This window comes from Hemiscyllium ocellatum, chromosome 18, assembly GCF_020745735.1.
Source record: "Hemiscyllium ocellatum isolate sHemOce1 chromosome 18, sHemOce1.pat.X.cur, whole genome shotgun sequence".
NCBI lineage: Eukaryota > Metazoa > Chordata > Chondrichthyes > Orectolobiformes > Hemiscylliidae > Hemiscyllium > Hemiscyllium ocellatum.
In genome coordinates, this window is record NC_083418.1 from 49778384 (window position 1) to 49850472 (window position 72089).

The window sequence follows — 72089 nt, forward strand, 5'->3', positions numbered from 1 at the left end:
AATAGCAAGTAATGATCATGTCTTCAAATATGAAAATGTAGAATCAGTTTGTGTAAACATTTTAAGTGGCACAGAAAAGAACTGGGTAGTTTATGGGTCCCATTGGAGTAGATTTAATATAAAATAGAATAAGCATTCCAAACTAATGGAGCTTGTAAGAAAGGCACTGCAATACTTGCACATGCTTATAGTTATATTAATAATTGGACAAATCGAATTAATTGCATTGAAAATTAATTCATAATATATTCAAGAAAGTTCCTTAGAAAAAAATACTCTGAACCAACCAGAAAATAGACTAGTTCAGATATGTCATCTCTTACGTCTCATAGCTAAGAATCCTCAAGGCAAGAGTGAGCAATATATGGAATTTTGCTTTCAATTTGATGGCGAGAAACGTTAGTTTCAAACTAGTGTCTTAAGCATCCATAAAGATATCTACAATGGTAGAAAAGCAAAGTTTTTCCAGCATGCTCTATTTTTGTTTGTTGTTAATGTTCCGAGGACCTGGGTTTGAATCCCACTGTGGCAAATAGTGGAATTTACAAATATTTATCTGGAATTAAAGGTCTGACGATGACCATAAATCCATTGTTGATTGTTGGAAAAACCCATATGGTTCACCTTACATCTTCGAGGGGAATGATTCTGCCAATTTTATCTGGTCTGGCCTACATGTGACACCAGACCCACAGCACCGTGGTTGATTCTCTACTGCTTTCTGGGCAATTAAGGATGGGCAATAAATGCTGGCCTCATCAGTGACACTCTGATCCTGTGAATGGATAATAAGAAAACTTCCTTTCCTTTTTGTCATCTGCAAATTTAACTATCAGGCTTGCATTCCACTCATTTAAGAAGTTGACATACATTTTGAAAAAAAGTTGAAAAATGTGTTGCTGGAAAAGCGCAGCAGGTCAGGCAGCATCCAAGAAACGTCGATTCTCCTGCTCCTTGGATGCTGCCTGACCTGCTGCGCTTTTCCAGCAACACATTTTTCAACTCTGATCTCCAGCATATTCAGACCTCACTTTCTCTAGTTGAAAAAAAGTCCATCACAGACTCCCATAGGACTCGAGATTTCAATGAAGGTTCACTTGACTGATTCCAGAGTTGAAGGGATGAATTTATGAGAAAAAGGTGGGACAGATTGTGTTCATTTAGAAGATTAAAATACAAGGTTATTGAGACATAAAATCCCGACGGTCTAACAGAGTGAATGCTTTTGCCACCGAGGAGATAATTTAAACTTAAAAACTAGGAACGGAGTAAATTATTCACTTTTTTAAAAAAGCCTGATCCACCATTGAATAGAATCGTGGCTGATCCACTACCGGAATGTCATATTCCAACTTTCTCCCCATTTCCCCAGATGCCTTTCAAAAACTAGAGAACACAGATCAAAAATAAGGAGTCTCACAAACTGAGAGCAAGCTGTGTGTTTCTCATCGTGACTCTGTGGGACTCCCCTCCCCACATAGCAGTGGTGGCAAGATCATCGAATACTTTTAAAGGCAGAAGTAGCTGGATTCTTGACTGACTTGGAGATGTGCAAGAGAATTGAGGCCACAATTAAATCAGCTATGATCTTCCTGAACGGTGGAGGAGGCTCGAAGGGCAGCAGGCACCTGCTCTCGATTCGCCTGTTTGATCAGAAAAGGCATTACCTGCTGTACAATAACTGATAAACCCATAAACACTTCTTCAGAGCTGAAGAAAATAAACGGCAAAACACTTTATAAAGTTTATTGTTTTATCGATACACTGGAAATATGTTACGTAACATATTGCATATCATAAATATAATATTTAATATACAGATATTTCTAAAAATATGACAAGTGTAATGTGACAATGGCTCCTCCTCATGTCCTTCCGCATTCAGGCTGGATGCGCCCCCAGCTCCGCCCAATCCCCGCCGTAACTCGGTGAAAGTGAAACTCGGGCGGAACGGAAGCTGCTGGTTCATGCTGGGTTTACGAGAGAGATTCGGGCCCGGGTTAGCGAAGACAGAGAGACACCATGAGCCGGGTGAGGAGCTCGCTGCCGCCTCTGGTCCCGGTGTTCGTGCTGCTGCTGCTGACTCTGGTACCGCTCTCAGGTAAAGGTCGGGGATAGGAGGAGCGGCCGTTCGGCGGGCTGGGCGCTAAAGTTGCTGCAGATCTGTGGCCGCGTTAAAACGAAAACAACAATTTGCCTGTCCTTCACCCCAGATCCTCACCCCTGTTTCCGAGAACGTCAGAATGGGAGAGAAAGTAAAACTGGCGAACGGTACACGCTGGTCTGACTTATATTTCCATTTCCAAGTATTACTTTAGTTTCATCCCTCTGGGAAAGCTATCCATGTAGTCCCATCCTCCGTGTATTAATCACGCCCCCAGTTTCCCGATAGACATTTCTCTCTCCAGCAATTCCTTTTGAATACATTTTCAAACCAAGCGTCAGAAGATGACTAGTTTTGGGGTTTAATGTATGTGGGACTAATCAGGAGGCAAGGAAACACGTCTGCAAACTGAAGGTGACACTCCAGTGTAAAAACATTGCTGTTCCGCGGTACATTGTTCAGTACTACACAATAAAACTGGAGTAGTCATTAAAACAAAACTGGGGAGGTGTGGATGCCTTGTTATGGTATGATAGTATCTCTGATTCAGGAAATGCAGGTCCAGGTCCTACCTGTTCCAGAGATATGTAATAACATCTCAACAAGTTGATTTAGAAATATCTGAAATACCTCTAAAATATCTCATGGACAAGAAAATCTTTTGCAATAGGAAGGTGTGTTGTAGTAGTGGTCAAAGTGTGGTGCTGGAAAAGCACAGCAGGTCAGGTAGTATCCAAGGAGTAGGTTGATTCAGAAATGTAAAAGTGGAGTGCTTTTATCTCCCCTTCCAGTTCCATTTTGATTTAGCCCTCATAGCCCCTCCCTAACCTTTGATGCTCTGCATTGCCTGTACTGGGCTTTGCAGGTAACTTAATCAGTTGGAAAACATGGGTGATTTACTGGTGGTTAATAGATGAAAAAATACCACTGGCGATTTGTTGATTGAGAGGAAGACAAAAAAAAACAAGTTCATGTGCAAGAACACTTCTGAATATTAAAGGGAAAAAGTCTTTAAAAGACTGAAGTGGTTCACCTTTTATCACATTGACCTTAAAAGGTTCTGCATATAAATTGAACAATTGGAAACATCCCTTCCCTGGCCTCTCCTGCCCAACAACCCCCCCCCCCCCCCCAATAAGCACAACAATCCCAATAAGCAAATTCATTTAAAACACCGTTTAAAAAAAACTGGAATTGGTGCTTACAGGGTGAAGTTAGAAGGGCATAAGGAGAGAGAGAGAGAGTTTTTTAATGACTTGTTTCCATACAGCTCACTGTTGAACTACGAGCTAGTTCTGGATTGAACTGCTCAGCTAGAGAGCTGACCATTCCCCTTTCATTATACAGGGAGAAAGTGAGGACTGCAGATGCTGGAGATCAGAGCTGAAAATGTGTTGCTGGAAAAGCACAGCAGGTCAGGCAGCATCCAAGGAGCAGGAGAGTTGACGTTTCGGGCATGAGCCTGAAGAAGGGCTCATGCCCGAAACGTCAACTCTCCTGCTCCTTGGATGCTGCCCGACCTGCTGTGCTTTTCCAGCAACACATTTTCAGCCCTTTCATTATACAGGTCACTTTGAAAACATGACCACGTTGGCCCGAAGTCCCATCTGTTTGCACATCAACAAAATGGCCTCTCAATATCCTTTAATCTCTGTACTAAACCCTCTAATCGGAACCGAGAGAGTTTTATGACCCTCTGAAAAAAAATCAAAGACACAGAGTCCTTGAGAAAAAGAACAGCTTTTAGCAAAAAAGGACCAACTTTGTGACACCTCCCCCCCTTTTTAAAAAAAATCAAAAGATGGCTTCATTTTTAAACAAATTGGTTAGTAGTTTAAACAGATTTATACACTATACTAACTATACCAATGCAAACCTGCACAGCCACATGCGAATTCAGGCTGCGGCACACCTGCCATCAAATGCCCCCGTATCTCATTCAGGTCTCGGTAACACATCAGTAATCACGTTTTCTCGACCTGCCACATGCACAATTGTCAAATTGAATGGCTGCAACAACAAGCTTCATCTAAACAGACTGGCATTTTTGTCCTTAAATTTTTCTACAAATATCATTGGTTTATGATCAGTGTATACAATTGTCTCAGATGCATTGCTGGTAATATAAACACTGAAATGTTGCCAACACCAAGCTTAAAGTCTCTTTTTCTACTGTTGAATATTTCTGTTGATGAACATTTAACTTCCTGGAAAAATATCTGATGGGTCTTTTTTATCCTAGCATCATCCTCCTGCAGGAGCACTGCCACATCACTGGCATCGATATCCACCTTGAAAGGCTTCATGTAGTCTGGTGTGCCTAATACTGGGGCAGTGGTTTTGACAGTCCGCTGTCCACTGAAACTTCTTGCCTTTTTTTAAACAATTCAATGATTGGAGCAGCCAGACTGCTAAAGTTTGGCACAAACTTTTGGTAAAATCCACTTAATCCCAGAAATCGTAGTATTTTTTTTCGTCGACCGTGTGGGCAATTCCCCAATTACTTTCGTCTTCGCATCCCATGGGGCCATTCGTCCATGTCCAATAACATGGCCCAGGAACGTGACTTGAGCTTTAGCAAATTCACTTCTAGCCAGGTTTATCAGTAAGCCTGCCTTCCAAAGTCGACCGAACAACTCCGATAAATGCTGTAAATGGTCCTTCCAAGAAGGACTAAATATCACCAGATTATCAATATACACCACACAGTTGGGTAATCTGGCAATGACCATATTAGTCAGTCTCTGAAATATGGCTGGAGCGTTTTTCATACCAAATGGCACGACTTTGAACTGGTATAGTCCATTTGCCAAAATTGCCCTTCGCTGTCTCTGACAGAGGTACTTGCTAGCAGCCGCTGAGCAAGTCCAACTTAGAAATGTCAGTTGCTTGTTCCACGTTTTCAACATCATCCTCCAACCGTGGGATTAGATATGCATCAGTCTTTGTAACGGCATTGACTTTATGATAGTCCACACATAACTGTTGGGTACTATCTGGCTTTGGCACCATGACTACAGGTGAGTTCCAGTCACTAACTCACTTTGATTGTGCCATCTTGGAGCATGCACTCTTTCTCCTTCTGAACCTGTACCAATGTTAGAGGGTTATCGCCTATAAGGATGTTGCTTAATCGGAACAGCATTTTCTATCTCTACATCATGCACAATTAGGTTATACTTCCCAGTTTATTTCCATGTGATAATAACTCTTTCAGATCATTTTGATTTTCTTGTGGAAGATAACTCAATAATTTATCCCTATTTTTGACAGCTTCCTCATTGTCCAATTTGATTTGAGGAATGTCCAATTCAGAATCCTCTGAACTTGGTTCTGTTCAGTTATCATTAAAATCTTCTCCTCTTGCTTTCCTTCCCCATCTATCTTTTGAACATATTCACATGACACACTGAGATTTCTTCTTCTCTGGAGTCCTTATGAAGTAGTTCACCTCACTCAGTTTCCTCTCAATTTGATAAGGTCAACTAAACCTTGCTTTTAAAGGCTCGCCTGTTACTGGAAGTAACACCAATACCTTAGCCCAATTGCAAAACTGCAAAATTGTGATTTCTTACCCGCTTCCTGTTTCATTGTATGCTGTGATACTTTTAAATGCTGTCTAGCCAACTTTCTAGCTCTATTTAATAATTCTCTAAAATTTGATACATAGTGCAAAAGGGTGATCTCTGAATTCTGACTTATTAGTTTCTCCTTAATCAATTTTAATGGTTCTCTTACTTCATGCCCAAAAATGAATTCAAATGGACTGAATTTAGTCAATTAATTTGGTGTATCTCAAAATCGCAAAAAGTACAAATGGAACTCACTTATCTCAGTCATCTGGACAATCCTGACCATAAGCTTCTCAACATAGTCTTTAGTGTTTGATGCCATCTCTCTAGGTCTTACTGAGATTGTGAATGGTACACAGTAGATTTGAATTGCTTTATCCCCAAGTTATCCATAACCTTCTTGCATAGTTTGGATGTGAAGTTTAATCCTTGATCTGAGTGGACCTCTACTGGTAATCCATACCTAGTAAAAAAATTAAGTAATTCTTCGACAGCCCTTTTTCCTGTGATATTGCATAATGGGATTGCCTCTGGAAATCTAGTCGGCATTATTATTAAACAGAAAGTGAGAATAAGTATTTATTGAGGTAGGGTTCCTATGCAATCAATCAAGACTCTTGTGAAAGGTTCCTCAAATGCTGGAATAGGTATTAAAGGTGCAGGTTTTATTACAGCCTGTGGTTTTCCGAATAGCTGACATGTATGACATGTCTGGCAAAATTCAACTACATCCTTGCCTTAAGTTCTTTGTCCTGAGATTCTTACAGATTTGATGCAACTGCAACACACCAACTTCTGTGAACAAGCAACCAAATTTATTAAGCATAGTACCCCCTTTGATCCCCCTCGCAGATGTGCGAGGTTGAGTCAAAAGTGATGGCCTGAACAAAGAAAACACATTCCCTTTATACAGGTCAGTTAACCATGCCTACAGATGCTCTGGCCACTCCCCCACAGTTATGTGCCACTCAAGACAACCCAGTTACTCACAGTCACATGTTACCCCAGGTACAATGGCAGGGTGAGAGCATCTTTCAAGATAATGTAAATGCTAATGCCCTAATCATGGGGAATCGTTATGCGGATGATTTCTTGACTCAGTGATTCCTCAAGCCATTGTGGGTGTGACATACTTCTGGCCAAAAAGCATTTCTAGATGGAAGAGACTGAATTATGGTTTAACTTGACAATAGCAAGGGGGAGTAACAGCATATAACTGTCTACATAATGTGTAAATTACAATGGATGGCCATCGGTATTCTTTCATGATTGTTGTCCCCACCCAAAGTCAGTGCAGGTAAACCCTTTAATTTTACATTAGTGTCCAGAGAGATATTCCCATTTAAACTTTTAACATTACATTCCTCCCTTTTATCATTCTATGATAGCCACCCAGATGACACTACCGGCTTTCATAAGAATCTTACTGCCAGTACTAAAGCAAGTTATTGATACACAACATGCAATGATTAGAACAACAAAAATTACTAGTCTATACAGTAAAATAAAGTTTGAAGAATCTGCCCACGTGGAAACAAAATTCCCCATGAAAGGTCTTAAACCCACAGTCCTTAGTGACCACTCCATCCCCTCCATGTCGAGTGGAAGTGAGCCAGTTCTCCAAATTCTCCTTCAATAAAGTCTAACCTGAAAACAAAATTCAGTCTGTCCTTGCACACCACTTCACGGAGAAATCTGAATTCTTGGATAAGGGCAGTCAGATACTTAACAAAACTGAGAAGACTTCCATCCTTGTGAAGATGCTTCAGATAGAGGATACCAGCACATCTGAGTGTACAGTGCTGCAGCAGCAGCCTGCTAGGTAATTGCAGCATTCTTGGCTGCTTCTACTTCCGTGCAGCTGTGAAATGTAACAAAGCCAACTGGCTGTTGTGATGTTAGCTTGATCAGTGAACCTTCATATCCCTTAAATGATTGAAAGTGAAGGTAGAGCTCGTGTGGTTTAATATCCATAGGACGACCACTGACAAAAAGCATACAGACCTCCTCTTCACTGTTGTTAGCTTCACTGTTCGTATTTGTGACTAGGGAGCTGATTGAATCCATTGGATCAGGTTGTGGAGGGGTGAGTGGTGGTCCGAAGGTGTGCTTTACCCGTGAATGGAGAAACTCCAAAGACCATGTCAACTGCTGAAAATATCTTAGCATTTCCTCCTTGCCAAAGTGGTTATCAGTATGAAGACAGACATACATTTAACTACACTAAATTATGTCTGCCTATTCCAATATTTTCAGTCCCCTTGAAGTCTGTTACTCTGTTCACTATACAATTCATAAACTTCTAAATTGTACTGTCTCAACAGTTCAGTCAATTATAAACAATAATCAATGGCCTTAAAATCAAACCCAAGGGGACCCAATTCAGGTTATTAAAAAATTATTTTTCTTTAACAAATTAATATTTGGCTAGTGTGAAAGCTGTCAAGAAAAGTGTTTCCTGTGTTCTAGCCATTTAAGAGGCTGTTTCAGTTCAGATTTAAATCTCCCATTATCATGGGAAACAAATGCAGAACGTACTAAAATATTTTCTCCAAATGAGACTTCCCAAATAAAACAGTCGGAATTACAGTGGCAACTTCAGTAGAGATCAACATTCTTTGAATTTGCAATATGAAGGGGGCCAATGAAGTCTTAATGATAATTAACAGAACTAAAACAGCTCTACCTCAAGTTCTGATATTCTCTAAAATCTTAAAACATCAAAGTCAAAATGCACTGTTCTTTTTGTGAACACTCTGCATTAAAAACACAGCAATATTGATGTTTTAGATTAGATTGAGGGGTCAACTGAGTGGTAGGTTAGAGAGAGAGAGATCAAGATGAAACTCATCCGTCTCACGCAACCAACACTCAGGCGATCGCTTATTCAGTCCACCTGGAAACTCTGTTGGAATTCCATCGCTGCCACCAATTGTTAGGTGTTTTTATTCTTGAGATTCTTAAACACTTGATGCAATTGTAACACACCAACTCTGTGAACAAGCAACCAAATTTATGAAGTACAGTACAGTACAAGCAGGCGTGCAAGGTTGAGTCAAAGTGAGGCACTGAACAGTGCAGAAACAGGTCCTTGGCCCAACTAGTCCACACTAACCCTCTAAAGGGTAGCCCACACAGACCCATTTCCCTCTGACTAATACACCTAACCTTATGGGCAATTTAGCACAGTCAATTCACCTGACCTGCACATTTTTGGACTGTGGGAGGAAACCAGAGCACCCAGAGGAAACCCACGCAGTCACCCAAGGCTGGAATTGAACTGGGCACCCTGGTGCTGTGAGGCAGTAGTGCTAATCATCTGGCTAAAGCATGACCACTGACCCAACTTCCTTTTTTACAGGCATTGTAGAATTTCAAACAAATCAGGGCTGAAGGCACTCAATCAATTTGTTTTAAGGTTACCAGTTTATAATTTTAAAAAGGGCATAATGTTGTACAGTTTCATTGTAAAAACAAAGTCTGCCCCATTACATAGCCCACAATACACATCGAATCAAGATCTTAATTCAAACAAGGCAAAGCAATTACTTAAAAGGATATTCTGAACCAGTGTTTTAACAAACCAAATAATTTAAATATCAAACACTCTCAACGTGGCATAATTTACATTGAAACTTTCTTTTCTGACACAAGTATTCGAACACCCTTATTTCAGCATTTCTCATTTTTTTTTGTATCCTCTCCAGGAAATTACTCTTATGATAAGAGAAAGCCCTTGCAGCGGACCACTCGTCGCTGCAGTCCAAACCATTCCCTTCCCCCAGAACACAGACTCACCGAGTTGAGTCTACAGCGCAAAAACCCGGACAAAGCTTCCCTGACAGTCAATGCACTTTACTTCGGGACGCAAGTGGACCAACTCCACTTTCTCTCCCTTTTCCCGGTGACTCCATGTTGTCTAAGAGTACTTCAAAGGGGAGGTGTGGGGGACAAAGGCAACAATTTTAAGAAGTACCAAATTCTAATTTTTTTACTTCGGAACCTCAAAGCTCGCCACTAGAGGACTTTAAACTCATTTTAACTCTGGTACTCTAACCCAGATTTTAATCGTGGGACTCTAACCCTGGTTTAACTGTGGGGGCTCTAACTCCAATTCACCCCAATACTCTACGCAGATTTAACCCCAATTCACCCCTTTTTAAAACCCAGCATTGCGTAAAGCAACTTGGCGTGCAAGTTAGCTCCAAGATTCCTTCACCACAGAGTCCTAGGGGACGAGGGGTCAACTGAGTTGTGGGTTTAGAGAGAGAGAGAGAGATCAAGATGAAGCTTACCTTGTGGGCTCATCCGTCTCACGTAATCAACACTCAGACAATCGCTTATTCAGTCCACCTGGAAGCTGTGTTGGAATTCCATTGCTGCCACCAATTGTTAGGTGTTTTTACTCTTGAGATTCTTAAACACTTGATGCAATTGTAACACTCCAACTCTGTGAACAAGCAACCAAATTTATGAAGTACAGTACAAGCTAGGCGTGCAAAGTTGAGTCAAAGTGAGGCACTGAATAGAGAAGACACATCCCCTTTATATAGGTCAGTTAGCCATGCCTACAGATGCTCTAGCCACTCCTCCATAGTCACATGCCACTGAAGCCAACCCCCAGTCACTCACAGTCATATGTTACCCCAGGTACAATGGCAGGGTGAGATCATCCTCAGGGGTTATGCAAATGCTAATGCCCTAATCCTGGGGAATCGTTATGCAAATGATTTCTTGACTTCGTGATTTCTCAAGACAATGCAGATGTGACATACCTCCAGCCAAAAAGCATTTCTAGATGGAAGAGACTGAATTATGGTTTAACTTGACAATAGCAGGGGACTAATAACAAATGACTGTCTAAGTGAAGTATGAAGTACAATGGATGGTCATCTGCCTTCTTTCATGATGTCTCCACCCAAAGACAGTGCAGTTTAACCCTTTCATATTACATTAACATCCATAGAGATATTCCTATTTGATTTATTAACATTACACTTGTATAGTCCAGGCCAGTAAAAAATGTCTTTGTATTTTAGCTTGTGTTTTCTTCATTCCCTTAAATTACCTCAAAGTGGTAGCTCATGCATCACTCGCAGCACCTCCTTTCTATATCCCACTGGCAAAACAATTTGATGAATCTCTGCCCATTTCTCATCTGCTTGAATGTGTGATGGTCTCCATTTCCTCATTAAGACAACATTTATTAAGTAATAACACACAGGGATACAGTCACTCTTCTCCTCTGTATATGCCTTCTGATATAACTGTTTTAAATTCTCATCTTTCTGCTGTAACTCAACCAGCTTAGCAGAGCTAAAGATATTTGCATGTTTACCTCTTTGCTCCTGCTCTATCCCATTTATCTGATCAAAAAAGGTCTCTGATAAAGCTGTCAACTTCCATATCTGTGCCTTTTGATCTTTCCTGCTTCAGCTTGTACCTGTGTGATCTTGTGATCACACCATCTGGGAAAATTCCTGGATGAACACCCTTCATTTCTACATTTGCCTGTGTTTTCACTGGCTTTTCTGCTAGCGTAGGCAGCACGCTACCAGTGAATCAGCTATATCATTTGCAAAGACAAATTGTATTCCTGGAGCTGAGAGTTTGTCCAGTATTCCTACCACAAATTTTCCACTCTTCTCTGGACTCTCTAGCCTCACTTTACAGAATTGAGCACTTTTTGTCTCACCATGAATTCCTGTTACCAATACCTTTTCTGGCACTAGTCCCTCAAATGCATATCTCCTCATCCTTCAGCATCACAGACTGAGAGGATCCTATGTCCCTTAATATTGTAATCTCTTTACCTGCTACTTCTGGCCTATGTGAATAAACTTTACCTTTGCATGTATATTTTTTAGGCAGATCTGGCACTTACCTCCTTAATCAACCCCTGATCATCCTGTACATTCTGAGGCAGTTGTCTAATTTCTTTGTGCTTTTTGTTACTAGTCCAACAAAACTCCCAGACTTGTATGGTTTTCCTACATCTGGTTTTCTCCTAGCCCACAACACTGATTTTGTGTGGCCCACTTTATTGCAATGAAAACACCAGAGCTTTTTAAACTTCTTTGTCTCCTTCAAGGGTTTCTTTTATACCCTGTGGTAAGTTATCCTTTTGATCTTCACTGAGATCCACCTTTCCCTTTCCAATTGAGGATGACTCTTTGCCCCAATTTCTATCCCTCATGGACTGAAATTGATTTTGGAAACCAAACCGTGTTTTATGGACCAGCTCATAATCATCAGCCACATCAGCTGCTAACTTGCTGTTTTAACTCTCTGCTCTTACATATGAGTTCACACTAGTTCAGGCAGTGAAGTTTTCAGTTCCTCCAAAATGATTAACTCACTAAGGGCATGATGGGTTTGCTCAATTTTTAAAGTCTTATTCATCTATTGAAATTACTCTGTTTGATCCTTTCAAACTCAATATAGGTTGACCAGTGTCCCTCTTTAGATCCCTGAAACATTATCTATAGGCTTCCTCGATAAGGTTACCATCAGTCTTTATCTCCAACCTTTTAAGCTGACTTTCCTTTTTAAGTGTCAGTTTCTGAAGTTCAAACCGTCTCTCTTTTTCTCTCTGTTCTGCTGCTTTCTCTTTTTTTCCCCTCTCTTCTGTTTTTATTTGTAACTCAAACTTTTTCATTTCTTCTGCCCTTTCCTTTTCCTGCCTCTAACTCAAACTGCTTCATTTGCAATTGAATTCTTGCCATCTGTATCAATTCTGATGGTTTCTCTGGCAAGTTGGATGCTAAGCTACTGATGTAATTATCTCTCCTTTCTTCACAGAAGTAGGCAGGTCCAATCCCAGCTGATCTGCTAATTCCTGCAGCTTGGTCTTATTCTCCTTTTGCAAAACTTCCAAAGTCACCACATGCACTTCCAGAAAACTTTTGATGACTGAAAGAGCCATTACTATCCCATACTTTGTCTACCAAAACAAACCAATAGCCAAAATAAAGACACTAACACCTACCACTCACAAAGAGCCCCCAGTCTCTTATGGACTAGGCCAGACCACTCAAAATCTTCTTAAGCAGGCAGCCCAGACCATAACATTGCAATTTGTTTCAGTAAGTGTACAGTGAAAATTACCCAGAGTAAGTTAGCTAGGTTGACTACCAGGTTTTAAAACAGACAAAAATATATTCACAAAATTACACAATGAACAGAATAAAGAACCCCTGCAGAACTCGGTGTATCCATGCTAGACTTAATTATGTTGTTCCGAATATACACAACAGTCCCAGTTGTCTTCCCGTTGGCCCCATCCCGCAGTCAAAGTAAACGCTCAGCGACGCAGTATAGTTTTACCTCCTTCATCTTTATTCCGGGCCCTGGAGGGAGAGAGAATGATTGCCCATTTGCACAGAGACATGAGTTCATGGTCTTCTCTGGAACAGCAGTTTCTCAAGGAACTATATAGTCATTTTACAGGGAAGGGCATCCAGATAAGGCAACGTATTAATTGGGTGACCGTTACAATCAACATGTACGAATAGCAGAAACCAAGCCCTTTACTATTATACAATGAATGTTCTTAACCTTGTTAACTGGATTCATATAATGAATACTTTTCACCTTGTTAACTGACCTTACAAACTGAATGCTTCCAATATTTTTAAATAGCTGTACATAATGAATACTTTTCCACCTTGTTCACCCATTATCCTTGCCTCAAGCACCCCAATGTTAACTGTAACTTCTTATCTGATTTGAGTCATGCTCAGCTGAAACTCTTTTTCACAAAACTCAGAAGTTGACTCTTTCTCTGCCTGCTTATACCCTATAAATATTCTTATTCCCTCATTTTATCATTTTGTGATAATCACCGAGATGCCATTACCAGCTTTCATAGGACTCTGACAGTCAGTGTTTAAGCAAGTTATTGACACACAGCACACAGTGATTATAACAGCAAAAATTACTAGTCCATTACAGTAATTAGAATTTGAAGAATCCTCCCATGTGGAAAAAAAATCACTAGTAAAGTTCTTAAATCCACAGTCCTGAGTGACCACTCCATCCCCCCCAAGTCGAGTGAAAACAAACCAGTTCTCCAAAACCTCCTTTAGTAAAGTCCAAACTGAAAACAAAATTCAGTCTATCTTAGCATCACTCCTTGGAGAAATCAGATTTCTTGGATAAGGGCAGTTAAATGCTTAACAAAACTGATAAGACTTCCTTCCTTGCAGTGAGGCTTCAGATGAAGGATACCATCTGAGCATACAGTGCTGCAGCTGCAGCAGCAGGCTAGGTGAATGGAGCATTCTTTGCTGTGTCTGCTCCCGTGCTGCTGTTAAATGTAACAAAACCAACTGGCTGTTGTGATGTTAGCTTGATCAGTGAACCTACATATCCGTTAAGTGCTTGAACGACAATGTAAATCTCACGTGGTTTAATGTCGATAGGAAGACCACTGACAAGAAGCATACAGACCTCCTCTTCACTGTTGTTAACCTCTTCACTTTTCACCCTCGTGACTAGGGAGCTGATTGAATCTGTTGGATCAGGCTGTGGCGGGGCGGGCGGTGGTCTGAAGGTGTGCTTTACCTGTGAATGGAGAAACTCTTAGTTATTCGCTGCAAGTATCTTTGCATTTCCTCTCTCATTCCCTCCTTGCTAAAGTGGTTCTCAGTATGAACAGTCACACACATATACTAAATTGTGTCAGCCTATTCCAATATTCTTTGAATTCTTGAAGTCTGTTACTCTTCACTATTTATGACAAGTTTTGTACAATCCATAAACTTCTAAATTGTTCATGCCTAAACAACTCAGTCAATTATAACCAACAATCAATGGTCCTAAAATCAAACCCTCAGGTACCTCATTCAGGTTATTCAAAAATTATTCAATCCTTTAACAAATTAATACTTTTCCTGACAGCTTTCACATTAGCCAAGTATTTCAAAAATCTGGAACAGCAAGATAACAACAAGATGTTTCCAGTGCTTTAGCAATTGAAGAGGCAGTTTAAGTTTAGATGTAAATCTCAAATATTCGTGGGAAACAAATGCTGAATATTTTAAAATATGTTCTCCAAATGAAACTTTCCAAATAAAAGAGCCGGAATCACAGTGCCAATTTTAGTAGAAATCAACATTCTTTGAATTTGCATTATGAAGGGGTTCAATGAAGTCTTAACAATAATTAGCAGAACTGAAACAGCTCAGCCTCAAGTTCTGATATTCTCTAAAATCTTAGTAAAACATCAAACTCAAAGTGCACTCTTCTTTTAGTGAACACTCTGCATTAAAAACACAGCAACGAAGATATTTTAATACAATACTCTCATCTGGCTAAAGCATGACCATTGACCCAACTGTTTCTTTTTAAACGGGCATTATAGAATTTCAAACTAATCAGGGGCTCAAGGGACTCAATCAATTTGTTTTAAGGTTACAAGTTTGATAATTTTAAAAAGGGCATAATGTTATACAATTTCAATGTAAAAACAAAGTCTGTCCCATTACACAGCCTGCAAAACACATTGAGTTGAGATCCTGATTCAAACAAGGCAAAACATTACTTAAAAGGATTTTCTAAAACAGGATTTTAACAAACCAAAATTTTTAAACATCAAACACTATCAGCATGGCACAAGCTACATTGAAACTTTCCTTTTTCAACCCAAGTATTAGAACAATCTTTAATTTTAGCGTTTCTTGTTTTTGTTTTTGCATCTTCTCACTGAAATTACTCTTGTAAAAAGAGAAAACCCTGACAGCGGACCATATGGCACCGTGGTCCAAGCCACTCTCTTCCCCCAGAACAAAGACGCACAGAGCCTCAAATATCATCGCTAGGGGCCTTTAACCCCTTTCTCACTTTACTCCTCATGGGGGCTTGAACCCCAATTAAACACAGACAGCTCGAATCCCAAACACAGAGAGCTCGAAACTTAAATACCAAAAGCTTGAACCTCAGCACAGTGCGGACGACTTGAACCTCAAATCAACCCACCCAGTGGACTTGAACCCCAGTCCATGCAGAGGACACGAACCTCAATCGAACCCACCCCATGGGGCTCGAACCCCAGTAACACGCAGAGGACTCAAATCTCCATCAAACCCACCCCAGGGAACTCTAACCCCAGTACCGCGCAGTAGACTCGAGCCTCAATCAAACCCACTCCAGGTGACTCTAGCACCAGTACTGCGCAGAAGACTCAGACTTCAAACAAACTCACCTGTGGGGATTGGAACCCTAGTACCGTGCAGAGGACTCTAACCTCAAATATACACCCCCACACCCCCTCCCCCCTTCTGAGAGGTTCAAACCTCAATTATATCCCATTTCCCCCCCCCAATGCAGTGCAGAGGACTTGAATCTCTGTCTGCCACTGCGCTTGGGAAACTGTATCTTTCAACTGAACTAATCACCATGTGTGGAATCCATAGAAAAGAGAGTGATTGAGTGAGGATACAGTCTCCAGCACACAGGAATATCAAGACTGACCAAGGTTTGTAATCTTACCTTGTGGGCCCATTGTCTTGAGACATCGATGTTCCGGGTGGCCGCTGACACCATCTGACCTTAACTATCCATTTGGATCCTGCCGACTATGCCAATATAGCCATCCTGTTTCACCCCCTCAGTCAAAGCAAAATGCTTAACGACACAGTATTGTTTTATCTCCTTCACTTTTATCCTTGGCCCTGGAGGGAGAGAGAGAAAACAATCCCCCATGTGCACAGAGACATGAGGTCAAGCTCTTCTCTGGAACAGCAGTTTCTCAATGAATTATACAGTCATTTTACAGGGAGGAGCATCCAGTTAAGGCAACATAATATTAATTGGGTGACCATTACAATCAATGAGTATCAATAGCAGAGAACAACAATAGGACAGTACTTTTTGCATTGTCACAGGGAATTAGCAGAGTTGGAATTGACCTTTATTGTCATTGTTGATGGTGTATTACAAGTTGGGTGAAGAGAGAATCAGGGTCGATGGTTGTGCTTTTCCAGCACACACTGTCCGGCAGCATTTAGGAGCAGGAGAATCGATGTTTCGAGCTTAAGCCCTTCATCAAGAAGGGCTCCCGGTGAAGGGCTTATGTTCGAAATGTTGACTCTCGTGCTCTGTGGATGCTGCCTGACGTGTGGTGCTGGAAAAGCACCACCATCTTTGGCTCTGATCTCCAGCATCTGCAGTCCTCACTTTCTCCTCCCTGAAAAGAAAGTCATGCTTGACTGTTGGGACTATGTTATCAATTAAACACAATTCATTCACTAGGTGCTTATTTGAATAACACACTTATTACTACAGGTCATACTGCTATAACGTGCATTTCGTTAACATGAATTTGCTATAACACGATTGATGGATTGGGGCACTGTTTCTAAAGTGCAAAGTTTGAAGTGTGTATTGATTCTAAAGCAGTTCCAGCTCTATTAGTATAAATGGTGCTGCTATTACCCAATTTCTTAAAACACAGGATTGCACAAGGACAGAACTACTGCATGATAGCAGAACTGACTGTACCAGAGAGATCTCAATCATTGTCGTTCACGACCATTACCCAGTAGAGTTTGCAGCCGGCCAAGCTGAACATCTTCACCATTCCTCCTGATATAGGATACCATTTTGCACAATGTTAAATTTCACAGTGTTGTTAAACAAAGGGATTTCTTCAGGCTGTTTATACACAAGTCTTTGTGCCAAATGTGTGCCTTATTTGGAATTATGCTTACATGTGATCAACCCTGAAAATGCATGTCGTATTTGGACTTACCCATGCATGTGAGCAATCCCAAATGTTTTGTCCAAATGTATGTTTTGTCTGGTAGAGACAGCAGTTCCTGATTTCCTGCACTTAAAACTCTCAGTAGACCTGATCAGAATTATGCCAAGTGATTCACATAACACCTGAGTCATTCACATTTTTAGGTCTCTTGTCAGTTCCTGTCTGTTCCTGTTATCTTCAGCCTTATCCAACATTATGAAGTACATGAAAAGTTGGAAGACTGTTTTGCCGATCATTGGCCAATAAGGATGGTTTGTTTGTCCTTTACCTTGTTAAAATATTTCTGCAGAGTTGTGTTGTCCTTTGGGTTGGATGAGTGTCTTTGTATTTGTAGAAAGGGGACTTAGTTCTAATTCTGATTAAAAGCCTAATTGTAAGCAAGCTTTGCCACTTGTTTTTAGAAATTAGCTTTGTTTTATAATAAATGTACTATTTTTAAGCTTATTAAGGAAACTTGGTGGAAGTCTGAATAGCAGTACTAAAAGGGAAACAATTGACCAGTTTGGTGATTTGAATCAAAACATTTATGATGACAGTGAGACTCATGGAGTAGTCTGGTTGATTACTAGCACATTCCTTACAACACTGTGATTTCCACTTCAAGGTTTGCAGTTATATAATGACTATTTGAACGGTGAAGTACCATAACACAGAAATTATGGGGAAATAAATCTAAGCAAGGACTCACTTGTTTTTTATAAATTTTTTATTGAAAACCTTTTTAAATCTTTTACATGACATTTATGTACAAAAAAAATCAAAACAGAAAAAAAGGCAGTATAACAAAGCCATAACACAGTACTATTGTTAATGAATGACCAACTATTCTACCAAAAGCCTACTTAACTTAAATGAAACTACCAACATATTAAATAAATACTAACTTAAGCTAAATTCAAGTAATGTAAATTAAATAATATCTCACTATATTCGATCTCACTTATCACACTGAGACTCCCATCCCTGGGAGCACCATCTATAGTACCTGTATTCTTTTTCCCCAGTTCCCTCCTCCCGGGCCCCATGGGCACCTGTACCGATTCCCACGGCCCTAATTAAATTGCTGATACGTCAGCATCAATATAATTTTAAAAGGGTTGCCATGTCTTATAAGTCTGTTCCGTTTAGTGGTGCACCATGCTTGTGAGATAGTCTTCAGGGAGATGCTCCATCACCAGCCTCTGCCACCCCGTAAGACTTGGTGGTTTATCCGATGTCCAATTCAGTAGAATGTTTTTCCTCGCACAATGGGTAAGCATATGACACAATCTCTTCCCGTGATCCCCCAGAGAGGGCACATTTGGCAACCTCAAAGGAAGAATTACCGGATCCACATTAATTTTAATCCCCAGGGTGTCCTTTAGCTCCTTTACTATAGCACTCCAGTATCTCTGGATCTTGCAACATGACCAATAGCAGTGTGTGAGAGTGCTTATACTAATTTTACATTTGGGGCACCCTTGTGATACTCCTCTCTTGAACTTAGTTAATCTGTCTGGCACCATATGAGCCTTGTGTAAGATCTCCAATTGCATGGCCTGCGCTCTGTTACATACTGAGATTTTCCTTACATTCCCCCAGATGTCTTCCCATACCTCCAATGAAATATCCTCTCATAACTCTCGATTCCACGTCTTACAAAGTCTTTCCATGTTCCCCAGGGCATGGCCTTTCTATAAATGATATAAACCAGTGAGTGAAAGAGCACCCGTAAACTGAAATACTCTTTTCTCTAAGTCTGATTTGTAATACTAGACCAGGAGCATGGTCTTCCTCTGTACGTAGTCCCTTATCTAGAAATATCAGAAAAGGTCCCTATTAGTCAATCCATATTTCTGACTTAACTGACTAAGTGACATCAGGACCTCCCCCTCGAATAAATCTCCCAGACAGAAGATTCCCTTATTCTCCCATGCCTTAAAGCTGGAGTCCATTGCCCCAGGTTTAAATTCTTGGGCTCCTGCCAACTGGGAAAATGGCAAAGTCTTACAGCAATTGCCCTCTTCTTGCCTCATTATCCTCTAGGCTCTCACTGTCTTCAAAATAATTGGACTTGTACACTGCTGGGTCATGGATTTCATCTTGTCCATAAATAATAAATTAATTAAAGGACATCTTGACTGCGAGGCTTCAATACCAAGGACTCATTTTTAGTAGAGAATAAAGGAGGAAACAAATCTGCTGAGAATATACTAGTGTTACTTAACATCACCTTCTCTTCCCCATCCCACAGTTGGGACTTTTCATTCATTAATGGTGAGAGACATTTAAAACACAAACCAATGAAAGTTTTGAAGTTGAGATCTTGTCGGACTAAGCATACAGGTTAAATTAGATTACTTACAGAGTGGAAACAGGCCCTTCAGCCCAACAAGTCCACATCGACCCGCCAAAGCGCAGCCCACCCATACCCCTACATTTACCCCTTACCTAACACTATGGGCAATTTAGTTTGGCCAATTCACCTGACCCACACATCTTTGGAATGTGGGAGGAAACCGGAGCACCCGGAGGAAACCCACGCAGACACGGGGAGAACGTGCAAACTCCACACATTCAGTCGCCTGAGTCGGGAATTGAACCCGGGTCTCAGGCGCTGTGAGGCAGCAGTGCTAACCACTGTGCCACCGTGCCGCCCAGAACACCATTAAAAATCACAGAACACCAAGTTATAGTCTAACAGGTTTATTTGGAAGCATTAGCTTTCGGAGCACTGCTCCTTCATCAGATCATTGACAACCACTTGATGGAGGAGCAGTGATCCGAAAGCTAGTGCTGTTGGACTATAACCTGGTGTTCTGTGATTTTTAACTTTGAGCACCCCAGGCCAACACCAGATCCTCCAAATCAGGTTAGATTAAATAAAGGGTAAGCTAGCTAGGTGTGAGTTGGGCCATGGGCAGCAAAATTTGGAATATATTCCAGTTTAAGCAGGGTGCAAGGTGGGAGACTAATGAGGAGAACATTGGAATAGTTAAATAAGCGAATGAGGGAGAAAAGAATAAGGGATTCTACTTGTGGTGTTTGCTGAAACATAGGAGGAGTTTACTGTCAAGCTGTTTAACCTAAATGGTTATTTTTATGCTGTTTGTTCTTTGTAAATCAAATGCATTTTAGAAAGTTTTGTTTGATGGACACTTACAAAATAGTCTTATGTTCTTTTTAATTCTCAGAAAGCAAGTTGACGTTAAAAGACAGTCCAAGTTTCGTTGAAGTAATGTATAATGAAAATTGTCTTCTGAATTGTGAAATTGCTGAATTCACTGGGTCCGAACTGACTCCACAGAACTTGGGCATTTTATGGTCTTTCACTAGTGACACCAAAAAATCGAATGCATTTGTCTACAATTCTGGCATAATAACTGAGAAATGGAAAGAAGCTGAGCTACTGACCAGCTCCATTATACGTGGAAACATGTCCCTGTTGCTCAAAGATGTTGTTAATAAACATGCTGGACAGTACCAATGTGAAGTTTATATTCCACCAAATGATAAAGCCACTAAGACAGTAACACTTGAGGTTTTAGGTAAGAAGATTTATTTGTTGTAAGTCATTCTACATTCCAGTACAATACAGGTATTGTCTGCTTTTAAAATATTTGCTTTACACCACTTCACTTTTACGAAAGACCTACACTAGTACCTGTTTTTTGCGAATCCAAAGAGGATTTTCACTTTTACAAAAAAAGGCAAAATTTTTCCCATAGAAATCATGCATCTTTTTGCCATTTTTGGCTTATGAAAGCTTTCCTGGGAATGCTCTATTTTCTGACAGCGGGGGATGCCTGAACAATGCTATGAGTTTAATATACTTAAACAGTATATAGTCAAAATTTGCTTCTGCACTGTCAATTGTCAATCATGTTTTGCAAGTTTGTTTGCATGATGCACTGTAAATTGGCATTTACCAAATGAAACAAAAGTTGCTGATTCAATACAGTACTTGAGTTTTGGGGAAATAAAGTATTTCAGTGAAGATAACTATACAATCTGTGATTAAGAATATAGCATTAAAATTAAAGTTTGAATAGCATTTTAGCAGCTTCATCCTGGCAGAGGTGAAGGGGACTTAGAGAAATTTTTCTTCACTTTCACTTGCATGCCAGGATTATCTGTTCCTTCTGACACACCACAGCTAGTAGAATGGTTAGAATTAATAACAAGTTTTCTTCATTTTTCAACAAGTCATGCAGTACCTAAGTCCCATTGCATGTCTTTGAAATAGCCCATTGACTTGGGTTGGTTTATTGTCTCATCTGAATGATGACCTTGAACACTACCACGTGCAACGTTTTGTAATGTTGACCCTTATCACATCACACTTTGCCTTCACATTTCTAGGGGAGAAAAAAGGTCTGTTAGGTCTTTCCTAGTGGTTATAACTTCTCAGTTGCAGTATTATCCTTGTGAACATATCTGTTTCTATAATGTGGAAACCAGACATGGATACATTTCCTGAAATTAGATCATGTCAGATTAATATGCAAATTAAATACTTTTACAGTTCAAAATTTCTCGAAATGCATCTCAGTGCTTGAGATTTGGTCTTGTTGTCTTGATTACTTTCTTTCTCCACTATCCCACTTTGACTTTATCTCTCCAATATCAGGGCTCTATGTTCTTATTAAAATGCAATCTCGTGCTTATCTGAATTCATTTCCTATGTGTTAATTTGGATGTAAGTTTACTAACATCATATTTTTTAGACATGTTCTTCATTTTCTGTTGTTTACACTGTCTTTTTTTTAATTTCAAAATTATATTCTGGAACCAGAACTACAAATTGCTAATTTAAATCATAAACAACAATGATCCCAGCACCAATCTTTGAGGAATGCCACTTCCCACCATTTGTCTGTCCTAACCCCTATATTTATGTGTTCTATTCTATTATCTACTCAGTCACCTATGCAACTTTCTTTCTAAAATGAGAATCATATTAATTGTCCTCCAGTTCTCTGGGAGAAAGTGAGGACTGCAGATGCTGGAGTAGAGTCGAGTGCGGTGCTGGAAAAGCACAGCAGGTCAAGCAACATCTGAGGAACAGGAGAATCCATGTTTTGGGCATAAGCCCTTCCTGATGAAGTGCACAAGCCTGAAACATCAATTCTCCTGCTCCTTGGCTGCTGCCTGACCTCCTGTGCTTTTCCTGCACCATATTCTCGACTCCAATTTTCTGGCACTGTTCTCTTTACTGATGATTGTTAATTGAGATATATTTATTTAATAATGGCTCTGCTATTTATTTACCTTGCATAGATCTGATCAATGCATTATTTTTGAAGTACACATATGCAGTTATTGTTGAGACTAACATACCTGCTTATTTTGGTAGCCCGGCCTACAGTAATTGTGACTTCAGAAAAAATTGTGGAAGTTGGAACAGGTGGAGAGATGGCCTTGGGTTGTCAGTTAAGTGGGTATTATCCTTGCGAAAGCAATACGGAATGGTTGCAGACAACCCCAGCAGAAGGAAAGCCAAACGTGTTGACTGATATTTGCACTGCCCCGCCAGTCAAAAACCCTGATGGAACATGCAACATAACCACTGAGGTTAGATTACAGCCTGGAGTAGGAGACATTGGCAGCACTTTCACATGCCGTGTCTCTCACAAGTCTTTTACAAAACCACACCAGGTGGAAGCTTTGGTGACTTTGAAAGGTGAGTTGCAATAATTTTAGCTTTTCTTTATTAAATACAAAGTCTATAGCATCTTGGCTAAGTTCATATTGAAAAGCATTTTAATATTAACCAAAGAACTGCAGTTATAATTTCTTGGGGACACAATCAAAGATGACGCTTTAGGAATGGATTTGTTTGATACAGGCAGGCTAGTGAAATTTTAACTTCCCCGTGTTCTTAAAATTTATTTTTACAAAGCATTTCAACTTGATATAATACTCGATTAACTTCTATATAAATGTGACAGAATTAGATTACATGTGTATTGCGAGCAATATCTCTGAATTTGCTGTGGTTTTTCGTATGTCAATGTCTTTCAAATGATAATTTTTAAATACAGGTATTCCCTGACTTAGAATGCTCATATTTAGAAGTGCCATCTGACACATGATTATAATTTTAAAGACCTGACACATGAACACTTCCTATAACAAACAGCTGATTTCAGTTGCTGTGCATTGTGTTCTGACTTGCATGCAGTTCGGCTTGCAGGAATGCAACTGGAGACTGTCTTTGTTACTTGTGTTCCATCTAATGAGTTAGACACCTATTCTATACTAAATACCTACATCTGCCCTACATGTGACTCGACAACTTTTCAGGATTCTTGGGACAAGTTTAATTGTCTTTTGTTTAATGGATTTTAATTTTCTATTTATTGCATTAACAAACATTTTTCGTGGAAAATTAGCCTATGACCATTGTTCCCATGCATTGTAATAAATTTTAATGAAGGTGTGTGGTGGGTAAGTTACTTGATAAGATTTTTTCTGGATAAGATCAAGATGCATTTGAAAAGACAGGGTTTGATTAGGAGTAGTGAGCATGGCTTTGTGTGTGGGAGATTGTGCCTGACAAATTTGTTAGAGTTATTTGACAAAGTGACCAAGAAGGTTGACGAGGGCAGGGCAGTGGATGTAGTATGTATGGATTTTAGTCAGGCCTTTGATAAGGTTCCACATGGAAGGTTAGATCGCAGTGGAATTCAGGGTGAGCTGGCAAATTGGATACAAAATTGGTTTGATGGTAGGAAGCAGAGGGTAATGGTGAAAGGATACTTGTCGGAATGAAGGCCTGTGGTTAGTGTAGTTTCTCAGGGGTCGGCACTGGGCCAATTGCTGTTTGTTATCTATATCAATGATTTGGATGAGAATATAGAAGGCAAGATTAGTAAGTTTGCTGATGACACTAAAATAGGCAGTATCATGGACAGCAAGGAATGTTCTCAGAAATTGCAGCAGTACCTTGATCAGCTAGGGAAGCGGGCCGAGAAATGGCAAACTGAGTTTAACATAGATAAGTGTGAGGTCTTGCATTTGGAAAGTCAATGGTAGGGCCTTAAGGAACATAGTGGAACAGAAAGATCTTGGAGTTCAGGTTCACAGTTCTCTGAAATTGGAGTCACAGTTAGACAAGACAGTGAAGACGGCTTTTGGCACACTGGCCTTCCTCAGTCAGGGTACTGAGCATAGAAGTTAGGAAGTTATGTTGCAGTTATACAGAACCTTGGTGAGGCCGCACTTGGAATATTGTGTTCTGTTTTTGTCACTTTGTTATAGGAAGGATGTTATTAAACTGGAAAGAGCGCAGAAGAAGTTTACAAGGATGATGTCTGGATTCAATGGTCTGAGTTAGAGGGAGAGGTTGGACAAGCTAGGACTTTTTTTCTTTAGAGCATAAGAGACTGAGGGGGCATCTTGTAGAGGTATATAAGATCATGAGAGGCATGGATAAGATGAATGCACTCTGCTTTTTTCCCAAGTTTGGGGAATCGAGGACAAGAGGGCACCAGTTTAAGGTTAGAGGGGAAAGAATTAAAGGGAAACTGAGGAGCAACTTTTTTTTACAAAAGGTAGTATGCGTATGAAATGAGCTGCAGTGGAAGTGGCTCAGTAGACCATTAACGACATTTAAAAAGCATTTGGACAAATACATGGATATGAAAGGACTAGAAGGATATGGTCCAAGTGCAGGGAAATGGGGTTAGCATGGATGGACATTTTGGTTGGCATGGACCAATTTAGGCCAAATGGCCTGTGTAGGCCTATGACTCCACGTTTAAAATTTAAAATGAAATTGGGTGTACATTGAATGAAGCCATATGGCCCAACAATACGATTAGCATTTATGATTAGATTAGATTCCCTACAGTATGGAAATAGGTCCTTCAGCCCAACAAGTCCACACCAACCCTCCGAGGTATAATGCACCCAGACCAATTCCCTACCCTATGTTTAGCCCTGACTTAGCAATTTAGCATGGCCAGTTCACCTGACCTGCACATCTTTGGATTGAGGAAACCGGAGCAGCCGGAGGAAACCCATGCAACACTGGGAGAATGTGCAAACTCCACACAGGCAGTCAACTGGGGTGGGAATTGAAGCTGGGTCCCTGGTGCTAACCACTGAGCCACCGTGCCACCCCATTTATAACCACACTAGTTTTCTCCCATGTCATCAGCCTTATCTCAGCCTCAAAAGTATATACTTTCTTAGCATTTTCTCCTGTGTACTTATCTGGTTACCTTTTTAAAATCACCGAAGTTATCTGTCTCACTTACTGTGGTAGTGAATTCTTCATTGTATCCATTTTCTTTACTGAAGAAATTTTCTTTATTTTCTCATTGGATTTATTAGTCACTTCCTTGTACCTGTGGTCCTTGGTCTTAATTCCTCCTGTAAGTGAAAACATTGTTCCATTTCTACCTTGTCCAAACCACATATAATTGTAAAGACCTCTTTAAGGACAATTGTAAGCATCCGGTTGTTTTGAAAATGGAGGCTTCAACCAGTTCAATTTTTTTCAATCGATGTGATCTCAGTTCTGATACCATGCTTGTGAACATATTTTCCACTTTCTATGTTTTTTTTATAATAGGCTACCAGAACTATTCACTCTACCTGCAGCCTGTCCAGGTTTCTGTACACATTTAACAAATGTACCAAGTCTAAAATCAATCCCATGATTTTACCTGACACATTTAATGCTTTGTTCCCTTGGTGCTGTCATTGATGTGTTCACCTGTTTTCCTGAATTCCTTCATACCTTTACTCTCTTTGAAAAATAAGCTGGAGGTGACACTTCTGTATATTTTTCTATTGACTTCATTATATTTCTTGATGTCACTTAACTATTTGCCCTGCAGGTTTTCTGATATGATGTTCTGTTTCATTCTTTTGTTTTTAGTGTCAACTAAACTTGCTCTTTTTCTTAAGTATTTGTAAATTTTGATATGAAGTTTCTTATTCCTCAGCCTGAAGTCTCAGTTTTTTTTTAAATTGCCCATCCCTGGTTGCCCTTAAAATGGTGATGAGCTGCCTTCTGGAACCCCTGCGGTCCATTTGTTGTACATGGACCTACAAAGCCTTTAGGAAGGGCGAACCAAGGTTTTGATCCAGTGACATTAAATAAATGCAAGTTATGAATAACATTGATCCCCACATTGACTCTTGTGCAAATGCACTTCCATTACAAATATCGTATTTTCCAAGTAATACAACTGGATCAAAAACAATGACGTATACAAGTGTAAAAACTAGTACCTATTATTTGTCTTATTAATTGGTTTGCCCAGGACTGTGCTAAGTATTTCTCTATTATACTTTACTCTATTATGCAGTATTACACAAGTGGGACTATTAAAACAGTTGAGTGTAAGAAATATGTAACTTTTCTTTTGCAGAAGCTGAAATTCATTTGTCCCAAGCTTCAATAGTCGGAAGCATCATTGGGAGCATCATTACTTCTATTTTTGTACTCGGACTAGGAACTTATTTCTATATGCGGTTCTATTATAAAGGTAAAGCCACATTCTGAGTTCTGTTTGCTACTTCAGACACTTTAGGAGATAAACCTGGAGTAAATTACAGGCTGTTTATGGGTTGGGAGGAAACCTATTGAAAGTGCTTTTGCAGTAAAGCCCTAGATTTAGCCAATGATTCTCAAACTTACTATAGTTTCTTTTTTTTTTTGTTTTCTGCTTAAGCATTGTTGTTAAATAGCAATGATTACTCTGCCAGCAAAGAGTGCTTAATCAAAATGCATGCTAAAAACGAAATGCTCTGTAAATCGAATAGTTTCAGAAGTGCTCTGCTCGGTATATTTGTTTTACTTTTATTAACCCCTCACACAACTACTTCTTTGCTGCTGTAGAGTACTTCTGCTACTCTACCCTAACCTTTGTACTGTTTTACTATATTTTGATCTTTGATCTTGTATGGTGTTGCTGATAACAATTGCCCAGTGCATTCTGGCGTTAACAGTCAATGGATTCTTGAACATTTAAAAGGGAAAGAAACCTCAAAAGTACCAATCATTCTGCTTTTTAAAAGAGAAAGTGAGGATCTTGCTTTCAGCTCTTTAATAATTAATTCTAAAATGTAGCTGTTTTTCTGCTATTGTGAATGGTCTCGATATGTTCCAGAGTGTGGTCCACATTTGCTCTATTACCAGAAATAGTAAGCACAATTTCAAATTGATTTGCTGATTCTTTGACATGGTGAAACCATTCTGCATGCTTGGAGTGCAGACATATAATTATTTTTGGCATGTCTCACTTTCTTATTTTTAAAAACAAATAACTGTGTTTTATTTTACAGTTTCTATTCTGTGCCATTATTTAATTTCCTTCTCTAGTTCTCCTTCCTGTTGCTCTTTTATCCTCCTCATCTGTAAATCATTAAATATTATTTTGAACTGCACCACTGTTGCCCTTGACTCTGTTGAAATCATGCATTTTCAGAAAACATTTAATTGCTTTTTCTTAAAATTCTATTTTGAACTTTGCCTATTTATTTTTATGGCCACCTGTTTACTGTATCGCCACCTTTCTGCAAACTCTTAAGTCACCATAGAAGATGTTTTGCATGAACTTGGTGCTCTTCATAAAAATGCTATTGCTCACTCACCAAAAAACACTTCACCCTCCAATAGCCAGTTAATTCAAATATTGATTAGATTAGATTCCCTACAGTGTGGAAACAGGCCCTTCGGCCCAACAACTCTACACCAACCCTCCGAGGAGTAACCCACCCAGACCCATTTCCCTCTGACTAATGCATCTAATACTATGGCCAATTTAACATGGCCAATTCACCTGAACTGCACATCTGTGGACTGTTGGAGGACTGGAGCAAACCTATGCAGACACGGGGAGAATGTGCAAACTCCACACAGTCATCCGAGGCTGGAATCGACCCTGGTGCTGTGAGACAGCAGTGCTAACCACTGAGCCACCGTGCTGCCCATACCACATTATGTGAATCTAAGTATGCAAGCAATTCATCCTTGTGTTAGTGTACAGCACAGTTTACTTAATGTTTACTAATTACAAAAGTCCCCATTCTGACTGAGTATTTCCATAAGAGATCTACTGGTATTGTAATTTTAAAGATTTTTTGGCAAACCTTGCTGAACCTTAACCATAAGAATTAAAACAAATAACAATCAATTGAGGCAAGTTGGTAAGAATTTTCAGGAAGTGCAAAAGATCACCTGGAAAAATGCAACTTTTTTTTATTCCTAGTTGCACCAAACGTGTCAGAAATTCAAAAACCTGTGCAAATTATACATCAAGAACCTGCAGAACTTATTTGCCAAGTGTCTGGATTTCAACCTCGTGTTATTACAATTGCCTGGTATTTGAAGAGGTTGAATGATGCTGAAATGAAGTTGATTGATGAATGGCAAGACAGCAACATATTCAGCTTTGCTTTAAACAAAGACAAGAAAATGGAAAAGGTTGACAAAAGGAATGAAACTGGTGACGATGTTTGGAAAGTCAGAGCAGGCAGTATCCAGAAAAATGATGATGGAACTTTCAGCATTTCCAGCATTCTGGAGATTCATCCTGACATACTTATGGACAATGAAGCAGAAATCACATGTAAAGTGATGCATCCATCCAACAGGGAAGCTATCTATAAAAAGATCAAACTACATGTTGATGGAAGTAAGTTTATTTTTAAAATGAATTGATCAAAAGACACAATTCTGTGAGGTAGAATTTGTGGACCCTAATGTTCAAATTGATCATAATTCCAATGTCCAATGACATCCTGGTAAATGATTCAATTGAATGTTGTTCTGTGTCTCTTTGTCCTGTTACTTCCTCCATCCTGTCGTATTATAATATTGTATTCCTATCGCTAGCATGTAACTTTCATCCCTTTGTCTGAAAGAGATCCTGGACTTTTGGAAAATGGGGCTGGAATTTAAATCTCTCTACATTTTTCCCAAAACAGCTGTTTGCATTTGAAAGAAAAGAGATGAAATAGTCGTACAAATTCAGATAAATACTTACAATCTAATGGCCAAAACAGATCTATGATGACCTAGATTGGGACCTGAACACTAAAGTAGGTAGTGAGATAGTTGATGCATTGATTTTAATTTTCAAAAACTCATTGGATTCAATGAAGATTCCTTCACATTGATTGTTTTCAATGTAACTCCTCGAGATTGGCAGTTGAATATTGAAGGCACATGATGTTTGGGAAGAACAGGAAGCTAGGAAAGGAGCGGCTCTGTTACAAATGATGCTAGCACAATAGAAATAGGTGACCTAAATTCAGAAAACCAGGATATAGAAGCAGTCTGGGTAGAGATGAGGAATGATAAAGGTACAAAGTCACTTGTGGGTATCGTGTCCACGTGCACTCACAGTACGACAGGATTTCAAGGAAGAACTAATGGCATGTTGTCAAAACAGTACAGTAATTATCCTAGGGGATTTTTACCTACCTGGGAAAATCAAATAAGAAAATATAGTCTAAAGGAGGAATTCATTTAATGTTTTGGAGACAATTTCCTCGATCAGTACGTTATGACATCATTAAGACTGCAGGCTATGCTAGACCTGGTTTTGACCAATGGGTTAGGATATTGATCTCATAGTGAAAGTGCCACTGGATAGCAGTGGCCAGAACATGATTGAGTTTAGTGTTCAGTTTAAGGGAGAGTTTAAACAAGGACAATTATGAGGCTATGAAAGCAAAAGGGAACTCATAATTTACATTAAGAGTGATAGGTCATCGAGGTGCAATGGTAAACATTAAGGGGGATAGTCCAGGTTTAGAATAGCCAGCTGTCTGACTGATGCCATAACATACTGATTGAACAATATGTACTTTTCAACAAATAAGGAAAATTCCTTGGGATAAATCTTCCATCCATGGTTACCAAAAAAAGTCAATGCCTTGGGAAAGCAGCTAACATAATCAAAGACCTCTTCCACCCTCTTCCATCAGGCAGAGGATACAAAAGTTTGAAAACATGTATCAACAGATTCAAGAATAGCGTCTTCCCTTTGTTATCAGACTTGTGAACGGACTTCCTCATATATTAGAGTTGATCTTTCTCTGGACCTTCTCTGTGGCTATTACATTCATCAGAACAGAATGCAGAATATAGTGTATTATCCTGCTGTTTGTATGTAGCACAGAATTTGTCTAGATAAATACGAAACAGTGTGACATTAATAAATCAAATCAAACTCAAAGCAAAGGCCTATAATTTTGCAAAGATAGCTAGCAGTTTGGAAAGATTATTCAAAACAATAAATTACTAAGTGTTTAATACGTAGGGAAGAATTAGCATGAGAGAAAGCTAGCCAATATTACGAACACGATTTTGTTTTTATATATTTAAAAAAGAGAGTTAACAAAGTAAGTGTTAGTCTTATAGCAAATGCATCTGGGGAATTAGGAACGGAGGATAAAGAGATGGTAGGCAATTGAACCAGATATTTTGATCACTGTTCATCACAGATTCTGGAAATAGCTGTAAATAAGGAATTGAAAAGGAGAGAGGAACTCCAGAAAATTGCAGTTACCAGAAGATAGTACTGAGTAAGCTTTTGGAACTGCAAGTTGACAAGTCCCCAACTTCTGATTTGATTTAAAAGGGTTTAAAAGGGAAGTAGTTCGGGTTGCATAGTGGCTCGGCGGTTAGTTCTGCTGGCTCACAGTGGCAGGGACCTTGTTTTGATTCTTGCCTTGGGTGACTGTCTGTGTGGAGTTTGCACATTCTCTCTGTGTCTGCGTGGGTTTCCTCCAGGTGCCCTGGTTTCCTCCTACAGTCCAAAGATATGCAGGTTATGCTGAATTGGCCATGCTAAATTGTCATGTAGCATCCAGGGCTGTATAGGCGAGGTGGATTAGCCACAGGAATTGCAGGAATAGAGTATGGAGTGGATCAGAGTGGGATGCTGTTCGGAGGGTTGGTGTGGACTCGATAGTGGGCTGCATCTACACTGTTGGGATTTTGAGATGGTTGATGCATTGGTTTTAATTTTGAAAATATATTGGATTCAGGGAAGATTTCTTGAGATTAGAAAACCACCAATGTAACTCCTTTATTCAAAAAAGGAGGGAGGGCGGCAGCAAGTATGACACTACAGCTCAGTTAGTTTAATATCTGTCATAAGGAAGATGTTACAAAGTTACTTGGATAAGTTCAAGATAATCATGCAGAGTCAACATGATTTTGTCAAAGGGAAATAATGTTTAACTAATTAATTGAGTTTTTTTTGAGGAAGTATCTTGCGCTTCAGAGAAAAGGGAACCAGTTGATATATTGTATTGAGATTTACAAAAGGCATTTGGTAAGGTAAAAAAAATCAAAGGCTATTGTGGAAAATAAGAGGTCATGATGTAGAGGGGTAACATTAACTTGGATAGAAGATTACATGGCTTTCAGGAAGCTGAGAGTAGGAATGAATAGGTCTTTTTTAGGCCAGCAGGATGTCACAAGTAAAAAATGAGGTCTGCAGATGCTGGAGATCACAGCTGCAAATGTGTTGCTGGTCAAAGCACAGCATACCAGGCAGCATCTCAGGAATAGAGAATTCGACGTTTCGAGCATGAGCCCTTTCTTATTCCTGATGAAGGGCTCATGCTCGAAACGTCAAATTCTCTGTTCCTGAGATGCTGCCTGGCCTGCTGTGCTTTGACCAGCAACACATTTGCAGGATGTCACAAGTAGTATACAACGAGCTAGGTGCTGGAGTTTTAACTCTTTACAATTTATGTAAATGGTTTTGATGAAGAGATTGAAGGTATAATGACTAAAATTGATGGTGACACCAGGATATGTAGGAAAGTGAGCTCTGAAGAGGATCTAAGCCTATAAAGAGATAGAAGTAGGTTGTATGATTGGGTAAAGATCAGGCAAGTGGAGTAAAATGTGGGAAAGTGTGATATTGTCCATTTTGGCATATTTAATTGGTAAAAGGTTGCAGAGCTCTGAGGTGCATGAATCACAAATATTAGTATATAGGCACAGCAAATAATCAGCAAAGCTAATAGAATGTAAAGTTTTTTTGTGAGGGGATTAAATGTAAGAGTTTGAAGTCTTACTTCAGTTATGCAGGTCCTGTTCTCTGGAGTAATGTATGCAGTACTGGTCACTGTGCTTATGAAAAGATATTGATAGTTGAAGCAGTACATAGAAGGATTACTAGATGATTACCTGGAGTAAGCAGATTGCCTTATGGGAATGGCTATTCGCTAGGATATTGAAAAATCAGAAATGACTTAATTGAAACATATGAGATTCTGAGGGAACCTGACCAGATGGATGTCAGAAAGGTGTTTCCTCTTATGGGAGAATCTTGAACAAAGGGTCAGAGTTTAAAATTAAGGGGTTGCACACTTAAAACAGAGATGAGGAAACTTTTTTTTTCCCTTCTGAGGGTTGAGATTCTTTGGAATTACCTTCCTCAAAAGGCAGTGGTTATGAAATCTTCAAATATTTTTAATATAGAGATAACTATATACTTGATTACATTGGGGATGAAAAATGATCAGGGATACGTTTTAAATCGGGTCAGCCATAATCTTACTGAATGGCTGAGCAAACTCAAAGGCCTGACTTGCCCACTTTTGTTCCTTTTTTGTGAGAGGTTGGGTCAATTCAAAATTGAGTTTGATTTTTTTTATATGGCTGGGCAAGGGTATTGAAAGAAACACTTGCATTTTTACAAAGCAACTTCTATAATCTAAGTTAAAAGCCTAATGGCCTACTACCACCTGATGAAGGAGCGATGCTCCAAAAGCTAGTGTGCTTCCAATTAAACCTGTTGGACTATAACCTGGTGTTGTGTGATTTTTAACTTTGTACACCCCAGTCTAACACCGGCATCTCCAAATCATGAGCTCTATAATCTAAGGAACATAAGGCACTTTATAACTGATAAAGTACTTTTGAAGTATAATAGGTCTTGTAGGAAATAGATCACATTAAGATTCAAAATAAGCCATAATTTAATTGGATAACAGAGTAAGCTTATGGGGCTGAATTGCTTCCTGCTGTTCCTATGTTCCTAACTGTGCCCTGGGTGACATTATCTTTCCGTTATATTTTACATTTCTGGAATTTGGAATGAAATTTTTGGCATGACTGCAAATTAGTACAACTGAAGACAAACAAGAACTCCAGCAGGGTTAGAATGGAGAGCAGACTACTTGAATAATTGGAGAGCTTTGGAAAGGTTTAAGATAAACAGACACAACAGTGTTTTGATTGCATTGTTTGGTGAAAGATTTATGGTTTTTTTACAAATAAAGAAGGAATTTTGTTTAACTTAAGTTCTCTATGATTGAAACTGATGTGTTCTTTTCCCTCTTCAGTTCCTCCTAAGTTGGCTCACATAATTAAGCCGCCTATTGTACAGCATGACAGTTCTGTGACGCTGACCTGTCCAATAAATTTTTTCAAGCCACATCCTCTAAAGATCACATGGTATAAAGAAATGCGTGGAGAGAAAATCCCTTTGCTGCTTTTAAACGATGCAAATGAAGAAAATATGTATCCAAATAAATATTCCCATTATATGACTGGATTTAATTATTCTGACCACACTTGCAGTGTCTACAGCATGCTGCTTTTTAATGCAACAATCCAAGAAGAAGACAAAAGTCAGTACTTCTGTAAAGTTGAACACATTGGCTTGAGCAGTCCAGCAGAGGAACAGGTTCACCTGGACATAACAGGTAACACAAAAGCACAATTTTCTTTTCTTTCATTTGTCTCACTTAAGATGGGACATCTTCTGTCCTCTTTCTCTCGGGGTCGTGAATATAGAGTTTTCTTCCACGGTGGAGGCAGGGTCCTTGAATGTTTTTAATGGCACAGTTAGACAGACAGATTTTTGACTAACGATGGAGTAAAATGGATGTGGGGAGATGGGGAAAAGTAGACTTGTGGCCACAACAGATTTAGCTGTGATCTTAAGAAGTGGCTGAGCAGTCTCGTGAAGCTGACTACTCTACTGCTCCTAATTCATGTTTGTATGTATCACATTGATGTGAAGAATATCACAGAAGCTAATATATGTACAGCTGGTATTGTGCCACTGCCTGCATGTATTCAACCGAATAGCCAGAGTTTTCTTGCTTCACCCTCTCTTAACTACAGTGGACAGCACTCTACCAAATCTGCTCTGAATGTGGACAATGAGAGACAAACTGAGTGGCAATTGGAATCAGTTCCTGACCACCAAACACATTCCATTAACTTTTTGATTCAAGTTCTGTAGTCATAGGCATCTTCTTTCTTCACACACAAAAAGGGAGATCAAATTGAGGTATTCAAGATGATGAAAGGTACAGATAAAATAGATGTGGATCAGATGCTTTTTCCTCTTGTGGGCATTCTCGGATGAGAGGGCATAGTTGTAGGATAAGGGGTAGCAAATTTAAACAGATTTGAGGAGAAACTACTTCTCCCAAAGGGTTGTGAATCTGTAGAATTTGCTACCCCAAAGTGTGGCGGGTGCTGGTGCAGTGAGTAAATTTAAGGAGGAGTTAGACAGATTTTTAATTGATCATGGGTTTAAGGGTTATAGAGAGACAGCAGGAAAATAGAGATGACGAGCATATCAGCAATGATGGAATAGCAGAGTAGACTCAATGGGCCAAATGGCCTAATTCTGCTCCTGTATCTTATGAACTTACGAACACACACAAAAGCCATTGAATTACTGGAAAACTAGTCATGCATTATAAGCTACCTTTGTTAGTAGAGAGCAGTTATAGTAAGAAAATGAAGGATTGTTGTATAAAGAAAGCTCATTGTCTCAGAGATGGCATCCTCACCCAGGTATCCTGTGTGTAATTGATTCTGTATCTTAGAATGTTAGTGAGACACAGATTCAATGGAGAAAGTGATGTTATGGAAGCACCTGGCCCATTTGGCTTGACAGTCCATAACTAAAACAATACAGTCTCTTCTCTTTTAACAGCTGCTACTGGGCCTCTTGTTTATTTCTGCGGTGTTTTCTACATTTGATTCCACCATGATTCTTTTTCATTTTGTATTTGTTTTGTTTTACCTACATCACATAAAATGTATGTTTGAAGCGTTATTGCACTGATACTTGTGAGAGCTTGCAGTCATCAATCTCTTGTTGTATTTCCTAAATTACAAGAATTAGTTGAAAACAGTGTTGGGACTTCTTTTTCTTCCTTTCCTATTCTGATCTGTAATCTATTGTAACATCAACACCACCCCCTACTGCTGGACTCAAGATTGTGAATTGCCTAAAGATACTTTTATGGCATGATCAATAATCGCCCTTGAAACCTTTTTCTACGTATGCCAATATGTACACATATTTGTCATTTCCTCTTCCAATATCTTGGCTCACTTGGTAGCTGAGGTGTTTGATTCATGCCACATTCCAGACTGACCTTTCTATTCAGTAAGGAATGAGTATGACACTGCTGGAGAATCGTCTTTGGCTGGGATGTTAAACTGAGGTTCCGTATCAGGTTTTATATGGATGTTAAAGATCCTGTTATTCATTAAAGTAGAACAGTGAGATCACTGAAAATGAGAGTTCTTCATAACAGGGAAAATATATGTGAATGTATAAATGAGTTAATGTTCTAATATTTTATTTTCCAGCTTTCCCGTCTCTTGATGCCATCTTAAGTGACCCTTTGAACCCTGTAATTGGAAAAATGTTGACTCTAACCTGCAAAGTGCATTCCTTTTATCCTGAAAGCATTACTGTCCATTGGTTGAAAAATGATGAGGTAGTGGAATCACAAACACCTGAAACTGTTCAAAATTCCGAGAATGGATTGCACGAAGTTACCAGTTCATTAATAATTATTCCAACCTTATCAGACGTACAGTGTAAATATAAATGCCAGGTTGATCACAAGAGCCTTATGTATCCAAGATTTGTAGAATATATTCCTGAACATTTAGGTATGTTTATTCTTATTTAAAAGCCTTTCTGCAATATTTGTTTTATTTACAAGTCAACTACATCGGTTTCACTGAAATTAATCTTGTTTCCTGGCCAAGATGCTTCAATTTAGCAGTCAGTTATTTTTAGTTTGCAAAATAATGTTATTGGAATTTAAATGCATTTCAGTGATATAGAATGGGTAACAATATAAATATTTTTGTAACATCATTTCACAGTTAAAACTGTTATTAAGAGAGGATTTCAGCTAACACACAAGTTACACTGATGGCTACATTATTCACCTTAGCCTAAAATCAGATAATTGTCATCAAAATGAAATAACATTTTGGTGTATTTAGTTAGTGGTGTATTTTTGTGATATTACGTCCTCTATATCACTCCTTAATAAATTTTAAGCATTGAAGAGCTGCATGTAAAATAATGCAGTAAAAAGGAGGGCTGACAGGACTAAATTGGGTGTAAGAAAGATTAGTTACATTGCCAAATTAACAGTAGATCTGGCATCACAGAAATGGTAGGGAGAAGTGCACTGCCTAATTTCTCAACAGTATCAATGATGTTGTAGAACCATGTACAGCAGAATGAAAGCAGTGATTCAGGAAGGCAGCTCACCACTACCTTCTTGAGTAATTGAGAGAGGGGCAAGAAGTGCCGGCCTGGACAGTGATGCCCAAGTACATTTTTTTTTCCCAAAGTAATGTTCAAGAAACAATGCTTGATCAGGCACAAAATTCTTGACTTTTTAAAACTTTATGCTATTCTAGTATGGACAAGCATTTTTTTTGCTCAATGATGACTGTTCTGAATGTATTAGTAGTAAAATCATTATATTGTATCTAACCATTGTTTGAAATTAAGTAAAACTCAACTACAGCGTTTTGGAATAGCAACCAAGTGTAATGTTGGGTGTTGGTATAATCCAGTTCCAGGTGAGGTGCCAGTATTCTGGTGATTTATTCTTGGGATAATTCAGTTTATACTCTCTTAGAACATTGTTTCTTTATAAGCTGAGCCGTTCTGGTGCTAAAATGTGACTTTTATTTGGGAAGGAAGTATTTTTGTGGGGTTTTATCACAACAAACTAGCGAAGAGAATTGAGTTAACATAAAATATGAAGTTTTTTTTGCATGTACATGTAATAATTAGTATTAGTAGCCTGCATATTTGTTGTTTTCCAAATACAGCAATTGACTAAGTTTAAAATAGCTTATTACATAATTTTTGGTATGGATGTCTGAAATGAAAGCCAGTAAAATGTATTTCTTAATGTTTCTCTTGATTTCAGTATCACATCCTCAAGTATCTGAAATTACAAGCAATTCTGCCAACCCTGAAGTAGGGAAAGAGTTGATTTTAACCTGTAATATAAGTGACTATTATCCAGAGGATATTCAAGTTGAATGGTTCAGAAATGAAGTGACAATTAACAATAACGTCAAATATGAGAAAATTGCAGAGCAAAATTCCTGTAAAGATGGTCTGCACAGCAAAGTCACCACAGTAACTTTGACTCCAAGTACAGATGATCATCAAGTTGAATATAGGATCGAAGTTTGCCATTCAAAATCTTCAACCAAACCTATTAAGAAATGTTTCCAGCTATTTCTTAAAGGTGAGTTAAAAGTATTCTATTTGATTAAATGAAATAAGACCATAAGAAGAAGTAAGCCATTCAGCCCATTGTATCTGCTGTATCATTGAATCAGATTGATTGGATAATTCACAACTCCACTTTCCTGTGTTTCCCCCATAACCCTTAATTCCTTGCTGATTAAAAATCTGTCTAACTCTATCTTGAATATACTTAATGATCAAGCCTCAATAGCCCTTTCTGGTAAAGAATTTCACCAATTCACTACCCTCAGACGAAATTCCTCCTCATCTCTGTTTAAATTGCAATCTCTTGTTTGGAGATAATGCCCTTTGGTGCTGGACTCTCCCACAAGGTGAAATAGCCTTTCAGCAGCTGCCCTATCAAGTCCCGTGCAAGTCTTCAATGTTTCAATAACTTCTCTTATTATCCTATATTTTAACAATTGCAGATACAACTTATTCCATCTCTTCTCAATATAGACCCTCCATACCTGATATCAGCATAGTGAACCTTCTTTGGATTGCTTCTGATGCAAGAACATCTTTCTATAGATAAGGGGCACAAAACTGTTCACAGTATTCCAGCAGTGGTCAGACTTATACTGCGTAGTTTTAGCAAAATCTTCATATTTCGTATTCCATTCCCTTTGAAATAAAGGCAAATATTCAATTTGCCTTCTGTATTGCCCCCAAACTTGGATGGTAAAGTTTTGTGATTCATGGACGAGCACTCGCTATACCCTCTGTTATGTAATGTTCTGCAGTCTTTCTCCATTGAAATAATATTCAACACCTCTATTCCTCCCTCCTGCATTCCTAACCTCTTATTTCCCTATATTATATTCTAGCCAACAGGTTAGTATCCACTTGTTTAAGTGTCTATATCCCTCTGCAGAGTCTTTTCCTCACCATTTGCCTTCCCACCTGTTTTTGTGTGATCCGTCAGCTTGGCTTTGGTACAAACATTTTCCTCATCCACGTCATTAATATACATTCATATACACTTTAAACAATTGTGGTCCCTGTTAGAGGTTGCCATTCTGAAAATGTCTTCTCATCCAACTCTGTTTTCTGTTAGTTAGCCAATCCTTTATCCATGCTAACATGCTATTTCTAGAACCTTATTCAGTAGGTGTGGTACATTATTAAACACCTTCTGAAAGTAAAAATATATTACACTAATTACTTCCCTTTTTTCTCTCCTGCTTGTTACTCATCCAATAATTCTATGTCAGATATGATTTTCCCCTTTAGGAAACATGTGGACTCTGCTTGATCATATTATATGTTTTAAATATCACATCCTTTATAATAAAGTCTTACATATTCCCAGTAACAGATGTCAACAGATGTTTCCTTCCCATTATAAACAAAGCTGTTTTCTAATCCATTGGAACTTGCTTATGAAAAGGTTAATTGAATTGTATTTGATATGCAAAAACATTTTAATTGTGCCATTATGCATTTATTTCCCTTTCTTTGTTCTGAATAAAAATAACTGAATCTGTCACAAATAATTGTTTTTTTGATAAATGATATTGTGAAATGGATGGTATGATGGCTCAGTGGTTAGCACTGCTGCCTCACAGGATCATGGACCCGGGTTCGATTCCAACCAACGGCAACTGTCTGTGTGGAGTTTGCATATTCTCCCCATGTCTGTGTGGGTTTCTTCAGGATGCTCCAGTTTCCTCCCACAGTTCAAAGATCTGTAAGTTTAATGGATTGGCTATGCTAAATTGCCCATTGTGTCCAAGGATGTGCAGCTAAGTGGATTAGCCAGGAGAATGCAAGGTTACAGGGATAGAATAGGAGAGTGGGTCTGAGTGGACTGCTGTTCAGAGAGTCAGTATGGACTTAATGGACCGAATGACTTGCTTCCACACTAGTGATTTTGTGATTCTAAGTATATTAATCGTACAACAGATAATCAATGTCAGTACTTTTTACTGCTTCACTTTCGGTGTATATGTGCCAAGTCACTGCCTTAGGCTTCAGATCAGCCTCCTTGAGGATGAACCCACAGAAAGTAACTGACTCGGATGGACCCCCTGACCAAGCACTCGATCCTGTGCAGACCAGCTGGAGGGAGTATTTTTGCAGAAACCTTTACCCTCTCCTTAGTACAATACAAGGTTCCCACCTGCCTCAAGAAGTCCGCTTTCATCCCGATGCCAAAGACAAATCAGGCAGCATGCCTTATGACTACCATCCAGTCACTCTGATATCCACCATTATGAAGTACTTTGAGAGGTTAGTTACCACACACATCAACTCCAGCCTCCCAGATTACCTTGATCGCTACAATTTGTCTACTGTTACAATAGGTGTGCAGTGGACACCATCTCCATAGCCTTACACTTATCCCTGGAACATCTGGATAACAAGGACACCTATGTCAGACTACTATTTATGTGTTGAAGTTGGAGGTAAAGTCAATATCTCCAACAAAACTCCTCTCCAAACTCTGAGGTCTAGGACCCTACAACTGCTCTGTGACTGGATCCTTGACTTCCTGACCCACAGACCGCAATCAGTAAGGATAGGCGACAACACCTCCGCCTTGATAATCCTCAATATCGATGCCCCGCAAGGCTGCGTTCTCAGCCCCTCACTATATACCCTCTACCCTCGTGGCTACATTGCCAAATTCAGCTCTAACTCCACTTCCAAATTTGCTGATGACACTACTCTAGTGGATCGGATCTCAAACAACAAAACAGAATACAGGAACTTGTACATGGTGTAAAGATAACAATTTCTCCCTCAATATCAGCAAGATGAAAGAACTGTCTTCAACTTCAGGAAGTGGAGTGGAGGATATGCCCCTTTCAATGATGCTGAGATGGACATGGTCAAGAGGGTCATGTTCCTTGGAGTAAATATCACTAACAATCTGCTTGGCCAACCATGTCGCCGCTACAAGAAAACACATCAATGCCTGTACTTCCTCAGAAGGCTAAGAAATTTACCATGCCCACAATGACTCTTATCAATTTTTATAGATGCACCATAGAAAGCATCCTATCCAGATGAATTATAGCTTGGTATGGCAACTGCTGTGCCCAAGACTACAAAAATTAGAAAGTTGTGAATGCAGCCCAGTCCATCATGAAAACTAGCTTTCCTTCCATTGACTCCATCTACATGTGTGGCTATCTCAGGAAAGCAGCCAACATAATCAAACACCCCTCCCACTCTGGTTATACTCTCTTCCACTCCCTTCCGTAGGGCAGAAGATACAAAAGTTTGAAAATACATACCAACTGATTTAAGAACAGCATGTATCCTGCTGTTATCAGATAAATGAACAGACCTCTCAGAGTTGATCATTCTCTGTAGCTGTAACACTATATTCTGCATTCTGTTCAATTACGCTGATTACTAATGTAAGGTGTGATTTGTTTGTTTAGCACAAAATACAGTACTATATCTTGGTACATGTGATAATAATAAATCAAAACAAATCAATTCATTGAATCCATGCCATCAATATCAGGGAATCAAAATCAGTGGTCAAAAACTACACAGGATCAGCCACATAAATGTCATAGCCAATAGAGCAGATCAAAGGCTGGATACTCTGTTGATTACTCAAGTGATTTCCCAAAGCTTCTTCACCACCTAGAAGGCATTTGTCAGCATTGTGTGGTTGAATACCGTCCACATGGCTGTATTGGTGATGCTGTAGCAAAACTGAAGAATCTTAACACTAAGCTAAGACACGCTAGTTGACTGGCACCCTATCCAGCTGTTAACTGGTTAACTGGTTCATCAGTGGTGTACTTGGTTATGATGTGTATATGTACAGGAAGCACTGTGACAAGTGGCCAAGGCCTCTTCAACTAACTTTCCAACCCTGTGATCCCCACCACGTCGAAGGACATGACAAGAGGGTACATAGACAGCCACTGTCGCTTCTTTTACTGCAGTCAGCTATCATCCTGCTTTAGATATTCAAAGCCATTCCTTCATTACAACTGGATAAAATCCTAAATTCCTTACTTAACAACACATTAGAAACCTACGTGGTGCAGCTTTCATGTGTTAAGGGTTAAAAGAGGTGAATAACAAATGATAGCCTTGTCAGCAGTATCCATAATCTGAAAAATTAAAATAAAGAAACCTATTGGCAGGCAGAAGTGACTTAATTTGGCTTTGTGGATCTTTTAAATGTGTCGTTTTCTCTCTGTTAATAGGCTTACCCAAAATTTCAGCGTTCAGGATGGAGCCAGAGAACCCTTCCTATGGACAGCACCTATCAGTGTCTTGTTCAGTTTCTGGAATTTCCCATCAGAATGTTACAGTGGACTGGTATAAAGAATCTCAATTAATTAAAAAAGGAGTCACAAATACAAAGCCTATTCTTAACTCTGACAAAGCCTACAAGATAGATGCGTGTCTGAAATTTTTAGTGACTGCAGAAGACTTTGCAAGAAAATTATTCCTTCAGTATAAAGACAAAGACAAAGGTGATCAATTTAGACAACATATTCACCTTCCCCTCCAAGGTGAGTGGATCTTGTGCTCTGACGTTTAAGCTTAGTGGGATTATCACTTTTTTTCCAGCATTTTATTAGAAATGGGTGATGTCTACAGGGAATTGATGGCATCTGTGAGCCAGCCAACTAACAGGGAGGCTGTTCAACTGATCAGATTGAAGAATTATCACCAGCGCATGCAGACAGCAGAGCACCAGCTTTTTAAAAAAGGAAATGTAATTCACATAAATCATACAAGAAACAAATGAAGGTTCAGGCAGAAACCTAGGATTAACATAAAATATGTGAAGATGGAAAACTATGTTTTTAAAAACATAATTTACACTATTAATTTTATTTTGAGAAAATGAAACTCCAAACTTGTAAAATTATTAATGTCAGCTAGGAGGTTGAGTGGTGATTACCACTTAGTGTATTATTCCAATTCAGTGACTCCTGATTAAAAATGGATGAAAATGATGACGTGTTCAAACTTTTTTTATTCATTCATTGGATGTGGGTGTTGATGTCTAGGCCAGCATTTGTTACCCATCCAAAATTGCCCAGAAGGCAATTAAGAGTCAACCACACTGCTACGGGTTTGGAGTCACATGTGGGCCAATCCAGGTAAGGCAAGGATGGCCTAAGGGAAGTGAGAATGGTCGTCAATTAGCTTAGCGTGTGGGATGACAGTTATTTATGTGCAGATTAGCAGAGATTGCACCAGTGCAGTCTGTGGAGGGGTACCAGCATTTTCCAAATTTCATTGTTTAATTAGAAATCATAAGAAATTGTTGATTTTTATGTGTAACAGTGAGCAGCAACACCCTCACTGTTGTTAATATTACAACATAGGCTGTTGGTTGAAGAGAGAAACATTTGCTTTATGAAATGTACAAGTACAAGTTTGATCTAGCTTTTCTAAATACTTTGATAGTAAACACATTATATTACCTTTTGGAACTTAATATAACCACTTCACTTGAGCAGTTCCTGAAAAAAAAAACATTTAAGCCTTTGAAACCTAAATATAAATTTATTTAAATTGTCTCTGGTTACAGTTGGTATCTTTGAGAACTTACATTTTGTTTCTGCATTTCTCGTAGCTGTGACTCCTGAAGTATCAGAAATAGAGTGTCGACCTCCTCATCCCAAAAAGGGTAAAAAAGCTCATCTTCACTGCAAGATTGAACATTTTTGTCCCATGGATATACTGGTTATTTGGAGCAAGGGATGGACAGAATACAAGGGTGAGAAATACACTGAAATACCCAAAATCGATGAGAAGGGACTTTACTCTACAGATACAATGCTACCAATTGACGTAGTTGAAGGCAGAACAGAATACACTTGTGAAGTTCGGCATCCAAAAACCAATGATATTGTAGAGAAGACGTACGTTCTGCAGGTTTAGGTATGTTCTGCATTTTCAGTGCTCCTTAATAATTTATTTTAAGTACTAGCAAATTTTGAACATTTGAATGTGATAAGTCCACCTAGAGAACTATGTTGTCTGTCAAGTTGCCTTAGCCAATTGAGATATTCTTTGTTTTACAGGAGATTCTATCATTGTGGTCTTCATCCAATATATTAAAAAAATTACAATAGTATACTAGAATTAACAGATACAAAACAGATTTTTTTCAATTTGTATGCCTGGTATTAAATGCATTTTAAAAGAAAATTGGAATTTGAGGACAGAGTTATGGTATAACCTATGCTCTGTGGAAACTATTTGAGATTTACATGCAAACCTTCTCTGGGTTGCACTCTCTTATGTCTTAAAACTTAACTCCAATAATGTAGCACAAAGTTTTTAAAGGAAGTGTGCAACCTGAGGATATGAAACCCTCAGAAGAGCTATCATTGATTAACATGTTGTTATAAACTGCACTTAACAGTACTGGTGAAAACTCTGCTCTGTTTTTTTCAAATTGAGTCCCTAAATCGTCAAGATGTTAAGAGATTGTGATTTGATACTAACAATTCAATTAAATCATGAGAGGCTGGACCAGCCGCTATCTCTGGACAAGCTGACCAAAGCCCTCGAGTCCTTCGTAAAGAATAAAACTCCCGGAAGCGACGGCTTACCGGTCGAGCTCTATTCCGCTCTTTGGGACTTGATTGGCCAGGACCTGCTGGAGGTGTATGTCAGTATGCTTCGGGCAGGTACCATGAGCGAATCCATGAGGAAAGGCATCATCACCCTCATCCACAAGTGGAAGGGGGAGAGGGAGGAACTCAAAAATTGGAGACCAATCACACTGTTGAATGCGGATTACAAAATCCTGTCAAAGGTAATCGCCAACCGGGTCAGGTCTACTCTGGGGTCGGTGATTCACCCTGACCAAACCTGTGCTGTGCCGGGCAGGAAGATCGCTGAGAGTCTCGCATTCCTCAGGGATACGATCGCCTACGTGCAGGACAGAGGGTTGGACACCTGCCTGATCAGCCTGGACCAGGAGAAAGCCTTTGACAGGATATCACATGCATATATGAGAGATGTTCTCTCCAAAATGGGCTTTGGGGAGGGAATCTGCAATTGGATCAGACTGCTCTACACCAACATTGTCAGTGCAGTCTCAATCAATGGGTGGGAATCAGATAGCTTCCTAGTCAGATCTGGAGTCAGGCAGGGCTGCCCCCTCTCTCCTGCCTTGTTTGTGTGCTGCATAGAGCCATTTGCCGAGTCCATCAGGAAGGATGCGAGCCTGAGAGGGGTGACTATTCCTGGCAGTGGGAGCCTGCAGGTTAAGGCCTCCCTGTACATGGATGACGTCGCTGTTTCCTACTCAGATCCGCTGTCCGTGCGCAGACTCGTGTGCATTTGTGACCAGTTCGAGCGGGCCTCGGGGGCCAAGGTAAACTGAGGCAAGAGCGAGGCCATGCTCTTCGGGAACTGGGCCAACCAATCCTCGATCCCCTTCACCGTCAGGACCGACCACCTGAAGGTGTTGGGTATTTGGTTTGGGGGGCTGGGGCGTGCTCCAAGTCTTGGGAGGAGCGTATCAAAGTGAGACAGAAACTGGGCAGATGGAATCTACGGTCGCTCTTCATCATGGGAAAAAACCTGGTCATCAGGTGTGAGACACTGTCATTGCTGTTGTATGTGGCACAGGTCTGGCCTATTCCCTGAACCTGCGCCGCTGCAGTCACCTGGGCCATCTTCCAGTTTATATGGAGTTCAAAGATGGACCGGGTCCGAAGGGACTCGCTGTACAAAGATCTGGGCAACGGGGGAAAAAATATACCGAATGCCACCCTCACCCTGATGGCCACCTTTGTGTGTAGCTGCATCAAGCTGTGCGTGGATCCCCGGTACGCAAACACCAAGTGTCACTACGTACTGAGGTTCTACCTATCCCCGGTGTTGCGAAGGATGGGCCTGGCCTCGCTGCTGCGGAACGCTCCGAGTAGTTGGACCGTTCCGTATCACCTGTCCTTCGTAGAGAAGTTTATGAAGAAAAACACCTTTGACCACAAGTCCATCAGGAAGTGGTCAGCACGTAGTGTCCTCGAGACCCTTCGGGAAAAGGAGAGGGCGGATCCTATCGAGCGGTTCCCTGAGCAGACTGTCAAAGCCATTTGGCAGAATGCCTCATCGCCAGAACTCTCCAACAAGCACCAAGACATGGCTTGGCTGGTGGTGAGAAGAGCTCTGCCTATGAGATCCTTTATGCATGCCCAGACTCTCTACCACACCGCACGCTGCCCTCGAAGCGGCTGCGGGGGGGAAGAGACTGTCACACACTTCCTTCTGGAATGTGTCTATGCAGAGGAAGTCTGGAGAGGAATGCAGTGGTGTTTGTCGAGGTTCGTCCCGAGCAGCGCCGTGACGCGGGACTCCGTGCTCTACGGCCTGTTCCCCGGGACGCGCACTGAGACGAACATCAACTGTGCCTGGAGGATCATCAACTCGGTGAAGGACGCTCTCTGGGCAGTCCGAAACCTGTTGATCTTCCAGCTGAAGGAGCTGACCCCAACTGAGTGTTGCAGACTGGCACATTCCAAGGTCCTGGACTACATGTTGAGGGACGCGCTGAAGCTTGGGGCAGCTGCCGCCAAGGCGCGGTGGGGAAAGACCACCATGTAACATCTGCCTGCCGAAAGAAGAATAGGGGGCCCATGCAGTCGTTTGGGCTCTGCTGACGCCTCAGCTAAATATATGGGCATATGAGTGAGAAGTGCACAGACCTGAATATAACAATGATAATTTCTGATCTGTGTATGTAAATGTTGACATATGTATGGCATGACCAAATGTACAGACCATCAAATTATTTTATGATTATTTTACGAATAAAGTATATTTTTGAAATAAAAGAAACAATTCAATTAAATCAGATTTATTTTTCTCATAGAAATCCTCCCTTTCATGGTATGATTTTAGTTGCTAACAGAAATATACTAAAGGCTTGTTCTTTTTGGTGGCTTTTTGAAATAATTTTAATTACTGCAATAGAGGAGCTGGGATACTCTAGGGTGTAAAATAATTATGACATATTGGTGCTATTTATACTGTAGGTCCTTCAACCACTGACTCGAGCAGTGCAGATTTTGTTTATTATAATCTAATGCCTGTTTGTTTATCCAATCCTTTTATCACCATGTCTGAGATGGTAGCAGTTTCTCATCTGAGTCAGCAGGTGTTGTTTTGAGTCCCACTCCCATACTGAAGTGCAACAATTTAAGCTGATTGCTATATCTGTCAGAGGTGTCGTCTTTTGGATGTGACTTTAAATCAAGGGTGTGCCTGCCTCTTCAGAGGGATCTCATAAATTACATAACGCTATTTCAAAGAAAGCAGGGACATTATGCCCAAGTGACCTGGTCAATGTTTATTTCTCAATCAACTTCATGAAAATAGATTAGCTGTCATTTTCTACTTTTACAGCCTTAGCTGAACTTGAAATATGTTTTAAGAGTACCTTTTACGCTAAATATATTTTGGCCCATTACCCAGGAATCAGAGGATTGGTCTTGTATTATCATAGTCTCACCAGACCATAGAGGTGCTCACTTATTAGAAAGAAGCAACTGGTGGTGATTTAACCTGAGGGCCACCAGACCTCAAGCCAGGGAAGAGGTTGAAAAGGAGAATCCTTCATGGTAGCCTCAAACCAGTAAAGGAGTATTGAACCCATGCTGTCAGCATCTCACTGCTCTGCAAATCAACAATCCAGCCAACTGAGCTAAACCAATTCCCTAATACGTTGCATAAATAGATATTTTGATTGTGAAATGTATGAAATTGGCAGACTAAGCTTCTCCCCAAGTATTTCCAGCTTTCCTATAGAGAATCTAATCTAATCTAATCTGTCAAAAAGTGGTGTTTTATTGGTGCTTGTGATTTATATGCCACTTTCTATAATTAAGTACATAACTAGGTGATGAATATTGAATCAGAGCAAAGAACAAAGAACATTTACAGCCCAGGAACAGGCCCTTCAGCCCTCCAAGCCTGAGCCGATCCAAATGTACTGTCTAAACCTATCGGTCAATTCATAAGCATCTGTATCCCTCTGCTCCCCACCTACTCATGCATTTATCCAGACGCATCTTAAATGAATCTCCCTACCTGCCCCTACCACCTCTGCTGGCTAAATGTTCCAAATGCCCACTACCCTCTGTGTGAAGTACTTGCCGCGTGTATCCCCCTTAAACTTTCCACTTCTCACCTTGAAAGCGTGACCTCTCATTATTGAATCCTTCACCCTCGGAAAAAGCTTGTCTCTGTCCACCCTGTCAATACCCTTCATGATTCTATGATGAATTTCAATCAGATTCCCCCCAATCTCCTTTTTTCTAATGAAAATATACCTAACCTACTCAACCTTTCTTCATAGCTAGCACCTTCCATACCAGGCAACATCCTTGTAAACCTTCTCTGCACCCTCTCCAAAGTGTCCACATCCTTTTGGTGATGTGGTGACCAGAACTGTACACAGTATTCTAAATGCGGCCAAACCAATGCCTTGTACAATGTTAACATGACTTGCCAGCTCTCATACTCAATACCCTGTCCAATGAAGGCAACCATACTATAAGCCTTCTTGACCACTCTATCCACCTGTGCAGCAACCTTCAGGATACAATGGACTGCACTCCCAGATCTCTCTCTGCCTGTCAACTTTTCCCAAGGCTCTTCTTTTCATTGTATACTTCGCTCTAGAATTAGTCTTGCCTAAATGCATCACCTCACATTTGTCTGGATTGAAAACTATCTGCCACTTTTCCGCCCAACTCTCCAGTCTATCTATATCCTGCTGTGTTCTCTGACAGTCCTTATGCTTTCTGCTACTCCACCAATCTTCGTGTCATCTGCAAACTTGCTGATCATACCAACATGCCCTCTTCCAGATCATTTATGTATATTACAAGCAACAGTGGCCCCAATACTGACCCCTGTGGAACACCACTGATCACCTTTCTCCATTTCGAGAAACTCCCTTCAACTACTACTACTCTGTCTCCTGTTGCTCAACTAGTTCTTTATCCACCTAGCTAGAACACCCTGCACACCTTTGACTTCACTTTCTCCATTAGTCTACCATGGGGAACCTTATCAAATGCCTTACTAAAGTCCATGTATATGACATCAACAGCCCTTCCTTCATCTATCAACTTGGTCACTTCCTCGAAGAGCTCTGTTAAGTTGGTAAGGCACAATCTCCCCCATACAAAACCATGTTGCCTATCACTGATAAACCCATTCTTTTCTCTATATAAATAGATCCTATCCCTCAGTACCCTCTCCAGCAACTTTCCCATCATCGATATCAGGCTCACTGATTTGTAGTGACCCGGAATATCCCACCACCCTTCTTGTACAGGGGGACAATATGAGCAACTCTCCAGTCCTCCGGCACCTCACCTGCGTTTAAGGGTGCCATAAAGATATCTCTCAGGGCCCCAGCTATTTCCTCCCTCGCCTCCCTCAGCAACCTGGGATAGATCCCATCCGATCCTGGGGATTTGTCCACCTTAATAACCTCCAGCCTACCCAACACATCTTCCCTACTTATGTCAACGTGATCCAGACTAATCAAATTTCTATCTCTAATCTCAACATGCATCGTGTTCCTCTCCTCAGTGAACACTGATGCAAAGTAATCATTCAGAATCTCACCCATTCTCTCAGGTTCAGCACACAGCCTTCCTTCGTTATCCTTTAGTGGACCAATCCTTTCTCTAGTTACCCACTTGCTTCTTACATAAGAATAAAATGCTTTGGGATTCTTCTTAATTCTGCTTGCTAAAGCTATTTCATGACCCCTTTTAGCCCGCTTGATTCTTCGTTTAAGACTTGTCCTACTCTTCCGATATTCCTCGAGGGCCCATTCTGTTCTTAGCTGCCTAGATGCTTCCCTTTTCCTCTTGGCTAGTCATGCAATTTCTCCTGTCATCCATGGTTCACAAATCTTGCACTTCCTATCCTTTGCCTTCAACGGGACATGTCTATCCTGCACTATCTTTAACCTATTCTTGAGAGCCTCCCAAATCTCAAATGCGGACTTTCCTTCAAATAGCTGTGTCCAATCCACATTTCCGAGCTCCTGCCTAATTTTGATATAATTGGCCTTGGCCCAGTTTTGTACTCTTCCCTTAGGACCACTCTCTTCTTTATCTATGAGTATTTTAAAACTTACAGAATTGTGGTCACTGTTCCCAAAGAAATCTCCCACCGCAACGTCTACCACCTGTCCTGGCTCATTACTCAGTACCAGGTCCAATATGACCCCTTCCCTCGTCGGACTATTGACATACTGCTCTAGAAAACTCTCCGGGATGCTTCTTACAAATTCTACACCATCTAGACCTCTGACATTAAGTGTATCCCAGTCAATATTGGGAAAATTAAAATCTCCCAACACCACAACCTTATTGCCTCTACATCTTTCCATAATCTGTGACATATTTGTTCTTCTACCTCATGCTCACTGTTGGGAGGCATGTAATGCAGCCCCAACAGTGTGACTGCACCTTTCTTATTTCTCAGATCCACCCATAATGCCTCACTACCCAATATCTCCATAGTGTACTCCTTTAGCAGAGCTGTGATATTATCAAGGGAAAAGTTAAATGAAAACTTGCAAAGTCTCTCTACTTGGACTAATTCATTGGTATCTAGAGTTGAACCTGGATATAGAGATTAAAGAAATCTTCTGATGCACTGATGGTGAGTGACTTTTTCTGACAGACCATTTTAAACAAGTGAATCCTGAACCTGACAAAGAAACCTACTCCCAGAAATAAAAGGTTTAAATCTGGTTTCTTAGTTGAATTGATAGGAGCAAGGGCAAACCAATAAATCCCACGAGCTGTCCATCATTCAATAAGATTATGATAGATCTATATCCTGACTCCATCTATCCAGCTGCCATAGCTGCAATTATTGTAGTCTAGAGTGTGGTGCAGGAAAAGCACAGCAGGTCAGGCAGCATCCAAGGAGCAGGAGAATCAATGTTGTGGGCATAAGCCCTTCATCGGGAATGAGGCTTGTGGGTTGGGGGGTTGGGTGGGAGTGGGGGAAGGTAGCTGGCAATGTAATAGGTAAATGAAGGTGGGGGTGAAAGTGTTAAGTCGGAGGGGAGGGTGAAGTGGATCGGTAGGAAGGAAGATGGACAGGTCAAGAGGGTGGTGCCAAGTTGGAATCTTGGGACTGGGATAAGGCGGGGGGAACAGAAATGAGGAAACTGGTGAAATCCACATTGATCCCGTGTGATTGCAGGGTCCCAGGTGGAATATGAGGCGTTCATCTTCCAGGCGTCGGATGGTTAGGGTTTGGCAATCAAGGAGGCCCAGGACTTGATTGTCCTTGATGGAGTGGAAGGGAGAGTTAAAGGGGAAGAAATGTCTTTCCACATCCGACAGAAATTTACCTGTACTTTCACACATGTCATCTACTGTATCCGTTCCACCCAATGTGGTTTCCTCTATATTAGGGAGACCGAATGCCAATTTCCGGATTGTTTCAGAGAACATCTCTGGGACACCCACACCAACCAACCCACAGTCCTGTGGCTGAACACTTTAACTCCCTTTTCCAGCATCACACCCTCAACTCTGATCTCCAGCATCTGCAGTCCTCACTTTCTCCCTATAATTGTTGTAACCGATGTAGTGTGCCAGCAGGAAGCAGTAGAATTTAGTAAACAGAATAGAAATACGAATAGAATAGTGATCTATTTTCTGAAATATTTACTTTTGCTACGCACTTGTGTATTATAATCTATGTGCAACTCTGGTTTCATTGGTATTATATTCAAAAAATTGTTAAGGCAGTTTACTGCAGATACTGGAAATCTGAAACAAAGATAAGAGAATGTTGGAGAAACTCAGCAGGTCTGTAAGCATCTGTGGAGGGAGAAACAAAAATAATGTTAGTAAGTCTGATATGATGTCTTCAGAACTGAAAGATGATGGAAATTGTTCTGGTATATACTTTCGACAGAGGCAAAGGCCCAGAGTGGAAGAAAGAGTTATTAATAGTGGAAAAAGATATAAAATGGCTGTAAATTAAGGTGTGAAAGAGCACATCCCTTTTTCTGTCTCCCCACCATTAATAACCCCTTTGTCCTTTGCTGCTCTGTCAAATTTTTTAAAAAATGTCCCAACATTTATCAATTGTTAAGGGAAGATTGAATAAGAAAATAATGTTTTGAATAGGTGACTATTAAATATAGTCACAAAATTTGGATAATATTTTGTGGATAATTTCTTCTTTCCCTTGTATTTAATTTATTTACAGCTTGATTATTGCAGCGCTGAATTCTATTTTGTTACTATTCAATTTGAAAAGTTAGTCCAATTTTTTTAAATGTAAGTATAAAATGCTAACCTATATCAATTTTATTTTTCCAGATTCTCTACCCTACACAGGCATCTAACTGAAGGATACTCTGTTTTATGAAATGGAGCGCTTGCAATTTCAATTGTGCATATTAAGAATGGAATATTTTTATTGAAATAAACAAAGATTAATTAGCATCTGTGAAATCACAATTCAACAGGAATTCTATACATGCTATGTTCAGTTGTAAACTGTGAAATTGAATTTAAAAACTGAAAATTTGTCTCGCACTGAAGAAAACATTCCACAGAAGCTGTTAGATTGTCAGAAGCCAACTTTTATTTATTTGATTCCAATCTGATGTTAGATTGCTCATTTTGGGAAAACACCAAGGATTTCAGACTTTTAGAAAATCTTTGATCTCTGACACCCTTGGTGCTGTTGGTGCCTTCTGAAGTGGCCTGACAAACCAGTGAAAATGGAGATTGATGTTAAATGTGACCTCAGTTGCAGAGCCTGTAATCATTGAAGTATAGCATGGTTATTTCTACCTTATGCAGATATAATGAGAAATGTACATGAATGTATATAATTGTGTATCATGTTCTGTTATGGAACTATGATTAAATTGATCAGCTTGACTGGTTTAACAGTTGCAACACTAAAGCACAAGTCGCTTCAGGATGTAGAAGCATCAGGACAGATGATGCCCTAGTGATATTATTAAGCTAGAGGACCTGGGTTCAACTCCTGCCATGGCAGATGGTGGAGTTTGATTTCAGTAAAACCCAAAACTGGCAATTAAGAATCTAATGATGATCATGAAACTGTTGATGATTATCAGAAAAACTCATCTGGTTCATTATTGTCCTTTAGGGAAAGAAATCCACCATCATTATCTGGTCTACACGTTACTCCAGACCCACAGCAATGTGGTTGCCTCATTGATATCCACATCGCTTTAATGAATAAAAGTAATCATGAGCAAGACTAAGCCTATTTGTCTCCATTAGCCCAGCTAACTCCTTAATCCCAGAAATCACTCAGGTGAACCTCAATGCATCTCAAAAGTAAAATGACCAAACATTTACACACTACTACAGGTGTGATGTTACCAATGCACTGTACAACTGAATATTTCATTTGCCTTGCAATAAATGATAGTCATTGTACTTGCAATCTGACATTGATTCATCTACCAGGACACTCAAGACCCTCGTTCCCATACAGTGCTCTATAGATTGGTCTACAAGTAATATATTACTTTGTTCATTCTTCCTGGAAAAGTGGATAAGTTAGATTTTCCCACATTATGATCCATCTGCAATTTATTTCCTCATCCATTTAACTTATCACTAACTCTTTATAGAATTCTAGTAAGCATCTTGTCAGCCTAAAAGTGACCCATTTATCTCTGTTTCCTGCTACGTAGTCATCCTGTTAAAATATGACAAGTCTACAAAGCTTTTTTTTAAATATAATAACCCTTGAATAATCTTACCAAACACCATTTGAAAATCCAAATACACCATGTCCACAGGTTCCCCTTTGTCCAAACTGCTTGTTTCTTCTTCAAAGAACTCTAATAAATAGATTGGCCAAACATTATTTCACTTTCACAAAATCATTTTGGTTCAGCCTGATGAAGAGTTTCTAAATGCTGTTAGTAGATTTTCCATGAGACAGATGTAACTACTCTGTAGTTTCCTGTTTTCTTGATTAGGAGTGCTACATTTGATATTTTCCTATAGAGTAGGAATTTTCTAGAATGCATTATAACAAAATGGATTTCTTATCTCTGCAGCCATCTTTACATGTATTGTTGTTAAAACCCGGCTGATTCACTAATCTCCTTTAGGGAAGGAAATCTGTCATCCCTTCCTAGTCTAGTTACATGTGACTCCATACTCAAAGCAATTAGGGATAGGTAATAATGTTGACATCACCAGCGATGCTAACTCTAAATTAATATTTTAAAAATGTCTTTATCTTTGCTATTTCAGAATGATATTTTGTCTTTTTCTATCTGCCATTTTTGTGAAATTTTAGCTGAATTCGATCAGAATATCTGTCAGGAAGCCAGATTTCCATTCAACATAAAATCAAAACACATTCAATTTTTGTGAACAGAAAGATTTATTGTCAGCAAGCAGGGTGCCAGATTGGCCATTAAGCTTCATGCCCTCTATGTGTAATACAGCCTTTTGATTTATTTTACTAGCTGGTTGTGAGGATCTAAAATCTGGATCTAGGCTGTTGTCAGGAGCAACCATTATATGCATGCTTTTACTAACTACAAAATGGCTTCTCAATGCAAGTAACATATAATAACATAACAAAATGGCTTCCAGGAGCAATGGCATCTAACTCTGCATTCCTAAACTAATTGAAAGAGACCAGCAAACAATGCCCTTAATTAACTAAGTAAGATATGACATGACTTTGGAAACCAGGTGTCCCGGAGATAAAGAAGCACAAAACAAGTCAGTTCCCAGGAAATATAATTGGCTTAATTTTATGTCTGTTTGTCATATCATTTCATTTTATTGGATTAATTTTGCAATTAAGGCTGTTCTGTTTGTTAAGAAATCTATAAAAGTTGTCTGTGTTTTAAGATTTTTCACAGCTTTTCCAGAGTACACAAAGGAGTTTAACTTCTGTGTTGCTGGACAATCTATGCCCAATATTATAATAAATTATTAAAGCTTGCTAAAAGAGACTGAGCTTCTAGTGTTTATTTCACCGATCACAGAATTGAGAGGCCCCTCTTGGGGGTCCAAATCTTCAGCTGATCAGTTGATAAATCTTCAGCTATTTGATGTTGTTTTGCTTGTACTCAATAAACTAACTTGATCCAAGATGGCAGCAGTCTGAGTGGTCTGCTGGGATGGGCTCTCTGCCATGCCTCTGCCTTTACCCCCTTCCCCCCTCTGCCCTTTCAAACACCCCAAGGAGAAAAATGGATTAATCTAAACTCGCTGATTATTTTGAGCTGCTGAAATCAACAGAGACACCTTCAGGCCAGGGTGAAAACCAGTAAAGGAAAGGGGCCTAAAGGAGGACAGCAGCCAGGGCATTCCCCTAACGCTAAACATCAGAATCGATATGGCTTGATATTGAAGCCTCACAGTTGAAATGTCCTCTAATTAATTTATTATTTATCGATAAGATGAAATCCATGACCCAGCAATGCCATAGTCCCATTATCTTGAATACGGTGAGAGCTTGGAGGATAAAGAGGCAAGACAAGGGCAATTGGTTTAAGACTTCGCCATTTACCCCGTTGGTAGGAGGCCAAGGATTTAAACTGGGGACAACGGACTCTGGCTTTAAGACGTGGGAAACAAAGGAATTCTATGTTTGGGAGATTTGTTCAAGGGAAAGGTCCTGATGTCATTCAGTCATTTAAGTCAGAAATATGGACGATCCAATAAGGACCTTTTCCGATACTTTCAGATAAGGGACTATATACAGAGGAAGACGACACTCCTGGCGCAATGTTATAAATCAGATGTGGGGCATGGAAGGACTCTGGGGACATTCTGTGCTCTGGGGACATGGTAGGACTCTGTAAGACGTGGAACCAAGAGTTAGGACAGGACATTTCACCGGACATATAGGAAGATATCTGGGATAATGCAAGTAAAATTTCAGTAGGTAACAGAGCACAGGCTATGCAATTGAAGATCTTACACAGGGCTCATATGGCACCAGGAAGGCTAGCTAAGTTTAAGAGAGGAGTGTCACCAGAATGTCCCAAATGTAAAATTAATATAGATACTCTCACATTGTTATTGGTCACGTTGCAAGATCCAAAGATATTGGTATACTATAGTAAGGGAGTTAAAAGACATTCTGGGGATTGATATTAACACGGATCCAGTAATACTTCTTTTGGGGCTGCCAAACATGTCCTCTCTGGGGGAACATGGGAAAAGACTATGTAATATCCTTGCCCATTGCGGGAGGAAGAACATTTTACTAAATTGGCCATCAGAAAAACCACCAGGTCTAATGGGGTGATGTAAGATGCTGATGGAGTATCTCCCTCACAATTACCTCACAAATATGGTGCACCACAAAATGAAAAAATTTTATAGGACATGGTGACCCTTTTAAAATTATATTGAAATGGACTTGTCGGAAATATTAGTCAGGGCCGTGGTATAGCCATGGGAATCGTTATGGGTGCCTGTGGGGCCTCGGGAGGAGGAGACCGGAAGGAAAAATATGTGGGTACTGTAGGGGGTACTCCTGGGGATGGGAGCCTCAGTAGAGGTGCGATAGGTAAGACAGAATAAAGTAGTAAGACATTATCTAATTGAAGTAGCTTGAATGTAATTTAAGCTAGTATTCATCCAATATGTTTGTAGTTTAGTTTTAGTTAAGTAGATAGGTTTGCTTTGGTAGAATAGTGGGTTGTTTAGTAATAATGGTACTATGCTATGGCCTTGTTCATTGTACTGTTTGATTTTCTGTTTTGAATTTTTTTCTTTATATATAAATGTTTTGTAAAAGATTTAATAAAGCTTTTCAATTAAAATATTTATTAAAAAAATCTTAGCGCCCTAATGTTGCTTGATGATGGTATCTCTGTCAAATCTGAAGTTTGTGGCGCAGTTTTGAAGGGGTTAATTCAGGATTCCTCACTGAGGTGTTCATATCCAAGTTAAACCAAACTTACAAACTCAATATTCTGTTAAAACATACAGCATGCTTAAAAATGGAAAGATTTATAGGGTGTTGTTAATTATAAAAGAGTTGGCTGGATTGAAAATTAGTAGTATTTCTTTGCATTTTTATCCCTGAATATTTGCCCTGCAATTACATTATTTGGTTATATTTACTCTTGACCATAAAGTGAATTTTGCATTGCAAGATAAGCATTAGTTAGCTGTGCATTGCAGATTCAGAGTTTGGAATCAAAAGTCAGGTTGTGAATCCATTTAAATGCTTTAAAGTGAGTTTCAGCATTTGAACCTATGGACATTGTTTTATGACTTTATACCTTTTGCATCAATAGGAAACATTGATAAGCAAATTAGATGTATAATCCAAGACTTACTTTAGTCACTCCAAAGGCATCAAAAGCTGCTTTCGGGCATTAATTCAAGATTGCATCAATTTCACGTATAGCTGCCATGTAACTGCATTCTAATGTAAATGTAGAAAGTTTACAATACATTCAAACAGTTATATATGGCCTTAGAGATAATTCTACAAAGTGTTGTTTCCTGCCATTAAACCAGCCTGTTTCTAATATTCTCAAACCAGCATGGTGGGCCTTCATGCACATACTGTATTTGTTTGAATCTACTTGGAGAATCTCAAACCGGGGACAAGCTTGCAAGTAACTTTAAAGTAAAAGAACTTTTTCACCCAGAGGGTAGTGAAGGGTTGGAATTCTCTATCTTAGAACATTGTCAAGGCTACATCATGAAATACTTGAAGAGGAAACGGATAGATTTTTGAAACATCAAGGAGTTGAGGGTTATTAAAATAATCTCACTAACTTGACAGAGTTTTTTGAAGAAATAGCAAAGAGGATCGATGAGGGAAGAGCAGTGGATGTGATCTATATGGACTTCAGTAAGGCGTTCGACAAGATTCCTCATGCCAGACTGGTTAGCAAGGTTAGATCTCATGGAATACAGGGAGAACTAGCCATTTGGATGCAGAACTGGCTTGAAGGTAGAAGAGGGTTGTGGTGGAAGGTTGCTTTTCAGACTGGAGGCCTGTGACCAGCGGTGTGCCATAAGGATCAGCACTGGGTCCACTGCTTTTCATTATTTATATAAATGATTTGGATGTGAACGTAAGAGGTATAGTTAGTAAGTTTGCAGATGACACCAAAATTGGAGGTGTAGTAAACAGCGAAGAAGGTTATCTCGGAGTACAATGGGATCTTAATCAGATGGGCCAATGGACTGAGGAGTTACAGCTGGAGATTAAATTAACTTAATGTAAAGTGCTGCATTTTGAAAAAGTAAATCTGAGCAGGACTATACATTTAATAGTAAGGTCCTAGGGAGTGTTGCTGAACAAAAAGGCCATGGAATCACAGATTCATAGTTCCTTGAAAGTGGAGCTGCATGTAGATAGGATAGTGAAGAAGGCATTTGGTTTGCTTTCCTTTATTGTCAGAACATTGCATACAGAAGTTGGGAGGTCATCTTGTGGCTGTACAGGACATTGGTTATTCTACTTTTGGAATACTGTGTGCAATTTTGTTTTCCCTGCATTTGGAAGGATGTTGTGAAACTTGAAAGGGGTCAGAAAAGATTTACAGGAATGTTGCCATGATTGGAGGGTTTAAGCAATAAGGAGAGGGTGAATAGGCCTGGGCTGTTTTCCCTGGCGTGTCAGAGGCTAAAGGGTGACCTTAGAGAGGTTTATGAAATCATGAGGGACATGGATAGGGTAAGTAGACAAGATTTTTTTGACAGTGTGGGGGAATCCAAAACTAAAGGCATAGGTTTAAGGTGGAAGGGGAAAGATTTTAAAGGGACCTCAGGGGCAACATTTTCACACAGAGGGTGTTGTGTGTATGGAATGAGGTGCCAGAGGAAGTGGTGAAGGCTGGTACAATTATAACATTTAAAAGACATCTGAATGGGTATATGAAAAGGAGGGATTTAGAGGGATATGGGCCAAATGCTGGCAAATGAGACGAGATTCATTTAGTATTTCTGGTCAGCATGGATGAGTTAGACCAATGCATGTGTTCCCATGCTGTACAGCTGTATAACTCTGTGATTTGGCATGAAAGAACCATTGAGGCCTGAGGTATATCAGCCATACTCTTGGTGAATGGCAGAGCAGGCTTAAGGGCTCAGCCTCCACCACATCCTCTGGCAGCTCATTCCATACCCGTACCACCCTCTGTGTGAAAAATTGTCCCTTAGGTCTTTTTTATATCCCCTCTCACCCGAAACCTATGCCCTCTAGTTCTGGACTCCCCCACCCCAGGGAAAATACTTTGCCTATTTACAGGTAAATTATGATGCCCCTCATAATTTTGTAAACCTCTATAAGGTCACCCCTCAGTCTCCGACGCTCCAGGGAAAACAGCCTCAGCCTGTTCAGCCTCTCCCTATAGCTCAATTCCTCCAACCCTGGCAACACCCTTGTAAATCTTTTCTGAACACTTTCAAGTTTCACAACATCTTTCTAATAGGAAGGAGAACAGAATTGCACGCAATATTCCAACAGTGGCCTAACCAATGTCCTGTACAGCCGCAACATGACCTCCCAACCCCTGTACTCAATACTCTGACCAATAAAGGAAAGCATACCAAACGCCTTCTTCACTATCCTATCTACCTGCAACTCCACTTTCAAGGAGCTATGAACCTAATTAATTGTGTTCAAGCTTCATCTTGTTTCTGGATTTTTTTAATATACAAAAATGGGGGCTGTTTTGGTGCCCCTATCTCCGGAGCCTGTCTTCTAGCGCCATCTGCCCCAGAGATGTGCAATAACATCTCTATACAGATTCGTTAGAAAATATTCATAATTAAATATGTAGTTACCATGCAGATCCATTAGATGGCACATTTATATTACCAAATAAAGCTCTTAAATGGAGACAGAACGTACGAGTAAGTTTTTAATGGACTTTAGGACACTTAAAATTTAGCAGTTTGTGTTGGAATTTTTCAATAGCCACATCTAATATGACAGGAGTCAGCTGTGTGGTCAATGTTGTTACCACTATCCTCCTTAGTTGTTGGATCTATAGGAGCCTGCCTGATTGATGAAGTGTTGCAGAGGCTAATGTACTGAACAATGTGTATTTGATAACATGTTGGCAACTGGTTGTGGGTTACATTGATATGTTAAACATTGTTACAGAGGCTTTGAGGAGGAATGAATGTGGGGCCTTAATCTTTCAAGATGTTCTTTCTCCACCCAGTCCAGAGGACAGCATGATGGTGTTGGTGATTATGGCACTCCTCAATATTAACCATTTCACACTCTTCTACAACATTTCTTTTTTCCATATTCATTTAACATCTCCAATAGTGATTATGTACAGTAGAAGAAGCTGTGTTCAACAGCAATATGTTCAAGATCTAAGTGCATTAGAATACTGTGCAAATTGAGCAGTATCTTTTGGGGCAATTTTGGAGAGAACAGTAAAGTGACCACAGCAGTTTTGAATCTACCAAACTGAACAGCTCCTTGTTACATTTGTGATTGTTAGTGGATATCCTACAATAATGTAAATACTCCGAGAGCAGGTCACAAGATGGGAACTTTGAGGAAAGTAGTTCATTTCTGACTTGCCCAACTCTGACCATCATCTGCAAGTCAGGATTGTGATGGAATACTCCCCACTTGCCTGGATCAGTGCAGCTCCAACAACAACCCAGCCCATTTAGTGCCTTAACCATTTATACCCTCTACCACTGATAAACATGGCAGCAAGATGTGCTGTAGCAATTCCTCACACTTCCTTCGATAGCACTTTTTAAATCTGGCACCTCTACCACTCAGATGGGTGAGGTCAGCAAAAGTTCCCTTGCAGGGTATATGTGATGATGTGAAACAATACTATTGCTCATGTACTGTTGCCTCATCAAGATCCTGGAACTCGCTTCTTAAAAATTTGGGTGCGGTTATAATCTCCTTCCTATTAGAAGGATGCTGTGAAACTTGAAAAGTTTCAGAAATGATTTACAAAGATGTTGCCAGGTTTGGGGGTTTTGAGCTATAAGAAGAGGCTGAATAGGCTGGGGCTGTTTTCCATGGGCCAACGGAGGATGAGGGGTGACCTCACAGAGGTTTGTAAAATCATGAGGGGCATGGATAAGATAAATTGACCAGGTATTTTCCCTGGGTCCAGAACTCGAGGGCATAGGGTTAGGGTGAGAGGGCAAAGATATAAAAGAGACCTAAGGGACAAAGTTTTCACTCAGGGTGGTGCGTGTATGGAATGAGCTGCCAGAGAAAATGGTGGAGGCTGATACGATAACAATATTTAAAAGGCATCTGGATGGGTATATGAATAGGAAGGATTTAGAGAGACATGGACCAAGTGATGGAAAATGGACTAGGTTAGGATATCTGGTCAGCATGGACAGGTTGGACCTAAGGGTCTGTTCTGTACTGTACATCTCTATGACTCTATAACATAATCGGGGCATCCCCTTACCCAAATTATGTAGTGACTCAAAAAGGTGGCCCAACAGCACCTTCTCCACCTTATAGAATCCGTGTCGTGCGAAAAGAGGCCATTCGGTCCATCAAATGCGCACCGCCCCTCTAAAGAGCATCCGCCCAGACCCAGCCCCTACCCTATCCCGTAACCTTGGATTTCCCATGGCTAAGCTACCTAGCTTGCACATCCATAGACGTTATCAACAATTTAGTATGGCCAATCCATCTAAACGGCACACCTTGGAATGCAGTTAAGGTTGAGCATCAAATGCTGGTCTTGCCAACAGTGCTCATATTCCAGGAGAGAATTTAAAAACCTTAGTTTTTACCATTACCCAACAATAGCCCTAATCCTGAATCCATAACCAAACCCACAACAGTAGGTGGGAATGTAAGTTGTGAGAAAGATGTAAAGATGCTTTGAGCAGATTTGGATAGGTTATGTGAATGGGCAAGAACATGGTTTATGGAATACAATGTGATTGAATGTGAAGTTATCTAGTTTGGTTGAAAAAAAAACAGAAAATGTTTTAAATGGTGAGAGGTTGTCAAATGTTCATGTCCAAAGGGACCTGGGAATACAAGTAATGTGAAGGTTGTTACAGTCCCAGAGGACCCTAGGCTGCTCTCATTTGAGAGGGACACCAGTGGTAAGTTAAAACTGAGAGTCACCATGTCTCAGACAATGTTGAGAACACAGGTCTTCCAGGTGACTTCAGCTACTACAGGAATTGAAGTCCACTATATCAGACTGCATTGCAAACCAGCCAGCCAGCTAACTGAGGGACTAAACGCTAGCATGAAGCTGCATCATAAGGAAGATAAATGATATGTTGGCCTTCATTACAAGGGAGCATGGGATTTGAGTACAGAAGAAACAATATCTTGCTTTTACTTAGAGAAGCCTCATCAGTAGTATGTGAAGAGTTTGGTCTGCTTATCTAAGGAAGTAAATATTTATTATGGAGGGAGTGCAATGAATGTTCATTAGACTAATCACTGGGTTGCAGGAATCTTTAATGAGGTGAGATTGAGAAAATTGGTGCTGTGTTTTTGAGAGTTTTGAAGAGTGAGTGGTGATCTTATTGAAATTTTCAAAATTTTTACAGGGTGTGATAAAGTGTGAAGAGACGGTCTTGTTAATAAGTGTGGTGCCGGAAAAGCACAGTCAATCAGGCAGCATCTGAGGGGCAGGAGAGTCTATGTCTCGAGCATAAGCTCTTCATCAGGAATGTGAGGAGGCCCAAGGGGGTTGAGAGATAAATAGGAGAGGGGGGAGACTGGGGGAAGGTAGCCAGTAATGCGATAGATAGATGAAGGTGGTGGTAATGGTAATAGGTTGGAGTGGAGGGTGGAGCGAGTAGGTGGGCAGGAAGATGGACAGGTGGGGCAGTTCAAGAGGGTGATGCCAAGTTGGAGGGTTAGATCTTGGATAAGGTGGGGGGAGTGAGGAGATGAGGAAACAGGTGAAATCGATATTGATCCCTTGTGGTTGGATGGTTGAGGCATTCTTCCTCCAGGCATTAGGTGGCTAGAATTTGGCAGTGAAGGAGGCCTAAGACTCGCATGTCCTTAGTGGAGTGAGAGGGGGAATTGAAGTTTCAGTCATGGCAGTGGAATTGTTTGGTGCGTGTGTCCCAGAGATTTTCCCTGAAATGCTCTGCAAGTTGATGTGCTGTCTTCCCAGTGTAGAGGAGACCACATCAGGAGCAATGGACTCAGTAGATGTGGTGTGTGGAGGTGCAGGAAAATCTCTGCCAGGTGTGGAAGGATCCTTTGGGACCTTGAATGGACGTGAGAGGAGAGATGTGGGTACAAGTTTTACACCTCTTGTGGTGGCAAGGGAAGATGCCAGGATTGGCGGGGGGGCATGTTGCTGGAGGGCATGGGCCTAACAAGAGTTGCGGAGGGAAGAGTCTCTCTGCAATGCAGATAGGGGTGGGGAGGGAACTATATCTCTGATGGTGGCGTCTGTTTGTGGGTAGTGGAAATGGCGGAGGAGGTTGATAGGATGGAAGGTGAGGACCAGGGGTGTTCTGTCCTTGTTACGATTGGAAGGGTGGGGTTCAAGGGTGGAGGTGGGGTAAGTGGAGGAGATGCGCTGGAGTTGCCAACTTGTGGAACATTTCAGAGAATATCTCTGGGACACACACACTAAACAACCCCATTGCACTGTGGCCGAACACTTCAACTCCCCCTCCCACATTGCCAAGGACATGCAAGTCCTGCGCCTCCTCCACTGCCAAATTCCAGCCACCCAATGCTTAGAGGAAGAAAGCCTTATCTTCCACCTTGGGACCTTCCAACCTCACGGGATCAATGTTGATTTCACCAGTTTCCTCATCGCCCCTCCCCTCTACTTTAACCCAGATCCAACCCTCCAACTTGGCACCGCCCATCTTCCTTCCCACCTCATCTACCTATCGGAATCCCAGGTACCTTCCCCTCAGCCCCACCCCCTCCAATTTATCTCTCAGTCCCCTTTGCCTCCCATCCACCCCCACATTCTTGATGAAGAGCTTATGCTCGAAACGAATCTCCTGCTCCTCGGCTGCTGCCTGACCAGCTGTGCTTTTCCAGCACCACACTTTTTGACTCTAATCTCCAGCACCTGAAGTCCTTACTTTCGCCATGTTAAGAGATGGTCATGTCTTACCAGCTTAATTTGATTCTTTGAGGAAGTAACAACAAGGGTTGATAAGGGTAGTGCAGGGTATGTTGTCAAAATGACTAGAGTAAGGCATTTGACAAAGTCCCATGTGGCAGATTGGTTCAAAAAGTAAAAGCCAATGGAAATGTAATGAGTTGGATGCAAACAAAGAGTAATGGTCAATGGATGGTATGAATTGAAGGCAATTTCCAGTGGTGTCCTGTGGGTTTCAGGGTTGGATCCATTGGTGTTTGTTACTTATATGAATGTTAGGAACTTCAACGTGGGATGAGGGATTGGGAAATTTGGAGATGACACAAAATTGGTCATGTGATTGATAGTGATGAAGATGGCTGTCCCCTTCAGGATGACATCAATGGTTTAGTTGAGTTACCAGGGCTTGAAAATTGCAGTTATGAAGAATGATTGGAAAAGGTCGAAGGCGTTTTCCTTAGAACAGAGGAGGCTGAAGAGTGACTTAATTGAGGTGGGAAAATGATGAAGGGCATCGAAAAAGAGAAAAGACTTAGTTCCTCAAGTGGAGAGGTCAATTTACAACTGCATAAATTTAAGGATTAGAAGGGATATGAGGAAAGGTATTTTCAGCCAGAGGGCAGTAGTATCTGGAATTCATTGCCCAGTTTGCTGTTGGAGATAGAGACCCTTAATTTGTTTAAAAGGTGACCCACTAACCCTGAGCCTCAAAAATCTAGCTGTTGTGGATAAACTCACCAAAAGTTACCCTTAATTCAGCTACTTAGATTAGATTTCCTACAGTATGGAAACTGGCCCTTTGGCCCAACAAGTCCACACTGACCCTCCGAAGAGTATCCCACCCAGACCCATTTCCCCTTGACTAATGTATCTAACACAATGAGCAATTTAGCATGACCAATTCACCTAACCTGGACATCTTTGGATTGTGGGAGGAAACCGGAGCACTCGGAGGAAACCCATGCAAACAGAGGGAGAACGTGCAAACTCCACATAGACTGTCACCCAAAGCAGGAATCGAACCTGCATCCCTGGCGCTGTGAGGCAGCAGTGCTGACCACTGAGCCACTGTGCTGCCTAATATTATAAAATTTCACAGACAATCAAATACTGAAACCATAATTCAAACTTTATTGCATGTAACAACTAAATATTAGACCCCTCAAGTATAAGCCTGCAAACCAACTCAGCTATTATCCGATTAATGATGAAATCTGGCCAGAACTTCAACCAACTGCTGCTGGGAGGGGGACTCTACAGGGTTTGATCCTTGTTCAGTGTTGCTCTTTGAAGTTCTGCTGTTCGATTCTTACACAGGTTTTCGGGCTTTGTTTTCTGAAATGATATATTGATAATTTATTTAGAGTCACTTCATTTGAGTTACTGCAGATCTGTAGCTGACTTCCTTATCAAAAATATTTTTTTGTTTCTTCTTACATTTGGCAATGACGGTTTGAAAAAACCGCTTCCCTGTGAGTAACTCCTTAAATTCTTCTGCAGGGCAATCAGTTATCCTTGTGGACATAAAGTATCCAATTTTTCAAGTAGGTATCAAAGCAGTTTTATCTATGTAGCCTGCACTCCCAGATGTGGCTAATTGCTTTCAATTCCTGTACATGTTTGTCCTTGTCTTTAATAGTTTATTTCAGACGGAATTATTGTTGATTCTTTCCACATGTAACAGTTCATGTTTGTTGATTCATTCAATCCGTGGGCAGTTATTAAAGTTCTAAAGTCTATAATATCACATAATGCCTTAACCTCTAAACTCAGCCACAATCCTAACCACTAAGCTTGAACCTTAATCAACTAACCCTAGTCCTAATTTACAAATCCTAAGCACCAGATCGAAGGTCTTTAGTTAAACTTGGAAGGTTAGAAATCTGATGGTTATGGCAAATACAGAGATGGTGAAGAGGGGGAGTCAGGGGAGGTAGGGAGAACACGGGAATATTTAAGACCATAAGACCATAAGAAATAGGAGTGGAAGTAAGGCCATGCAGCCCGTTGAGTCCACTCTGCCATTCAATCATGGGTGATGGGTATTTCAACGCCACTGACTCGCACTCTTCCCCATATCCCTTAATTACTTGCGAGATCAAGAATTTATCAATCTCTGTCTTGAAGAGATTTAACGTCCCGGCCTCCACTGTGCTCCGTGGCAATAAATTCCACACACCCACCATTCTCTGGTTGAAGAAATGACTCCTCATTTCCGTTCTAAATTGACCCCCCTCCCCCCCCCCCAATTCTAAGGCCGTGCCCACAGGTCCCAGTATCCCCGCCTGACAGAAACAATTTCCCAGCATCCACCCATTCTAAGCAATGCATTATCTTGTAAGTTTCTATTAGATCTCCCCACAATCTTCTAAACACAAATGAATACAATCCCAGGATCCTCAGCTGTTCATCATATGTTAGGCCTTCCATTCCAGGGATCATCAATGTGAATCTCCGCTGGACACGCTCCAATGCCAATGTCCTTCCTGAGGTGTGGGGCCCAGACTTGGGCATAGTATTCTAAATGGGGCCTAACTAGAGCTTTATAAAGTCTCAGTAGCACATCACTGCTTTTACATTCCAACCCTCTTGAAATGACATTACATTTGCTTTCTTAACCACGGATTCAATCTGCAAGTGAACCTTTAGGGAATCCTGTATTAGCACTCCCAGATTCCTTTGTACTTTGGCTTTATGAATGTTCTCACTGTTTATAAAATAGTCCATGCCTGTATTTGTTATCCAAAGTGCAAGACCCTGCATTTGCTCATTTGGAATTTCATCATCCATTTCCTGGATTATTCTCCTAAACTGTCTAAATCTTTCTGCAGCCTCCCCACCTCCTTGGTACTATCTGCCTGTCCACCTAACTTCGTAACATTGGCAAAATTTGCCAGAATGCCTCAGCCTCTTTATATTATTAATGTATAAAGTGAACAGCTGCTGGACATCACTTGTCACCAGCTGCCATTCTGAAAAAGAACCCTTTATCCTAACTCTCTGCCTTCTGTCAGACAGCCAATCCTCAATCCATGCCAGTAGCTCACCTCGAACACCTCACTCAGCAGCCTCTTGTGAGGCACCTTATCAAAAGCCTTTTGGAAGTCTAGGTAGATAACATCCACTGAGTTTCCCTGGTCTAACCTGCACGTTACCTCTTCAAAGAATACTAACAGGTTTGTCAAGCACAACCCCCCCCCCCCTTACTAAATCCATGCTGACTTGTTCTAATTCTACCCTGCACTTCTAAGAATTTAGAAATCTCATTCTTAATGATGGATTCTAGAATTTTACCAACAACTGAGGTTAGGCTAATCAGCCTATAATTTTCCAGCTTTTGTCTTGATCCTTTCTTGAACAAGGGGGTTACAGCCATTTTCCAATCATCTGGGACTTTCCCTAACTCCAGTGATTTTTTGAACAATTACAACCAACGCCTCCACTATTTCTTCAGCCACCTCCTTCAGAACTCTAGGATGTAGCCCATCTGGGCCTGGATATTTATCTATTTTTAGGCCTTTTAGCTTTTCAAGGACTTTCTCCTTTGTAATGGCCACCATATTCAACTTTGCCTCTTGACTCTTCTTAATTGTTGGGATATTACTCGTGTCTTCCACTGTGAAGACTGACACAAAGTATTAAGTTCTTCAGCTATTGCCTTATCTCCTAACACTAGCCTTCCTGCATCAATTTGGAGCAGCCCAATCTCTGCTTTTGTCTTTCTTTGTTTCTTATATATTGAAAGAAACTTGTACTAACATTTCTGACTAGCTTACCTTCATAGTTGGTTCTCTCCTTCTTTAATTCTCTCTTTGTTATCTTCTGTTTGTTTTTATACTCTTCCCAATCTTCTGATTTCCCAGTAGTCTTGGCCACGTTATAGGCTCTCTCTTTTTCTATGATACATTTCCTGAGTTACTTCATCAGCCATGGTTGTCTAATTCTCCCCGCCCTGGGTAATCTTTCTTTTCTTTGGGATGTACCTCTGTACTGTGTCCTCTAATACACCCAGAAACTCCTGCCATTGTTGCTCTACTGTCTTCCCCACTGGGCTCTGTTTCCAGTTGATTTTTGTCAGTTCCTCTCTCATGGCCCTGTAATTACGTTTATTTAACTGTAACACCATTACATCTCATTTTGCCTCCTCTTTTCCAACTGCAGACTGAACTATACTATCTGTTGGGATTTGTTATCTATTGGGCTACTGGAGAGATAATGACAAAAGGTGGTCTTTCTAAATCGAGAAACATAAGATGATTTGAGAGGAGGTGAAGTGTGAAAGGCAAATTAATCATGAACAACTGCTCAACCCAAAATGAATCAAGATATAAGAAGAAGAAATTAAGCCAAACTTTGAGTGTTTCTAACATTTTGTGTTTTTTATTTCTGAATTCTGGTGTTTTGCTCTTAGACTGATACAGAGCCAGTTATATAGTTGGGGCATCAGACTGTGTCCCTAACGTCTAAGGGGCAGTTCACTGGAGGTGGAGCCATGAGGTCAGCATATGGCAGTGGATGATGTGGGGTTAGGATGTGCTTAGGATCCTTTGGGACTATGGAGCAGTTTCTGGATGGCATACAGAGGGAGCAGAGTTAGTGCCATTGGGAAGTGGCAGGGGAAGGGAAGCCCGTATAATGATGGACAAGAGTTATCTATGTGATCCCCTGGGATCCATAGATCCACCAGTGGGGGAAAGTCCCACCAATGGGAGTAACAGCTTCATAATGGTGTGACGTGTGCAAAGGTGGTTGATATGCTGATCTCCAAATGATCCTGGGGGTTGGGCTGGACCATCTGCTGCAGGTTGAGATTCATGAGGAAATGGTAAAGGCTGAAGTGTGGTCAGAGAATTAGGAACAGGCAAGTGCAACCTGGGGCCTATGTCTAGAGGGAATTAGAGCAGGCATCCAGCTACTAGGAACCCAGGAGGACAGTCTTGACAGCATGGAACTCCCCCCTGAGTCTGAGATGCTGAAGACACCTCTGGATCTAGACAGTAAGGTAACTGGAAAGGAGCAGACAGTAAGATTGCTCCCAGAACATTAGCTGTCCACTGCAAATTCAGTTTTAAGCCCAATCCCATTTTGCAAAGAATAGGAACAGGTGATTAAACACTATACCTCACTTCTACTGAACACAAAACATTCTGCCTCCCATTGTTTAATAAATAACTTGTCTGCAAATTTGGTGATTCTCGACAAGGAGATGAGGTTGAGATGTTTATGGATAGAAGGTTTCTGCCACTATTTCTCTTCACCTGATCGGGTCTAAGGGCCTTTTTTGGATTTATGGCAGTAGAGGAACAACCACTAGTGAGTCTTAACAAGATGACAGTAGTGGTTCTTAACAAGTTGTAATTTATTGCATGATAGCAACGAGGTTCAAGTTATATTGACTAGTTAGGCAATGTTACAGAGACTATTGGGAACCATGCTTGACATGTCTGTCCCCTTCAGAACTGAACTAGCCTCCACATCTCCCCACTCAAGTACTCACGGTATTATCAGATTGAATGAAGCACCGTCCAATCTCAAGCATTGTGCCAGCAAATCAAGGCCAAACATATAATCATATAAACTCACTTCCTTAGGTTCACGTCCCCATTTTAGTCCTTTATGTTCTTATCCACAGGCAGATCTACATTTAGTACTGAGACAATAAATGAAAGTAAAATGAAAATGCAGAATAGGAATTAAAATTGTGTGATCATGTCCTTTTCTGAGTTCTTTGGGTGTTGGTACAAGCTCAGGCCAGACGTTTTCATAACTGTTAATCTATGTTTTTTTGTTACATTGTAAATGATGCTAAGGCTACAGTGTGGGAGACTCTGAACAATGCAGGGTTCAATGTCACTCTAAAACACCAGCACATGATCACTGCAGTCACAATGGCATCAGTGCCTATTTTACCCACTTAACTGTCAAACCCTATCACTACATCTCCCACACCTACACTGCCATAAAGTACTTTTTCAGAATCTAATTAGAAGTACTTTCTTAACATTATTATCTGAAATCTGAAACTAACAGTATTCCATTAAGACTGAATATATTTTCCCCCACACTTTTTCCTCTCAAAGATTGTTCTTCACAGATACAAGTGATAACAAACTCTCCAAATGTTCCATTGACTAGTCATTTAAAATGGTGGTGGAGGAAAATGACAGGAAAGCTGACGTACAACTGTGCTCTTGACATGAGTAACAATATCCCAAAATGCACTACACTGAAATAACAGATGGACAGAGGGCTGCTGCTTCAGGATGAAGGCAGATACGTGCACATCAAGGGCTTCTGCTAGACAAGACGTCAGTAATTTTTATCTTTTTCATGATGCCTTCCACTAAGATAAAATCTGACATTCAAAGACTATGGGAAGGTGAGATTGTGCGGCTGAAGAAGTGCTGAGGAGCATCATCATTCAATTACAGCATTGCGTCAACAATATCGTGAGATTCCTGTGCCATATTTTCAATTCTCAGATGCAGAAATGAGTGAAGTGCTGGAAAGACTGTAACGTTTATGTTCACACTTTTAAAGACTCGCTCAAAAGCTGCAAGGAATCAGCCAAAAGCTCTTCCGCTGCTGGTTTCACTGGAAGAACAGTCAACACTTTCAAGTCTGCACCTAGAGCTCCGACAAAGCATTCTGAGTAAAAAGCTGAGATAAGAGGAACTTCAGAATTTGCTGCAATATCAGACAGTGTCTCTGAGCAACTGGGCAAAGAAAATAATTTTCTAGGCTCTTATATGAAATGAGAATATGATTCTCATGTTTAAAGACTGCTGAAAAATTTTCCTGAATACCCAGAACTTCCTTTCACCTGTGTTTTTGGATAAGCTTGTCAAGTCCATCGATAAATGATTCTCCAGTGTGACCAGCTCCTTAAAGGTGCAAGTATTGAAACATCCATCGTTTGATAAGATTAGATTCCCTACATTGTGGAAAAAGGCCCTTTGGCCCAACAAGTCCACACCAACCCTCTAAAGAGCAACCCACCCAGACACATTCCCTAACACTATGGGCAATTTGGCATGGCCAAATTGGATTGTGGGAGGAAACCCACACAGACAATATGAAAACTTCACAAGACAGCTCCCTGAGGCTGGAATTGAATGTGGGTCCTGGCAGTTGTGAGACAGCAGTGCTAACCACTGAGCCACCATGCTACCTATGTAGATGCAGCTTGTGCATGAGCACTGCTGGCCATACAAACCGGCCTCACCTCAAGATGAGGTGGAGAATTTCTCTCACCCCAATTTGGAAAAGTATTAGGAAAATCTTGACATTCTGCATGAAGAAGTGAAGTTTCATGCACCGTAGCTCTATGTCCAGAACTTATGAAACTAGGCCTGTTAATAAGGTAAGCTGAAACATCTGGAGAATCTCAACAGGTCTGTAGTCTTCAGTTCCAAAGAATGGTTACTGGGTTAGAGTGGTGCTTCTTCTTTCTCTCCACAATCCTGCCGGGCCTGCTGAGTTGAGTTTCTACAGCTATTTCTGTTCTTATTTTGGCTTTTCAGCGTTTTCAGTTCTTTGAATTTTGCCTGATAATAACACATCAGCAGATCATTAAGTCATCAGTACTGACTCCATGCTTCAAATGGTGACCTGAGATGACTCTGTTCCTGCGGAACTGTGCTTTCCACATAGTCATAGAGATGAACAGCATAGAACAGACCCTTCAGTCCAACCCGTCCATGCCGACCAGATATCCCAACCCAATCTAGTCCCACTTGGCAGCACCCGACCCATATCCCTCCAAACCCTTCCTATTCATATACCCATTCAGATGTCTTTTAAATGTTGCAATTGTACCAGCCTCCACCACTTCCTCTGGAAGCTCATTCCATTTAAGTACCACCCTCTGAGTGAAAACATTGCCTTGAGGTCTCTTTTATATCTTTCCCCTGGCACCCTAAACCTATGCCCTCTAGTTCTGGACTCCCCGACCCCAGGGAAAAGACTTTGCCTTTTTATCCTATCCATGCTCCTCATGATTTTATAAACCTCTATAAGGTCATCCCTCAGCCTCCGATGCTCCAGGGAAAACAGCCCCAGCCTATTCAACCTC

At 40.4% G+C, this 72089-nt stretch overlaps 1 protein-coding gene across 1 annotated transcript; it reads left to right on the forward strand.

Moving 5' to 3' along the window:
• The first annotated feature begins 1940 nt into the window (after positions 1-1940).
• On the forward strand, positions 1941-53381 carry LOC132824450 (uncharacterized). Its single transcript, XM_060838966.1, has 11 exons — positions 1941-2101; positions 20614-20967; positions 22776-23102; positions 26806-26922; positions 28648-29073; positions 33752-34114; positions 36030-36338; positions 37628-37954; positions 42135-42446; positions 43523-43830; positions 52281-53381. The coding sequence occupies exons 1-10, from the start codon at positions 2023-2025 to the stop codon at positions 43828-43830; spliced, it is 2922 nt and encodes a 973-aa protein (XP_060694949.1). The 5' UTR covers positions 1941-2022; the 3' UTR covers positions 52281-53381.
• Positions 53382-72089: the final 18708 nt, after the last annotated feature.

Excerpts from the sequence above, each read along its gene's own strand:
- LOC132824450 (XM_060838966.1), top strand. The coding sequence starts at position 2,023 with ATGAGCCGGGTGAGGAGCTCGCTGCCGCCTCTGGTCCCGGTGTTCGTG. Across the intron at positions 26,923-28,647 it reads TATGCGGTTCTATTATAAAG|TTGCACCAAACGTGTCAGAA; the intron begins GTAAAGCCACAT and ends TTTTATTCCTAG. Across the intron at positions 36,339-37,627 it reads ATATATTCCTGAACATTTAG|TATCACATCCTCAAGTATCT; the intron begins GTATGTTTATTC and ends TCTTGATTTCAG.